General features: G+C 42.9%; 1 protein-coding gene across 3 annotated transcripts; it reads left to right on the top strand.

Annotated features, from left to right (window-relative positions):
• Nucleotides 1-17,932: 17,932 nt before the first annotated feature.
• TFAP2A (transcription factor AP-2 alpha) lies at nucleotides 17,933-40,275 on the top strand. Of its 3 annotated transcripts, none has more exons than XM_033934701.1 (7): nucleotides 17,933-18,039; nucleotides 26,716-27,147; nucleotides 29,933-29,984; nucleotides 32,778-33,009; nucleotides 35,153-35,271; nucleotides 36,772-36,913; nucleotides 38,305-40,275. In XM_033934701.1, the coding sequence occupies exons 1-7, from the start codon at nucleotides 18,007-18,009 to the stop codon at nucleotides 38,588-38,590; spliced, it is 1,296 nt and encodes a 431-aa protein (XP_033790592.1). In that variant the 5' UTR covers nucleotides 17,933-18,006; the 3' UTR covers nucleotides 38,591-40,275. The 3 variants fall into 3 exon arrangements, with proteins under 3 accessions (XP_033790592.1, XP_033790591.1, XP_033790590.1); XM_033934700.1 differs by lacking the exon at nucleotides 17,933-18,039 and adding an exon at nucleotides 22,533-22,667; XM_033934699.1 differs by lacking the exon at nucleotides 17,933-18,039 and adding an exon at nucleotides 24,220-24,838.
• The last annotated feature ends 31,814 nt before the right edge of the window (nucleotides 40,276-72,089 follow it).

Genomic DNA, 72,089 nt, shown 5'->3' on the forward strand with positions numbered 1-72,089 from the left:
GAACACGCTGTGAGGAAAGATAGAGGAATACAAGTTAACAGTTCTTTTTAAAAAAAAAAACTTTATTGTCGCAAGCCCGTGGTTTTAACCCGCTGTAAACCCACAGGTTAAAACCACAGGCTCGTGACAATAAAGCTTTTTTTTAAAAAAATGGAACTGCCTCTCTGCTGCCCTGCAGGCTCCACCCCCCATGCTCTGAAAGCCTGTTTGCAAATGTCAGGCTTCCAAACAGAGGGATCTTTCTTTCCCTTCTACTTCTGGGCTGCAGAGGGGGCAGTTTAAGTTGGTCAATTTGCACTCGGGGGAGCGAGAGGGAAGTTAGGAGAGCCGGGGTATGCGCAGACCATCTACAGGCAAAGAAGATGATCCGCGCATGCGTCGGGATTGCTCTGCAGCAATCCGTGGGGTCGCTTGTGGGCGTGTTTGCAACTAGAGCATTTGCATGCGCAGTCTTTTGTAAATCGGTCACCCGGGATTGGATCGGAACGCTTTAGTAAGGTTAGTGAATCTAGCCCTAAGGTTTAAAGCCAGGAGGGTGACTATATTGCACACAGCAGAATGTTCTGCCCCCCCCTTCCCCCTCCCCCCCTCTCCGGTATTATTGTTGGTCTGAAGGTGGACCTCTACCGGGCCACTTATATTGGATTCACTCCCATCGTTTTATTACCTGTCAAAATGAACTAACCAAATAAACAGCCCCGCAGGAGTCTGGCGATTGTGTCCTCCCTCGTAATGCTGGGGGTGTGGTACTTGTAAATAAGTGTGAGGCATTATTTAGAAAGCAATAGCTGCCGAGGGATGGGGTGGGGATGTCCTATATCTACCGAGTTTCAGGCTACAGATGCTTTTAAATTTCCAGGGCTATAATATCCCAAGAGCTGAGAGGAGTTTTGTCTCTGGTTCCTTCTGTCTGTATACCTGGCTGCTGCAACAATTCGTAAATAAGTCGCAAAAAGGCATTAGGCAGCGTTATCTCTTCCCGCCACAGACTGAAGATGTTCTGTGACCCTAAACAGATTAATTTGTGCCATCGCGGAGTGATATATTCTGATTCCGAAGGATGAGGATGCATTTGCATCGGGTCCGGAGTTTTTGTGGCCAGATTATGGTCGTCTTATTTCGTCCTCTTTTGGTTAGCTGGCATAATTAGAGCCTTGACCTGGCAAAGGGATCTTTTCCAGATAAGCCCCGCCACTAATGGAAAAAGTGGACGCGCCGAAAGTTAAGCCCCGCCACCTTTTGCCAGCGCACGCAACCTTAACCAGTGAAGATGGAAACTGTGGACCATTTTTTTAAGGGCTCCGACGGGGGGGGGGGGGGGAGGGCGTGAAAGATCGCGCCTCTTTTTTATAATTTTTTTTGGGTGGCGGGGGTTAACTTTTCCAGATAAGCCCTGCCACTAATGGAAAAAGTGGACGCGCCGAAAGTTAAGCCCTGCCACCTTTTGCCAGCGCACGCAACCTTAACCAGTGAAGTTCTCAGCACAACGGCCCCACAACGCGGTGCGATGTGTATAAAGTAAAGTGGGGGGGTTCCCCCCATGCCCCCTCGTCAGAGCACCCAAAAAAGATAATAAAAAAGAGGATATGAAACTTAACATTATAAATAAATAGGATAAACTGTCGACCATTTTTTAAGGGCTACGACGGGGGGCATGGGGGGGAAACCCCCCCACACTTTACTTTCTACAGATCGCGCCTCTTTTTTATAATTTTTTTGGGTGGCGGGGGTTAACTTTTTGGTGGGGCTTATCTGGAAAAGATCCTGGCAAAGTTTAATGGGAAGGGGTAAAATACGGACCTCGGAGAGTGCTACGTTTAATGTGCCTCATAAATCTAATGCAAAGTGACAAAGACTTTTTCAATAAGTCAATTGTATTCCCTGTTTTGGAATGGTTGTCGTCTAATAATCTTGATTTCTTCTATTCCTGCCAGCCAGACAGTATTACCCGAGTAGAAGTTCTCCCCTTCCGTCTTATTTCATCTGGATGGATGTCATAAATATTAGGTCTCTTTGGACCAGAGTAGATAGGGAACTTTAGCTTTTGGGCATCTTTCCACAGACTATTGGAGCACGATGTGTGTGTCTTTATTTTCTCTTGGCAAAAGATTTAACTATTAACTTATGTCCGTCAGTTATTTTTTTTTTAAAAAGAAGCAGCTTTACAAATTCACAAATCATATTGCAGTTCAGCTTGCGTCTTCACCATTGTAAACAATTTATAGTAAAGGCTAAAAAACCCACATGGGTCATAAATAAAGACGGAAAGATTCTAGTTAAGTGTCCCGAATACTGATTTTGTCCTTCTTGCGTCTCCCTCCCCCCCCACACACATACAGACTCACATTATGACTTAGATACGCGCACACTGTGACTTTAAGGACAGCATGATAACAACTTATTCACAAGACATGTGAAATCCAGAAGCAAGCTACCACGGTAAACATCTGTTGATGCGGATCAGGATGTCACGCAACCTGGAAAGTCAACAATAGTTGTGTTTTTGCTAATATAAGTAAAACACTGGATCTAGGTTTCCTTCTTTTAGAGCAGTGGTCTCAAACTCAAACCCTTTGCAGGGCCACATTTTGGATTTGTAGGTACTTGGAGGGCCGCAGAAAAAAATAGTTAATGTCTTATTAAAGAAATGACAATTTTGCATGAGGTAAAACTCTTTATAGTTTATAAATCTTTCCTTTAGGCTAAGTCTTAATAATAATATTGTCATTTGTAGCTAAAGAGCCATATGATCAAGAAACGGTTTTATTTTACTTTTGTGATTATGATAAACATACCGAGGGCCTCAAAATAGTACCTGGCGGGCCGCATGTGGCCCCCGGGCCGCGAGTTTGAGACCACTGTTTTAGAGTGTATGCATTTCTCTCTCTCTCCTCCTCATATTTATAATGAACAGCTTCATAAGAACTAATCACCTGCCCTTCTTATACAACCCAAAGAATTGTATAAACACACAACCACTTCGCTCTCCCCCCCCCAAACCCCTCCCACTACAATGAAACAAAAGAGATGGCACATAAACCCAAGTGGAAAATGTAGAATTAACTTTCATATTCAGTTCTGGGTCTGACTGTGCTTTAGACACACGCAAATTCACTTTTCTTAGCTTCTATCCCGTTTCTCGCAGCTACTTCTTTTTTTTTTTTTTTTTAGTTCAATGGTTTTATTGAATATTATAGGAATTATAAACAGAAAGCAGTTCAAACATATAGATCATAATAAAAATCATGTATCAAATATTCGTATCTACAATCATTTGAATAAAACTAGATTAATGAGAAGGATCCAGAGTATCTGGAACTGCTTAGAAAAGGAATAGAAGAAGACAGAGAAGCAGGAGGGATAAGAGAAAGAGAGAGAAATATAAAGGAAGAGAAAGAGAATGAGAAATAGAGAGAGATATAGAGAGAGAAAGAGAGAGGCAGAAGTGTCTATAGAGCAGAACGAACATATGAATCTAGGAATGTCCAAGGTGATTTGTTTCGTGTCAAATTTGTGGAAGATCGAGAAAACAATTTCTTTTCATATGCATAAGATTCAAATTTATGGTACATACTTAAGGAGTTCCACCAAAAAGTGTAGTAAGCTAAGCTGCTAGAGGGATCTCCTTGCCCGCCCTCCCCCTATTAATCTTTATAATGGGCCACTCTTTTCTGCACACTACATTATTATTGTTACTTCTATTACAAGGGGGCCACTGAAAAGTTCGCAGCCCAAACGCCAAAGTTGGGGCAGTCTACATCGAGGGCTATACAGTGTTTTTTCCACTTTGTTCATTCCCTATTCTTCCGATGGAACGATAAAAGTGGAAAATCGCCGGATGGAGACTGCCCCAACTTTGTTGGTTGAGCTGAGAACTTTTCAGCGGCCCCTCGTATGGCTAGATTCACTAAGCAAACCGATTGGTTTGCGAGCCCTTTGCGACCCGATTGCCCTCCGACCTGATTTACTAACCTGTGTCCCGACCATCCTCCGATCCACGCATGCAAATGAAGAGGAACGGCATTCAAATGATGGCAGGCAGCGATTCATTAAACAAAACCCTGCAAAACTGACTGGGCTGGCCGATCACAAACAAGGGACTGCTCAGGTCCTTTCCGACTGCCCTGCCTTCTGCCGCCCTGTTTTCTGCCCTGTTTCAGTCCCGAACTCCTGCTTTCAGCCCTGCTTCCTGCTTTCAGACTCTCCTGCCTGCCCCGAACTCCTTCAGCTTCGACTCTCCCGCTGCCCTGATCTCTTGTTTCCCCGAACTCCTGCAGCCCCGACTCTCCCACCCTTTCCCTCAGTGCAAGCCCATGGTTTTAATCCGCGGGCTAAAACCACGGGCTACAAAAAAGTTAAAAACAGAAAAAAAAATATTTGCTGCCAGGCTCGGAGGGCCATCGCATGTGCAGTCCATCTACAGATGGTCTGCGCATGTGTTGAGATCACTATAGAGTGATCCGGGCAGGCAGTTGGGGGCGTGATTCTGATCACCCTCATTTGCATGAGGGCAATTCGTGAATCAGCCCCCTGGACATGGATCGGATCCGATCCGTGCCCTTAGTGAATCTAGCCCGTAGTATTTTATAAAACCGATAAGTGTATTCGATGCCTTTTAAGAAAAGTATCACAGAGGTAATACAAAGGTGAGCTAGTTTCTGTCCAGGATGGGAGTAATGTAGAAATATAGTGGTGACAGGCACTACAGAACACCTTTCTAAAGAAGTATATTAGAGAATGACACGGTGACAAAATTCATCACCGTTCCCGTCCCCGCGGATAACCGCGGGAAATAATCCCATGTCATTTTCTAGTGTCTATTTCATCCTCTGTCCTTCTACACCAGCATTCTTCAAAGCAAAGCTTGCGGGTCAGTGGTTGTGGCCATTCATACTCTGATTCTTATGTGAGCCAAGGATAATGAAGCCATTGTGACATCACTGATGTGATTGGCTCTTAGGCACTGGTGGAATGAGGCATTATGACATCACAATATCTGCTCTGGATACCAGAGACTGTCATTCTGTAGTGTTTATCTCAACCTCAGTCCGGCATTCTTCAAAGCAAAGCTTGAGGGTCAGTGGTTGTGGCCATTCATGCTCTGATTCTTCCCTCTCTCCTTAAAGAATGACATGAAGATGGTTTCCCGCGGTTATCCGCGGGGACGAGGACGGTGATGAATTTTGTCACCGTGTCATTCTCTAAAGTATATCTTCTGATGGGATATTTCAAGGCAGGAAACTAGTCAAAAAGGGTTTAGAAGTGGGGATGAAGTGAAGAGAAAATGTAGATGAACAGGAAAATGGTTTGTGATGAAACTACTAAAGTTTAAGCCGTTCTTTTGGTAATCAGAAGGTTGTAAAGGTGTGTAGGACTAGTTGTCAGAGGTTAGAATTCCCTTCCTTACAGAAAGAAAGGAACATGTAATTAAGTGTCAGTGAACAATAATCTTTAGCTTGCTTGTTTCCTGTGAAAAACTAACACAGTTATCAGTCTCTACTTATTTGTATGATTATTGGACAATTATGAAGTCAAAGGTGAGTTTCCCCCCTTCCAGTCTATCCAGAGAGAGAGAGAGAGAGAGAGAGAGAGAGAGAGAGAGAGGGGTGTTGCAAGCTGTAAACACAACACAGTTGCAATATTTCTCATGGACATTTTGCTATCCTATAAACTTCTCAGAACGAGGGTGTGAAAAAACAAACCATGGGCTGCTATATTCACTATGCAAACCGATCGTGTACCGATCGGTTTGCAAGCCCTTTGCGAACCGATTTCCCTCCAACCCGATTCACTTACCTGTGTACCGATCCCATCCCGATCTGTGCATGCAAATGAGGGGAATCGGCATGCAAGACAGGATGGACGCGGATATGTATGAGATGAATTTGCATGCACTGCCTCCTTGAGATGCAAATCTATCTCATGCATATTTATTTTAGATATCCTGAAAACCTGACCTGGCTCCGGCTCTCTAGGACTGGAATTGCCTACCTCTGGCCTAGCAGAACATAAAGTATTATTACTGGTTGTGGTGATAATGGTGATGGTTATAAATCGTAGTAATAGTATTAGTAGCAGCAAGCAGCAGAGAAAAGGGACTAAAGTACTACATTCTTTGTAATCAGAAGGGAGGAATTTGGCTACGTAAAAGATGATTACTGAAATGATACATTCCAGAAATATTGCCAAGTACTTTACAGAACAAACTCACGCTGTTAATGGGGGGTGGATGGGGGAAGGTGTTCTGCTGTGTTTATAAAGCTGTTAACACCAAGAATTTCAATAGAAAGCATTCAAGGGAACTCCACTTCCAATTTAGAAACTCCAATCCAAGCTAAACATTGTGGTGCACATGAAAGCTCTGGGGATAGCGTTATCCTAATACATAAAAGAAAGAGTTGGGCTAAAGATCTGCTTAACAAAAGTACGAAAATTAGGGGCTAGGTCAGGGGTGGGCAGCTCTGGTCCTCGAGGGCTGGAATCCAGTCGGGTTTTCAGGATTTCCCCCAATGAATATGCATTAAAAGCAGTGCATGCAAATAGATCTCATGCCTATTCATTGGGGAAATCCTGAAAACCCGACTGGATTCCGGCCCTCGAGGACCGGAGTTGCCCACCTCTGGATTAGATTCACTAAGGCAGGGGTGTCCAATGTCGGTCCTCGAGGGCCGCAATCCAGTCGGGTTTTCAGGATTTCCCCAATAAATATGCATGAGATCTCTATATATGCTAATAGATCTCATGCATATTCATTGGGGAAATCCTAGAAACCCGACTGGATTGCGGCCCTCAAGGACCGACATTGGACAACCCTGCACTAAGGCCATCGATTGGATCCGATCCATGAGTGATGTGATCCGTGGCTTGGGGAGGGGGGGGGCTGATTCACAAAGCGCCCTCATGCAAATGAGGGCAATCAGAATCACGCCCCAACTGACTGACTGCACGGATCGCTTTCCAGACCATCTTCTTTGCCTGTAGATCAGGGGTGTCAAAGTCCCCCCTCGAGGGCCACAATCCAGTTGGGTTTTCAGGATTTCCCCAATGAATAGGCATGAGATCTATTAGCATTCAATGAAAGCAGCGCATGCAAATAGATCTCATGCATTTTCATTGGGGAAATCCTGAAAACCTGACTGGATTGCGGCCCTCGAGGACGGACTTTGACACCCCTGCTGTAGATGGTCTGCGCATGCGCTGGTCCTCCGTACCTGGCAGAGATGGAAACATTACTTTTTTACTTTACTTTAACCCGCGGATTAAAACCACAGGCTTGCACTGCAGGGAAGGGCAGGAGAATCGGGGCAGAGAGCAGGGTTTTTGCTCGAGCGACTGGTCCTCACCAGTCGCTTGTTTTTGGATCGGCCAGCCCAGTCGGTGTGCCTTCTTTAGTTTAGTGAATCATGTCCTTCCTTACGTTGCATGCCGTTTCCCCTCATTTGCATGCGTGGATAGGATCGGAGGATAATCGGCCGCGAGGTTAGTGAATCAAGTCGGAGGAAAATTGGGTCGCAAAGTGGTCGGGACAGTCCTATTTCTGAAATACCTAGACAGCTGACCCACTTCCCTCTTTTCCCTCTCTTGCCCTTTCTCCCCATTGTTCCCACATCCCTTAAATTAATTCAACTTGTACGTCAACTCAACTTGTATTCCACTAATCTTTTGTAAACCGCATAGAACTTAACGGTATTGCGGTATATAAACTGTTATTATTATTATTATTATTAATAATGAATGTAGCCCTAGCTTTCTATTCTAACTGGTAAAGAGATGAGAGGAGGGAGGTTCCCTTTCTGCTCATGGGTACCCCACCCTTTCAGGAAAGTTAAGGGGAATTTCAGGGGCATTCAGCCTGAGGCGGTGCCTTATTGACTGCAAACAGTAATCGGCATCACTTAACTTTTATTGTGTTATGCTGTTTGAGAAGCTTGGGGGTGGGGGAGGGGGAATTCTGCATTTAAGCCGAAATTCTAGCAGAAGCAAACAAAGAAATGGCGCAGCAGATAATTGAGGTAGTGCCCGTTTCTAAATTTGCTTTAAAACAATTTAGTGCCCTGTTAACATTTGATAAATGAGTCCCGTGACTATTTAAGCAGGTTAACAAGTTGACGTTGGCAATATGGAAGCAGTCCGAATAATTACAGTGACTTTTCTAACAACAACAAAAGGCGGTTCTGGTTATGAATCTAATCACTAATCGCTCAAGGGAAGCTTCCTGCAACTTATTTCCTCTCCAAAATATCGGTATGGGCAAGATATGTCCAAAGAATGCATTGTGCAAACATTATATCTGTGTCTAGGGCAATATTTACAATACTGCAGGGCACAGCGATGTATTTGTCAGACTTTAACAACTTAAGGACAAAAGAGGATACAACGTAAATAGGTTATAAAATTATTTTTCAAACCTTCTTGGAGGCCATTTGAAATATTACCGATAATAATGCTCATTGCATTATCAAACCTGTCCAATGCTGCTTCTCTTGCTTCTTTTTTTACCTATTTATCAAAAATTTACAAAGGTTGTATATTAGCTGGGAGGGAGGAGGGGGAATTTCTTTGTTGTAGTAATATTTGAAAGTTTGCTGCACTTATTATACAATGTACATATATGTGAATCATTTATGGCGCATTTGTAGTTTGAAAATCAATAAAGAATTAAAAAAAAAAAAAATAATGATGATAATAATTTACAAAGCATCAGTCCTAAGACTGAAAGCGAGGGATTTGTGAGTTTATTATGTCCCAGAAGGACCCTAAGTAAGTAATCTAGAAATCTGGATTGCTGATCTGATCAAGGCTCAAGTGTGCCACAGGTTTCTAGACACCTGATATGAAAGGTATAGATTACAGTCCGAGAGCTAATCTTTCCAAGGTTTCCAATGATTCTGATATACGTAGATTTTTACTTTCAATTTCTGTTTGTTTTTTGTTTTTGTTTTTTTTAAATGTGAAGCACTATTTATTAGTAATATTTGGAAATGGGATGGGTGGAGGGGGGGAAGGGATGATGGGAAGGGAGGAGGGAGTGTTGGAAGGTACTTTATTGTGTCTGTATTGTGACGATAATTGATTGTTGATTTTTTTAATTTATATATCTACAATGTATTAACTGAGTTGAGATGATATTCTTTGTAAGATTTTTGGAATGTATATTTTATTTTTAAAACTCAATAAAAATTATTGAAGTCCTAGATTTCAAACGTACGGACTTTAATGCAATGGGAAAGTACCTGAAGAAAGAGCTGTTAGGATGGGAGGACATAAGAGAAGTGGAAAGACAGTGGTCTAAGCTGAAAGGAGCGATAAAAATGGCTATGGACCTTTATGTGAAGAAAATCAATAAAAACAAGAGAAAAAGGAAGCCGATATGGTTCTCCAACCTAGTGGCTGAGAAAATAAAGGCGAAAGAGTTGGCGTTCATGAAATATAAAAAAACCCAAGAAGAGGAGAGCAGAAAGGACTACAGGGTGAAACTGAAAGAAGCCAAGAGAGAGATACGTTTGGCGAAGGCACAGGCAGAAGAACAAATGGCTAAAAATGTAAAACAGGGAGATAAAAAATTTTTCAGATATATTAGTGAAAGGAGGAAGATAAAAAATGGAATTGCTAGGCTAAAAGATGCTGGGAACAAATATGTGGAGAGTGATGAGGAGAAAGCAAATGTGCTAAACAAATACTTCTGTTCTGTGTTCACAGAAGAAAATCCTGGAGAAGGACCGAGATTGTCTGGCAAAGTTACACGAGAAAATGGAGTAGATTCTGTGCCGTTCACGGAGGAGGGTGTTTATGAGCAACTTGAAAAACTGAAGGTGGACAAAGCGATGGGACCAGACGGGATCCATCCCAGGATACTAAGGGAGCTCAGAGAGGTTCTGGCGAGTCCTATTAAAGACTTGTTCAACAAATCTCTGGAGACGGGAGTGATTCCTGGGGATTGGAGGAGAGCGGATGTGGTCCCTATTCATAAAAGTGGTCACAGGGATGAAGCAGGAAACTACAGGCCGGTGAGCCTCACTTCAGTTGTTGGAAAAATAATGGAAGTGTTGCTGAAAGAAAGGATAGTGTATTTCCTTGAATCTAATGGGTTACAGGATCCGAGGCAACATGGCTTTACAAAAGGTAAATCGTGCCAAACGAACCTGATTGAATTTTTTGATTGGGTAACCAGAGAGCTGGATCGAGGACATATGCTAGATGTAATTTACTTGGATTTCAGCAAAGCCTTTGATACAGTTCCTCATAGGAGGCTGTTGAACAAACTTGAAGGGCTGAAGTTAGGACCCAAAGTGGTGAACTGGGTCAGAAACTGGCTGTCGGACAGACGCCAGAGGGTGGTGGTTAATGGAAGTAGCTCGAAGGAAGGAAAGGTGACTAGTGGAGTCCCTCAGGGTTCGGTGCTGGGGCCAATCCTGTTCAATATGTATGTAAGTGACATTGCTGAAGGGTTAGAAGGAAAAGTGTGCCTTTTTGCAGATGATACCAAGATTTGTAACAGAGTAGACACCGAAGAGGGAGTGGAAAATATGAAAAAGGATGTGCAAAAGTTAGAGGAATGGTCTAATGCCTGGCAACTAAAATTCAATGCAAAGAAATGCAGAGTAATGCATTTGGGGATTAATAATAGGAAGGAACCGTATATGCTGGGAGGAGAGAAGCTGATATGCACGGACGGGGAGAGGGACCTTGGGGTGATAGTGTCCGAAGATCTAAAGGCGAAAAAAACAGTGTGACAAGGCAGTGGCTGCTGCCAGAAGGATTCTGGGCTGTATAAAGAGAGTCGTAGTCAGTAGAAGGAAGAAGGTGTTGATGCCCCTGTACAGGTCATTGGTGAGGCCCCACTTGGAGTATTGTGTTCAGTTTTGGAGACCGTATCTGGCGAAAGACGTAAGAAGACTTGAGGCGGTCCAGAGGAGGGCGACGAAAATGATAGGAGGCTTGCGCCAGAAGACGTATGAGGAGAGACTGGAAGCCCTGAATATGTATACCCTAGCGGAAAGGAGAGACAGGGGAGATATGATTCAGACGTTCAAATACTTAATAAAGGGTATTAACGTAGAACAAAATCTTTTCCTGAGAAAGGAAAATGGTAAAACCAGAGGACATAATTTGAGGTTGAGGGGTGGTAGATTCAGGGGCAATGTTAGGAAATTCTACTTTACGGAGAGGGTGGTGGATGCCTGGAATGCGCTCCCGAGAGAGGTGGTGGAGAGTAAAACTGTGACTGAGTTCAAAGAAGCGTGGGATGAACACAGAAGATTTAGAATCAGAAAATAATATTAAATATTGAACTAAGGCCAGTTACTGGGCAGACTTGCACGGTCTGTGTCTGTGTATGGCCGTTTGGTGGAGGATGGGCAGGGGAGGGCTTCAATGGCTGGGGAGGGCTTCAATGGCTGGGAGGGTGTAGATGAGCAGAGATTTCGGCAGTTGGAACCCAAGCATAGTACCGGGAAAAAGCTTTGGATTCTTGCCCAGAAATAGCTAAGAAGAAAAAAAAAAAAAAAATTTTAATTGAATCAGGTTGGGCAGACTGGATGGTCCATTCGGGTCTTTATCTGCCGTCATCTACTATGTTACTATGTTACTATGTTATTGAACATTAAATGTGGCCAATGGGTATATCAGCCTAAATTAATTTACCTACAAGGAGGACGAATCTGCACCTTGCCAAACACTGCCCTGCTACTATTAATCTCCCAGTGAGAGCTGAAGAATTAGCCCCTGGCTATTAAATTCCCTAGCTGCCAACGACCGTCCAAAAGTTACGAAAACCCAGGAGCTTGGCACTGATCTTCTTACCGTGAGGTGCCGAGCTGAGGGGCAGCTGAACTGCAGGAGGGCAGAAGCAAATTCTTATTCGCAACCAAGTCAGAAATAAACCTGGCAACGTAAGCGCACCATTATCTGTCAAGAGTGTCGTAGAACATATAGGAGCTATAATCGCTTGAATAGAGGGACTTGGAAAATGCAGCAAAATTTATATCCACCGTTTACTGGGGCATAAGCTTTATATAGTCTGTGCAGTTTATTTGGTTTTTTTATGTTATGCAAAGAAGTTTCAATGTAGAATGTATTCATCTTTCGTATATTAGATCTGCAAAAAATATTTGAGAAGCCAGGGAAATATATTAGAAGCTGTCAGGCAAAGAACGTGCTTGTAAAACGCTCTCAAAGTGACCTCCAGATGCAGATATGACCTTTTAAACTACTGAGCAAATTAGTAGTGCAGCACGCCATATTCAAAAGTCAAACGAAACAAAAAAAGTCCCGCTTTCTCGAATGTCTATCAAATGAAGACTGCTAAAAAAAAAAAAAAAATCAAACTGTTCTATAAGCTGCCTTTTTAAAGGTAAGTTTAGCGAGCTTTGTAGACTCGCTTGAGGGGCCGCTGAAAAGTTCTCAGCCCAACCAAGAAGAAAAGTGATGTGGAGCCATGAAACTTTTCGTTTAATTTCATATCGTTGAAACGAGAAAAGTGTGGAATAACTTGTAAGTTTCATGACCACATTGTTCCTCGTCTTGGTTGGGCTGAGAACTTTTCAGCGCCCCCCCCCCCTCCTTCGCAAGAAATCGCCAGAAATGAAAGTTGACTGCTGGACTTTTAAATCTATATAGGCTTTTGTAGCAAAGTGGAACCACCTCCTACTCTCTAGTATCCTGTCCCTCTCCATCTTCTTAGTCCCCTCTCCTATATCCTTTCATTGTAGTTCCTTTCCTCTTAACTCTGTAAACCGTGCTGAGCTCTGCGCTTGCGGAGATGGCGCAGTATACAAACCTAAGCTTTAGTTTATTTTAGTTAGTTTAGGACAAAGAAATGCTTGAAACTGAGCTGGAACGCGCTTAAAAAGTTGTTCACTGAACTGCTCCCCTCAGTACCTTTGCTAATATTTTCCTCCAGGGCAGGTTAGTATTTGACAGCTTTGGAAAGAGGTGATTTTTTTTAAAAAAATGCTAAGTTTGCTTTGTGTAAACAGAATGCAAATGATATGCCGAGAGGAGCCTGAACCTAGAGAAGTACACCTGAGCCCAAGAACCAAACCGTCCCGGCACAGGTGTAGTGAAAATGCTCTTCTAATCTAGAACAAAAACAAGCAGCATTTGGATAGGTTTGGTGTAACGGTCCTATTTCGTCTGTTTGCTTCTTTTTTTTTCTTCTAAAAGAGGAGTGGCCTAGCGTATAGACAGTGGGCTAAGAACTAGGGAAAGTGAGGTTCAAATCTCTGGCTTCTTTCCCTGATGCTCCTTGTCATCTTGAGTAAGTCACACTCTCGGTTACCTCAAGTACAAGACTAGATTGTAAGCTCTACGGGGAAGGCAGCACCTTAATGTACCTGATGGCACATGCTTTGAGCTGGGATTGAAAACATGTATAGTTAACAATCTACGATCTTAAGCCCTATATGGAGAATGGTTTTGAGAGCTAGAAATGAAATAGTTTCATTCTCTACCCCTCTGAACAGGTGATAGGGACTCCTCTCTTCTATTACCAAATAGTATAAAGAACTTTTCCTGCATCCTGGAATGTGACTTACATATACTATTGTAGGAGGCTGAACTGGGACCTTGTTTTTCATTTAGTAACCTATCAAGACCAAAAACTGTTGTTGTGGGAAGACATTTCCAGAGAATTAAATACCTTTCCAGTTTCAGCGCGCAAAATTGTAACCGTAAAGCCTGTTGGCCAGAGGCATTGCATTTGATCAAATGACTCTTGTCCTAGAAAGATCATTATTCTAGAACAGTGGTCCCCCAAACCATGCCAATCGGGTTTTCAGGCTAGCCCTAATGAATATGCATGGAGCAGATTTGCATGCCTGGCACCTCTATTATAAGCAGATCTCTCTCATGCATATTCATTAGGGCTAGCTTGAAAACCCGATTGGCCTGGTGGTCCTCCAGGACAGGCTTGGGGACCACTGCTCTAGAAGGTACCATCTGCCTTTTTGTCATTTGTGTTATTCAGAAATGAGGGAGCTACCTCTTTAGGAAGTTTTAAAACTTTTTGTGTGTGCAGAAATCGAGGAAGACGATATGAATGCCAATTTAAAACCGGGAAAATGTATCCTGGGCAAAGAAATTAAAAAAAAAAAAAAAGAGGGACTGCTGAAAAGTTATCAGCCCAACCAACAACCCTGTGGCAGTCTCCATCGAGGGCTATACACTTGTCCAATGATTTTCCACTTTTTTTTTGTGGGCAAAAATGGAATGATAAAAAGTGGAAAATTGCTGGACTGAAAGTGTATAGCCCTCGATGAAGACTGTCCCAACGCTGTTGGTTGGGCTGAGAACTTTTCAGCGGCCCCTTGTTCTCTTTTAATTGACCTCAGAAAAAAATAAGAGGGGACATACATGCCTTGTGATATAGTAGTTAGGGAAACTACTCTCTCGGTTGGTGTACGGCAGGGATGTCAAAGTCCCCCTTCCAGGGTCACAATCCAGTTGGGTTTGCAGGATTTCCCCAATGAATCTGCATGAGATCTATTAGCATACAATGAAAGAAAGCAGTGCATGCAAATAGATCTCATGCATATTCATTGGGGAAATCCTGAAAACCCAACTGGATTGTGGTCCTCGAGGAGGGACTTTGACACCCCTGGTGTACGCAGAGAACAGAAAAAAAGAAAAAAAAAAAGAAAAGCAGATTCATCTAGAGGTGAAAGAGTTTGTTTTATTCAGAGCAATCCTTTCCAGGAAGCTGCTAAACCAAGTTATTTTCCCTTCCTTAGAATATGAACAACAACAACAAAAAAAAGCAATTTATTTCTGTAACTCTGCAAGTTGCTGTAATTTGAACCTAAATGTCTAACCTTTGACGATTGCTGGTTGATCTGGTGTGAATCGTATACTCCACGGCTCATTAGCTCCTTACTTGCTGGAAGTCCCTCCCCAGATCATATCCTATCCTCCCTCCCAACAACAGGTTGGCTGTGCTCATCCGGGCTCGAGCTGGAGCTGCCTCTGCCATCTTGCAAAAGTTTGATAGCCTGCAAAACACAGGACAACCTCCTACATCCTATTTTAACTTAAGCGAGAAACCCCGTATGGAACTAAAAAAAAGGGGGAAACCGTGGGGGTTTCACCCGAGAGAAAGCTCAGCTCCTTAAGATCAGACATTCACGACGAGAACACCTCATTCCTGCGCAGCGTCACCCCAGACCTTCCCTCTGAGGTGCCCGAAAATCGCCACCTTTGTACGAATACCTTTGACTTTTCTCTTACGTTGCAAACAACAACAAAAAAAAGGTTGCCTTTCACTGCCCCCAGAATTATAAACTTTGATTCCACTGACTTAAAACTGCCGTAGCTTTTTTTTTTTTTCTTTCTTTCTTTTTTCTTCTTCTTCATACGTATTTGCATTTTGTGCCTTCTCACGAGTTCGAGTGCCATGATAATACAGAGTATGACAGCATATATCATAATAAACCATACCGGAACTATCTTGCTTTGTTTGTCTTTGCTTAACCACATCCTGGAGATGTGGGATTCAGTCCCCTCACTAACCTGGATTGTTTTCTGTCTAATGGATACATTGCTACATTTGATTACATATAGATTTAGGTATATGTATACGTTTATATACTGTCAATGATATGTGCTTTCATGTTCCTTTTAACTTCTGGTAAGGAACACTTCAAATAATCCTTTTTATGGGCATTTTTTCATTACACAGTGTCTGAACCACTTTGTCAAGCAAAGCTTCCCCCCCCCACCCCCCATCTCCAGAACTGTTTTGAAAGCTCTTTGCACAAGCTAATAACAATCCTGCCCTCCCTCTTTTCCACGAAACGAAAATAAACAAATCTCTCTTTCCCTTCAGTTGACAAACCCTTAAAAAGTAATAAACACTGAGATTATATGAACTATCTGAAAAAAAAAAATTGCTAGGGAGTGATAAATCCAGTTTGAAACAAAAGAAAGAAAGAACTTCTTGCTTTTTAAACATCAATGAAATCTAAAAAAAAAAACCCAAAAAACAAAAAAAAAGAACCCCAAAACTACAGTTTCAGGTTTGTAAATTTTTGTTGTTGTTGTTATTTTATAGGGTCGGAAAAGACAAAGAAAAAAAAGTGAGGAATATATTTTACTTGTCTGCTATCTTTCGAGTACATTTATCGTTGGAACGGCGGCCTTAGGCAATTTGAATGCTGTGGAGCAAGATTTATTTATCGCGCAGCTCACTGTAAAATATATGTTTTCGCTAACCACAAATAAAGGTGGGCAGTAAACAACGGAACAGTTAGCGCCACTAGGGTCCTATAAAAAGGTGGCTTTGACTGGAGCCTTCATCCCCCCCAAAAGAAATATGCCCGAAAGCGGAGGCGCTGGGATTTGGGAGGCATGTTCTCCAAAACCGAACTTTCCCGTCGCCTGCTTTCGAGAAAACGCGCTCCTTATAGCGCACGCTCGCTAAGCGAGCGTTATAGCCCGCGAGTCGGACAGACTGATGCGCCCCGTGTCTGATCCGGGATTGGGGGAGGGGCGGAGGGGGAGAAGCTGTCCCACTGTCACAGGTCCACGGCGAGGGTTACGTGACAACTTCCCCATATCCGCAACCTGTTAGCTTACTTCATTACGCATGCAAGCTCCTTCTGCAACTTCAATTATGCTGGTAAGAAAAATAAACTGCAGAGATGATTAAAGGGCACTGATAATTCAGCGATGAAACAGATACCGTCCATTCTACAGAGGCTTTCTTGTGTGACGGTGGCGGGGGAGGGCCGATTTGAGATCTGTAACAGGTTAACGTTTTGTCATGCTAAATCGAGGGTAGAGTGGAAAGAAAAGAATAGTTTTAGATTTGAAGGAGTTTTGGGGGCAAAGTGACATCTTAACAAATTCTTCCAGAATGTCCAGTTGTTAGTTGAGGTTTTAGCCCCTCATTGGTGACGTTTCTGACCCAACGGATCTGTGCCCACAGACTTTTATTATTAACACTTCAGCTAAGTGATGGACCCTAATGCTTCTCCCTCCCTGTGCTGAGACTAAGGGGTCCTTTTACAAAGGCGCTGTAGCGGTTTAACGCGTGGAATACCGCACGTTAAACCACCTGCTGCGCTAGTACCTAACGCCTCCACTGATGAGGCGGTAGGGTTTTTAGGCTGCCGCGGGGGTTAGCGTGTGATGAAACATCCAACGCGCTAAGTAGCGCGCCTTGATAAAAGGAGCCAAGCCACGCTAGCGGTTTAACGTGTGTAATAGCGTGCACTAAACCGCCGGCTGCGCTAGCCGCTACTGCCTCCTCATGAGCAGGCGGTAGTTTTTAGCCAGCGCGGAGGTTAATGCGTGATGAAAAGTCACACGCGTTAACCCCGCTAGCGAGGCCCCGCTAGCGTGTTAAATTCCCAAGCGTGCTAGCCGGTACCACCTCCTTTTCAGCAGGTGGTAGATTTTTGGCTAAAGCGCACGGAAATTTTGTGCGTGTGCTAAAAACCCTAGCGCACCTTCGAAAAAGGAGCCCTACAAGTGGCACGGAGCTCAGGGCAAGAGTTAAGATCCGCCAGGTCCGTGTTTTATCCCTCTCCGTTAGTAAGTCATACAGATAAGGGAAAGCTGCCGTCACTACTGTGGGGAATGGAGATAGGGAGGGGGGTTGTCTTCTGTCTTAAAGTTACCTTCCTCCCCCCCTCTCTCTCCTTGCACCCGTCCATTTCCCGAAGATTGTAAGGCTGCTAAAAAGTGTAGCTCTGCTCATCTCTTCCTCCCTCCCCATACCGCTCCACTAATTATTAGGTAGATGATTTGGAAAACTGATAGAAAAAAAAAAAAAAGGGAGATGGAGGCTAAGATTTCAGTTGCTGTAAATCCATCATTTCCTTGGACAGCTTTGTGGCATTTCTCCTGCAATGGCCGAGTGAATTCCACATTGAGTGCGCATGCGCGGCCAGGTAGCTCCCTACTTTTTATGAGCAGGTGAGATGTTCCTGTGCAGGTAAGAGGAGGATTTGCCAGAGCGATCACAGGATCTGCCCGAGCCTCGCTGCACGAACAACGGGGACGCAGAGAATGTCACTTCTAGCAAAAATGGGGGACTGGCAGGTAACTTTTTGTGTGTGGGGGGGGGGGGGGGGGGGGGGGGGAGGGGAGGGTAGTATTTAAGGTGATTACGGAAACTGAAGTAGCTCCTACTCAACCAGCTAAGCAGCGATTTACCTGAGGTAGTGAAGATTAAGGTCGTTGATAGAAAGGGGAAAAACCTCTCCAGGTCGCGTTGTTACATGCTATTAATGATTGGCAGTTTCCAATTCATTAATTACAGTAACTTTTTTTTAAAGTCAATTCAGCACAAGAGTGATTAGAAAATCGCCTGAAACCACTCGTGAATTGGCAAAAGACACGTTATAGTAAAGAGGAAAAGGCTCTGAATCGTCACAAAACATAGACATGCTTTTGATCATTCTGCGATTTGGTATACTGTATATATAATGTGAAGATTCTTGCTCATGTTTACAAAGTAAGCTTACTTGCAAGATTGATCTCAGAAGTTCGGTGCACCCTAAGAATAGCCTTTCGGTTGTCTGGGTTAAGTGGAAAAAGCAATTTCTTGTGAATCTACTTTTTTTTTTTTTTGCACAAAGCTGATTTCTGGCCGGCGCAGACTTCTCAAAGAGTATAGGAAGTGAATGGAGGAGGGGTCGATCTTCTGCAGGTCCTGGGTTTTAAGGCACTAACGCCATTGCTATGACAAGTTCAGCAAAAAAAGCGACGTGTTACTTTTCCTCGGGCCTTACACATTTTTTTCGGCAGGTGACCTGTCAAGTTGACAAAGCTTAGGCCAGTACAACTCATCAGTATTTTAGGGAATAGTCATTTTCACCTTGTCTTTGGAAAAAGATCACACTAAAACCCTGAACCTACTTTGACAAAACGTTGCAAGAAGTACCTCTAACTTGTCTCTAGTTACCGATAACTTATTATCTACATCAAAATGTTCACAAAGGGGTTTAGAATTAATAAAGCTCTATAAATTTGGAAGCTCCTTCTGTCCCGTTTACAGCAGAATAAAACACACCTCATTGAAACTAAATTCAAAATAATGCACCCACCATTTTATCTGTCATTTGCCTACTTTTACAAGAAACTTCACATATTCAGAAAAAAAAATAAACTCGCTCTAAACCAAACACAAATAACGAAAAATGCTCCAGGTGGAAAACAAAGCAGTTCAGCTTTAATGTTCCAAGAAACAGAGCCTGGATTGCAATTGCAATACACCCAGGAGTCATTGCACATCTTGGACTAAAATGTCGGGCGTAATTGGGTTCTGAGTTGGCCAAATATGACTTGCTTCCCGCCTCCCAATATTGCATTACTACTTTTCTTATAACGCCCTGAAATACCCAGTGCAAATCTAGTTAATAATCCCCCCCCCCCCTCAATTTGGCTGAGTAGATATTTTCTACCTAATCTGACCAAATCTGTCACGTTCACATAATTAAGGCCACAACAGGCCCCGAAGAAGACGGCAACTCCACCAAACATGCTAATGAGTGCTGCACCTATTGGTCGGAAGTTTGCAGCACTGTATTTCCCCCCCCCCCCCCCCGACCTGCCAAATCATTATCACCTTCCACTAATAGTAGTTTGACCCTTTTCTCTTTATTCACAGTTAATTAAGCGCGCTGTCATGGTAATGGCGTCCATAAAACCCGAGGCCCGACTGACCCCGGTGGATGGCGCTAGCTCACGATGGTTCCTATTCAAAGCCATCCCTTTCACATTCAAGGGCAGAGGGGATAATCTGCAACTCAATGGGAGAAAAAACAACAGTTTACTCTATTGACATGTGGAAGACGAAAGGGCTTGAAAAAAAAGAGCAACTGCAGAAAAGACGGAGCCTGGAAGAGAAGGAAATACTGAGAAAAATCCGTCCCCCTCCCCACCTCCCCCCAGATCTTTTTACGGGTGCTCGGGACCAGATCAAACGTCGTAGTTAATTTCCAAACTGCACCGAAAGATTAGAAACGCAGACGTATGATGGCAGATCAAGGCACAATGGCCCGTCCAGTCTGCCCATCCACCGTCCCCCTCATCTTTCTAAGAGACTCCAGAAAAGTACATCCATGGGCTGCCCTCGATTTTCAGAATAGTTTCTGGCCTGTAAAAATGCAACAAGCAATGGTAGAAGTGACATGGAGGGGATTTGTGAAGCCAGTTCGGCTCATGATCCCACGAATAAACGAGTTCCCTCGTTTTTCACTGTAACCCCAGGGTGGAGTACGTGTCGGCGCCCGTGAAACCTTGCGAGCCAGGGCTGGGCCCCAGCCAAATTCTCCTAACTGATTTGCTGGGGAGGGCGAATCGCTGCTCATATAAGGAAGAGGTTTCGGTGGTTTAATTTAATTGGAAGCCAAATAAACAGCCAGCAAGTCTAATACTGTAGTTCCCATAATCACCTGATTTGAAAGGGAATTTCCTTACCTGTAGGTTCTATGTGAACAGTTTATTCTATCCTTGTGGTAATGCACGTATGTGTTATCATAATATTTATAATAACAACGACAATCAAAACCTGTAAGATGTGCAGTGTCTACCAGCTGAAATGTCTTTTGTCATGTAAATGTCCTGTTTCACGTAAATGAATTATTAAGGACTGTCTTTGAATATCCCTTGCATGGTCCTAGTGTGGCTTGGGTAGGATAAAAAAAACAACAACCCCAAAACAAAACATAATTTAGAATAATGCATCAGTGCATAAGAGCCGACTGAAAATAAAATAAAATAAAAGTTGGGTTATATCTATCCAAGGCTTGGTCGTAGGAATGGGAATAGATATACAGTATATCTATATATGTGTTAGAAATAAATATGTGCGCATGCTTAACATTTTGTAAATTGCTAAAATCCTGATTTTACCCTTAAAATGGCAACTCTATGATTTGTGAAAGCTAAAAAGAAAAATTTCAAAATTCTTCGACCTTTTTCCCTTCCCCCTCCCCCCAAAAAAAAAAAATTGCATTGACTTGCCTGACCACAGCCATAAAGTGTGTGGCGCAGTGGTTACAGCTGCAGCCTCAGCACCCTGGGGCTGTGGGTTCAAAGCCCCGCTGCTCCTTGTGGGTCACAAGGAGCAGCCACTAAGCAGTCATTAAGGGCAAGCCACTTAATCCCCCCCCCCCCATTGCCCCAGGTACATTAGATAGATTGTGAACCCGCCAGGACAGACAGAGAAAAAATGCTTCAGTACCTGAATAAATTAATGTAAACAGTTCTGAGCTCCCTTGGGAAAACGGTATAGAAAACTGAATAAAAATAAATAAACAAAAACAACAACAACAAAAAAGCTTTAGGCAACCATTCTCTCTTCATAATAATAATAATTTTATTTTTATATACCGCCATACCGAAAAAGTTCTAGGCGGTTCACAACAAGGTGAGCTAATACATGGGATCCAAATAAAATACAAATTAAGAACATAAGAATTGCCATCTCCGGATCAGACCTTGGGTCCATCAAGTCCGGTGATCCGCACACCCCACCAGGTGTACCCTGGCCTAGTTTTAGTCCCCATATCACCATATGCTTCTCAAGGGAGATGTGCATCTAATTTACCCTTAATAAAAGCCCAAGAGCTAGTCTCGATGGGCGGCATTAATGCGGGACTGGGTGGCCCGCGGTGTCGCCCGTGGGACTAGCTGGGTCAGAGGAGGGGGGCGAGGTAGCGTGCCCGAGGGGGGGGCGGTCTGCGTCGCAGCCGAGGTGGGTTGTGGGAGGGAGGGATTAAAAGGCGGCTCTTGGAGGACCCGAACAGTTTCGGTCCTCTGTTAATTTATATATACTTATGTATGTTAAAATGTTATATGAATATGTTTAATATTCAATAAACAGGGCTGCGGCCAGGTACTACCAACAAAGTGTATTGTCTCATTGAGATAGAAAAGGTATGTTGGGAAAGGGGGTAAAGTGTTATATAGAAGCGGGTCACTCCAGGTCCCGCTGTTAATCCTAGAACGGTGGATTCTGCAATTACTTCCTCTGGGAGAGCATTTCAGGTGTCCACCACTCACTGGAATAATGGACTTAAAAACAGATAAAGACAGAAAGCATTTACAATATAATGCAGAAAATTCCGGCATGGCAGGGACAGAAATAATACATAGAACAGATAAAATACATCAAGTTGAATATAAGGAACTTCAATGAAAAAAAAAAAAATGAAGCAGAATGCATTAAGATACCAGCCTATCAAAGAGTTGTGTCTTTAACAATTTTCTTAAAAATCAAGATAGGAAGAGACCTCTAACATCATTTTTTTCCAAGCCATAAAGCTTGAAATGAGAGGCTTCTCTCAAGGAACTCCTTATAATGACAGGATTTTTATGGAGGGATATGGAAACAAGTGCACTCTTCAGTCTTTACTTGAGGGTCTGTACCTGGGTCCCACCACAGCAGGTTGCCGTGCTGACGAGCAATTGGACTCTTGTCGATATGCTAATGAGGCGATTAGGCTGCTCGGTAAAGAGCTGGCTGAGGAGAAAAACTTTCTGCCATTAGAGGGAGATCTCAGAGCGCGCACACGAGCTCTGTTGACTCCAGCCTCCCATTCACTCCGCATGTCAGGGTGGCTCAGGACTTTGATGAACCGGAGAGAGCGCAAATCCTCTCGCTGCACTCCATGAAAATGCTCTGGAAGTTGACGGATAATATCAAGTATGAGGAATGCGAGGTAAGCTCTTTCCCGGGCTAGGACAGAGGAGCGGGCAAAAGCCACGACGGTCAGCCCTGCTGGATCCGGAGGTCTTTGGGCTTGGTTTAGCAAAGGTTCATCATTCATAAGGAAGAGAGAGAGAGAGGAAAAAAAAGCGGCATTTTAGGGTCAGGTGGAGGTTTTCCTACAATTATTTGGCTAGAACAATGGTAGAAGTTTCGGGCTGATCTGAGATGTTTGAAAGTTTTCGTTGTCAAATAAAAGTGAAAATCCTCAGCAAGAACGGAAAAGGCTTCCCTGAAGACAATCTAAGAAAATTCTATAAAGAAAAGTAATAATAATAAAAAAAAGACAAAGGGATTCCGAACAAAGCAAACCCATTCCAATGAATTATTAGAACGTTATTAAAAGTGTTCCTCGTAGCAAAAGTCAGTTAGCCAATGATCCAATTAGAAACCGACCTGAAAAGCAAACGGCTTTATTTGCTAAAAACTGCTTTCATCCAATCTCATGTTGTGAAACAACTGTGCAGCAAAGGTACATGAAGAGCATGCACACATAGATTCATTATCTATCCGCCTGTCTGTCTGTCTTTTCAAAGAAAAGAAGCAATAACGCGAGAACAATGAATTAGAATCTATGATTATGGCTGTAAAACAAAATGACAGTTACAGAGTATGTAGTGTAGACAGGAAATAGTAATAACAATAGACGCCTTTACGTTTTTATAATCTTTGCTTTCAGTGATATGCAGTTGATTGGAAACAATGATTGTTATCCAAATGAAAGCAAGCAGAAAAAAAACCCTGTTAGTTATAATGTTCTTTAAGAGAACACACCAGGCAAAATCAAATTGTAACGTGCATGGATTATAGTGTCTATCAAATGATAGTGTAACTGCTATATCATGACTTGTATGTGGGTGGAAATCTGGGTTTCTATTTGTACTTTTGCAAGGATTGCTAATTGCAGTGTGCGATCATTTTTTTTTTTTTTTTTAATTTCTGCCTTTTTCTTCTACGGTCTTGGACTCTCTTTTGTTTTTGTCCTAGTGGTGGTTCTCAAATATTGCGTCTTATGTGATCACGATGACCTTTGTGGATATAGTGTCCCAAATCTTGAATATTCGTGTGTGTGTAGCTTGGAAACTCAAATATCTGTCTGAACCCACTCTTAACATCCTTCTAACCACCACTGAAACTTCCACGTGATTTGTGCTTTCCCGTGAAATACAAAGTTAGAAAGAGAGAGAGAGAAAAAACAACCCAACAACAAAGGAACCTTGACAGGTTAAAAAAAAGAGAAGCTTTTCTTTAAACCTTGTAATCTAGCTTTCAGTAAGGGATTAGAATTGTATGTATTATATTTTTAGGCGTGCATAGTTTTGTAAGGACTTGCAATCGGTAAGTGACTGTTGTTGTTCTAACCCTAGCCAGAGAGATGTGCGAAGTCGAAGCAGGTAATATTTTTGGGAGTTGTTTCCCTGAGTTGTACAGCCTGTAGAACGGGTTTGGAGCTGGAGTCAGGAGCGGCCGGGCGGGCGGGAGAGAGAGACAAGAGGGGAGGGGAAAGGAGCTGCACCGAGAGCCGGACCGAGCCGAGCCGGGCCGCGCGGGGGGCTGGAGCCGACCGCTGCCGGTTCTGCTTCTCCTTCTTCCCCGCTCCTCTCCGACACCGCCGTCGGGTCCCGCTCGGGAGCAGGAAGAAGAAACGCTCGGCAGGCTCCTCGCAAGGAAATCTTTGAAGAAGGCCAGGAAATCAAAAGGGAGAAAAACCAAGAACAACAACAAAAAGTTATCCGAGGCTCCCTTCCGGAATCTGGCTGCAATTCTCAAGGAAGAGCGGTCATAGGGATAATTTCCGAAGTGCCCTTCATTGGGATTTTGTCGATCTGGTACCAATAAAACGGGTCGCTGGAGCCCGACTCGGATCTAACACCAAAAGGGGAACAGCTTTGCTGTGGGGGGAAGGGAGGGAGGGAAAGTGATTCTCCCGGTTGTCTCGGGGGCTCTCGAGGACTCATGGCCCACCAGACTCATGCGGAACCAGGCCCGTCGGACTCGGATCTGACGAGCAAAGGGCCCGAGATCTCCGGCAGCCTCTCTCCTGCCACCGACAGCAGCGGCACCACCGACCGGACAGCGGCAGACCTGCCCATGGCATATCCAGGATACTCCCAGGATTCCCAGGTGTCCTCTCATTCTGCCCTTCCCGTCCTCCTTTCTGCTTTTAACCCCTCATCCCATTCCTCTGCGTGTGTGTGTGTGTGTGTGTGTCTTTCTCTCTCTCTCCCTCCCCCCCCCACTGCAGAGCTCTTTCTCTTTCACTTTGCTGTGCCCTGCAACCTTTTTTGAAATATTCCCCCCCTCCCTGTGATTCGTCAGACGCCACAGAATGTCCCCCTTCGCTCCCTCAACCTCTCCCTCTCCCCGATCAGATACACTGATTCTTCATTCAATGGACGTCATTTAGAAGAGGCGCTGCCTCGAGTCGCTGCCTCGCTTCACGCTTCGATTTCGAGCCATTCTTCCCTTATTAAACCTTCGTGTAATATTCCTGTGCCGTGAATATCTGCTATTAGGGAGTCCGAGGGAAGCAGCCGGTTTCTTGCGTTTGCGGCTCAAAGGCGAAGAACGGCAGCGGAGGCAGGAATAAAGAGGAAAGGATTAAGGAGAGAGAAAGAGAAAGAAAGCCAGACAGAAACTTTGAAATAATAGCACGGACGGGAGAGTGATATCGCCTTTGCAGCGTCAAATGAAGGCAGCCGGAATTTATTCAAGTTCTGATGGATTATAGTCTTTTTGGCCGATACGGGAGAAGAACCTTTGGTTTTGCGTTTTTAGAGTGATATAGTCTAGTTCTGGGCTTCTTCTGCTTCTCTCTCTCTCTTTTTTTTTTTTTTTTTTTACCATCGGGTTTTCTTGTTCACTTTTCTCTGTTTTCCCCTTGCCCTGCCTCGGCAATCCAGTCTCTGGCCAGATGTTAGTACACAGTTTTTCAGCCATGGTGAGTTGCTTGATATTTCTACCGAGGATTTGGGGCGTATGGCGTTATTGCTGGGACTTTGGTTTTCCCGATGCGACATATTTATTTTTGCTTCCTTTTCTTCCCAGCTATCCCTTCTATTCCGTGATTTTATTTTATTTTAATTTTTTTTTACACTTGCTGCCGTTTCTAGTAAACTACAGAAGGCTGTTGCTGCCGTGCTGCCGTCCACACATTTTCCCATGCACGCTTTGAATATTTCGCATTATGTCCTTCCTTTAAAAATTTAAAAATGATACAATATATCGTGCACTAATTCATTGCACGGATGCATGTCTGTTCTCGAAGCATATTGCAATTTAGGCTTTTGGTTGGTTGGTTTGTTTGAGTGTCACTCGTAGGGCTCATTTTCACATCACCTATATTATTTGGTGTTAACAGACTTTTGGTGCAGCTTTTCAAAGTAATCTCATACGGTTATCTTAGTAATTGGTTTCTCATTCTTACTATCTTAACGATAAATTTTGGTGTTCCTACAAGGCAGTCTTTGCAAATGAATACAGGTTGACATAAATGGCTCTGGTTGTCGAAGATCGGGCGATATCTGCTCTTTGTATAGCCCCTTACATAAATGCAAAATGAGTCTTTAAATCAATTCACATAGTATGCTCTATCCAAGATGTAGAATAAATGCATATCGTTTGTGTATTTACGATTCTAGACAAAATGAGACAATGCTTATGTAATAATTTAAATTGCTTTAAAATCAGTTTAAATATATAATACTCATTTACCAGTTGGTCTTTTTTTTAATGTTTGATTTGCCACACAAAACATAATTACACGTGCTTTTGATTTAACAGGGCATATTTCACACACTATCAAATTATTTCGTTTCTATCTTACTAATAGAGAACGTGGATATTCTTACACAGAGGACATTTTCTTCACATAGGCAAGAATACACATTGAAAAAAGTGTACCACAGTAGGACGAATAATACTATATTTACTTGTAACAACAACCCAAAAAATTGTTTTATTTTACATGTGTAATTTTTCTTTCTTCTCCCTCTCGTCAGGACCGTCATGATGGAACCAGCAATGGGACCGCCCGGTTACCCCAGCTGGGGACTGTGGGTCAATCTCCATACACCAGCGCCCCTCCGCTCTCTCATACCCCTAATGCCGACTTCCAGCCTCCATACTTCCCTCCACCGTACCAGCCCATTTACCCCCAGTCTCAAGACCCTTATTCCCACGTAAACGACCCCTATAGCCTCAATTCGCTCCACGCCCAGCCTCAGCCTCAGCATCCGGCCTGGCCGGGACAGAGACAGAGCCAGGAAGCCAGCCTCTTACACACGCACCGGGGTTTGCCCCACCAACTTTCTGGCCTGGATCCTCGAAGGGATTACAGGCGGCATGAGGATCTACTGCATGGACCCCATGGCCTCGGCTCAGGATTAGACATCGCCATTCACTCAATACCTCATGCGATCGAAGATGTACCGGTAAGGACCCCTACTTTCTTTTTACTGCTCATTTATTATCAAACACACTTTAGAAGAGATGATCCATACGCCTTTCCACACCAAATGCTGTTAGATGTGATGAAAATGTGATAGAGATAATAATACCCCATATGATATAATTCAAAGCATATATATATATATATCTATATCAGAGTGAGAGAAATATGTATCATTTTTAGTGCAATTGGTTTAATTCATGATACAATAATGACACAAGGCCTGATTTGGACTTCTTGGCTGATCTTGACAAAAAAAAAAAAAGGGGGGTGGGGTGGGGAGAGCTTGGTGTAAAATTATATTTCACAGCTGAATGAAATGACAACAAAGCCTTGCATAAAATTTAATACAGACAGATGGGAAATAATACAGCTAGTAAATATTTTCTTTCCAGAGCAAGGGAGATGACCTAGAAACGATTGATTATGTCTGATTATATATAATGCTGAACCTCAAGAGGTGCAGGAAGATACATCCCTCTTATACAGTATCAAGATTTTTAAGGCTTGCTCAGTATAGGCAAGGAGAGAGAAAGCCTTCAGGAAGTAGGACCCTAAGGCACCGACCATTGATATGCTGTCTCTTTTATTTTACAATGTTGGCTGACTGTGTGATGGCCTCACAAACCATTAGCTTACTATCAAATTTTGCATGCTGTACCCTCTATTCAGTAATTAAATGTTTTCAATGTACTTGTAATGCATTATTTTTGGTCTAATTCGGTTATCAATACATTCAATTAAAATGATTTTCTACCTAGGTATTGCATTAGCATTTTACTATGGGGAAAAAAAAGGTAACATCTGATTCAAATGAATTTAAATGCATCTTTTCCATAGTTAAGATATGATCCATTCTGGGGCTAGGAGTTTTATTAAGAGGCACTGCAATTCTCTTGTAGTCACAGGGTATTATAATTTACAGTGATTTCTAGGTGTGATTTTTTTCCTGTATAATGTTAGCAAGGACATAATTGATTTTATCTAATTTGGGATTTTTTTTAAATGTAGGATAATATATGTAATATAACACCTTGTTTGTCTCCATTAACTAAGGGAAATTGCCCCTTGTCTGTAGTTTCAAATAAAAGTGGGTACCAGTTCATTGGAGTTGCTATCTAGCAACCTTACCGGGCCTTGAAGTGATCTTGCTTTTATTGTTAATAAAAATCAAATTGGACCAAATAAAAAGTGACGGTTTAATAGTTTGTATATTGTGTATGAAGATTTGTATAGAAGCCTGATAAGAAATGTTTGGGTGATTTAAAAAATAATATATATATTCTGTTCCTATGGCCTGTGCTTCTGGGCCCATGTTTAGCGATTTATTCAAAATATAGCTCACATGAAATCTCAGTGCTAAGATTTAAAATGTAGTTCATGTACAAGCGTTCAGACGATTCAAATAAAATTCAGGGAGGACCAGATCCTTTAAATAAACGTGTCAGGTTTGGAGAAGGCAAATTATAAATTCAAAGGAATTAAAAAAAATGAAAAGAAAATATGCAAATTTCATTTTTATTAATCGGGAAATGTTAGTGTTGGGGAAAAAATTAAAGTGAAGGGCTGAAGACTATTGAGTTTGCACTTCTTGCTGGGCTGTCTTTCCTTTGATAGCCCCACTGTATGAGTTACGTCCAGAAATAGCAAAAAAAAAACAAACAAAAAAACCCCACACTATATTCACTTCATAGGTTTTGGGTGCCCTGCATTAAGGGATCATATTTCCCCTTATAGTTAAAACACAAGTACTGCAGCAGTAATTTCTGATCATTTCTCAATTTAATTATGTTTAAATCCAGAAGCACTTTAGGCAAGTTACAAATGAGAGCATTGAGTATAATAAAACCTGTAATAAAGCAACTTAGTACCATCCACCCGGAATCATTGAGATCAGCCACAATTAACAGGCACATAAATCCAAGGCAGAATGGAAAATGTTAAAATCAGTATTATTGTTGGACAAAGACTAGAGAGGAAAGTAATAGGTTTTTAAATGGCAATGCCTGTGTTTTGTAACCATCACGGAAAAACTTCTATCTCAGCATCGCTGGGGCTAATTTGTTAAGCACAGCCAGACGTTATATTGCCCTGTCAGTTTTTGAATTAGATTTCCATTTCACTTTCTAATCACGATTTTGATTCCAGCGCACGGATTTGATCTGAAAAAGAGAGAAAACAGGCCGCTGGTCAGTAGGAAAGCAAAACGCAGGGATTTGGGGGCTTCTGTGCTTAAGATTCGGAGTCGAGGCGATTCTTGCTGTGCTGGAATCGGAACACGCGAAGCTCGGCTCTCTCGGAAACGCACAGCCTGCTTTGCAAATGTTTCCTTTGCAAGTCGTTCTCCCGTCATTTTGCTCCACTCTCCTTTCATTATGGTGGGCCACTGCGCCGGCCAGTTGTAGGCGTGGAGGAATGAAGGTTCCCAGACCCCCGAGTGTAGCATTACGAAATAAACAATCTTCCATTACGGCCTGAGATGCCAGCTTAAATGGAGACATGATTTAGCGTGAAATAGTACAGTGGGAACATCCCAGGTGGTGCCCTCGTGTGCTGTTCATGGGGAGAGGCAGGGGGATTAAAAATAATAATAATAATAATTTAACTCACATTATTTGGGAAAGGCCATATCCCTGTCAACCGGGGAGAAAGGTTTGCCTTCAAATGGGGCTTTTTAAAGACCGCTGCAGGTATTGCGGGAAAACGAGAACTTTCGTTTCCTTGTGACACTGCATTCACATCCACATTTGTATCCGTTTGTGTTGCAGCATGTAGACGACACCAGCATTAACATCCCAGATCAAACTGTAATTAAGAAAGGTAAGCGATTTTCTTCAGCATTCCAGACATGCCCTCACATGTTATATATTAGGGAAGAAAGCTGCAATGAGTGGTGAAAAAAAAAACCTGATAGCAAGAAAAGAAAAAAAACCCAGAACATTAAAAAAAAAAAACACTTGGAAATGCATGGGTATGTGTTACATTTAATGCTAGGGTTGAATTGTTTATTAATTTTGTTTCCGATTTTATCTCGGAAACCTGACTAGTCAGTTGGAGCTATTAGTCAGAAAGCATCTGGATTTCCCCCTCCCTCTCCCGAATTTCTTAAGTGAAGCTTCCAAGTTATTTTGTATGGTTTTAAATAGATCCAAAATCCTATCGTGCAAAAATGTTGGTACCATAGACCAAAAAGGACAAAAGGCTCCCTGCAAACAAATATGGTTGGTGGTGTGGTTTAGAGGATTTTTTTTTTTAGCTGTGCCAGAGCTTTATTTAGCTTTCTTTGCTGAATAAAGGCTTGGGTGATTCTTAATCGTGTGATAATAAGACATTTGCTTTTCTATTTTTACTCATTTTAAACAATCACTCAGTTATGCTGAAAATATTGTGGAGGTTTCACAGCCCTTTGAAAAAAAATCTTCAATATATTGAAGAAAAAGTGAGAATAATATGCCGGATCTGTGTTCTGTTTGCTGGGACTCGTTTGATTTTCATGGGAATCCATTGTTCGCCCTAGGAACTGGGGCTTTTATCACGCGGGCTGTGTTACCATCACAGCATCCTTCTTTCCCAGAAGATGAGGCTATATAGAACTGTTTCCATTTCCAGATCTAATCGGTATACAGTAAGCTTGTTTAAAGTTTCATTTTTCTGTCTCTGAAGCCTTTGTCACGTCAAATTAAACGTGCAGGGGATAAATCTTAAGAGATGCTCTTTCTAAGGCGACATGATAATTGGCTCTTTTATTAGTAATCTCAAGAGTTCGTTTAACTCCTATTGTCTCTATTAGCCTCCCCAGAGCTATTAATGTCACAAGTGATCTATCCCGAACCGAGAGCCTTCCCTCCACCCCTGCACTCCCCACCCACCACCAACCAAAGGTTTGGAAACCCCCCCCACCAAGTCAGATGTAAGGTGAAGGTGACACATGCTCTGGAAGATCAAAGGTGTATTTAAACCGAGACTGTGGGAAAAGTTTTTAATATCGTAGACTTGTTACAGCATATACAGGATTGTGAATGTTGAGCTTCTAATGTAGAGTGAGATGTTCAGAAACAGGGCATTTCCCCCCCCCCCCCCCCCCAATTGTCATTGTTGTGTCCTAAAATGGTCCTTCAAAACTGATCTTGCTGAAAAGTGAAAATTGCCTATTTATTGTTCTATTATTTGGTTGCTAGGTTGTTACATATTAGCAAAGAAAAATATTAATCATAATTGGCATATTGGTAAGAAACGAATTTCATTGTTTATCAATAAAATTGTTATACCTATGTGCGTTTAAATTTTAAACGTATTTTACTGGAATATTTATTATTGTGAAAAAGTACATTACTAATGTTAAAATTTGTTGATGCCAGCGACTGAGTCAGTTTGTTTTTCTTTTGGAACTCCGCTCTTTCATTTTACTGAAATGTAATCGTACTGGATTATAACTCGTTATGCTCCATTTGTGCTTTCTGCGTTTTACAATCTATTGGTTTGTTCTATTATTTCAAAACGGAACCACTGCAGAGCACCTAACGGCACAGATATGATTTCTTTCAAGGCTAACATTTTACAGATCTCTACGCCTTGGCAGTAAAGTAATGCATTTGCTTCCCCCACAGAAAGGCTGTATATCAAATCCCATTCCTTTGCCCCTTATACCTTTTTTTTTTGTTAGATTGACACGCTCCCCACCTTTATTGCTTTCGTTATGAATTTATTTTATGATATGAATGTCATTCTTCCATTCAGTCCTGCAATTTTGTTTTAAACAGAAGTTTAATTTCTGAGACTTGCCCTTTTTGTTGATCTGATTGTTATAATATTGGATAATAATATTTGACTGTCACTTGTGGTAGAAACCGGTGGTTATAATAATCTTTTAAAGCTGAAATCTTGAGTTGATGTGCCAGAGCTGTCTGTTTAGGATCGTTGTGTGAAAGAGGCCGTGCTTTGAACCCTAAAGTTTAGGTTCTTCTGAAAAATCGCTCTGCTTCTATAAGTAGGAGTGGCAATCTGTAATGAAATCAAACCACCTATTTGACTAATGCCGAATGTCTAATCTCAAACGCGGCGCCTGTAGCTGAGTGGCTGTGCGTTTGGGTCCTTTATATGCATGCCCGTCTTTATGTTTAGCATAGGGAGGTGGGTGGTTGTAAAGTTGTGTCTGAGTGCTGAATGATATATTCGTTTATCGGTTCATGCGTATTTCTACATAAGTGGGTTTGCATGCATGCTTGCATGTGTATGTACATGCCTGCACGAGTGTGTTTATACATGTACCAGTATACTTCTGTTTGTATACATCAGTCTGCATAAGTGTCAGTGAGGCTGGAGGTGAGCTGTGTACAACGATAGGCATGCATTTATATTTTGAGTCCGCACATGCTTTTATGGATTTGTATGCGTATGTCTGCAAGAGTGTGTGTGGCTGTGGACGCATTATTCTGTGTACTGTACTACTTTTATGGATATGCGTGTGAATGACTATTCCTCTCCTTCTGTCCTACCTCTGCACTGCAACGCATAACCGCAGCAAATGGCATTTTCACGTTCTGTTTTTGTTAACAAAAAAAAAAAAAGAAAGAAAGAAAAGAAAATCAGCATCTCCCCCTTCCCCTCTTTTAGGCCCCGTGTCCCTGTCCAAATCGCACAGTAATGCCGTGTCCTCCATCTCCATCAATAAGGACAGCCTGTTCGGCGGAGTCGTGAACCCCAACGAGGTGTTCTGCTCGGTTCCGGGCCGCCTGTCTCTGCTGAGCTCCACTTCGAAGTACAAGGTGACGGTGGCAGAAGTACAGCGCCGCCTCTCCCCGCCCGAGTGCCTGAACGCGTCCCTGCTGGGAGGAGTGCTCAGGAGGTGAGGCCTCTGCCACTCACACCCTTACACCTTCCCCCCCCACCCCACCGCTCAGCTGCCAAACCCAGAAGAGAAGCAAAGGATCTTTAGCCGCTTATTGCTTCCATAAACAGAATTATTGAAATAAACTTGATAAAAAAATGAAAGATACATTGCATTAATGGTGCAATCCTCATAGGAAACAGCTGTCTAGTATCCTGTAGTAACAATACTTAATATAATACATAGAATGCAGCAGAAGTATTTGCCAATCAGGCACAATTTATAAACATGGTTTGCTTCTTTTCCGTGGTGAAGGCAGTTCAGTCAAATCTTTTTGAAAATGGTCAACCCCTCTAATTTTGATAGTTTTGATAACAGCTGGTGAAGATGCATGCATTGGGTTGGATACATTTTAGTTAAGGAAGAGCACGCAGTAAAAATAGTAGTTACTCCCAAAACTGTTCAAGAAGGGGCAGCCTTGGGAGGAGAAATGAATACTATTGTACTGTGTGATGTCCAAATATTCTGCAATCGTAGCACCTCCAAACATTCAGCTAATCCGTGGAGTGGGTGGCTTCAAGGATTACCAGAATGTCTGAGCACTTGAGAAAGGGGGGAAGATCTGATAATAATTATGATATACCAGGCCATTGATTTTAATATGAAGTGTCCCTATTTCTTATTAGCCAGCTCTGTGTTTCTGGTCAAAATTATTTGACAAGGGGTTGCTGGCAGCTCATGTAGTATTCTAATAATATTATGACTTCTCCAGCAAAGAAGCATTTCGCAGAGATCTCCTTTGTCTCTAACAAGAAATTATTTTGTTTTGCTCTGTGACTTTGCTCTTGTTTCCATTCCTTGCCCTCCAGTACACTTGCCAGCTCCTACCATTTCTGCCTTTCGCAGCTGAGCCTGGTACGTGATGTCAGAACTCATAAGCAAAGTGACTGAATGCCTGGGGGCCAGTGGGGCGGGGGGGGGGGGGGGTCAGAGACGACAGAGGAAAGAGATTAGCCCTCTGCATAGGATGTTGCTTTGCTGAGGGGACACATGTACTGATCGTTCTGAGCAGCGGCAAAGTTAAAGTAAATATACAAATGAATGATTTCTCCTAATGGAAAAGCCCTAAGAATAAAAAGACCAAATAAAGGCAATTGAAGAAAACAACCAGTGTTTAGCAGGAACTATCGTTCCCCCCCTTTAAAAACAGGCAATATTTCAGCCGGCATTTGCCTTTTTCAAATGTTTCCCCAGTGTTTGTACTCATTTGGGTATGGTGGCCATGCTTTTAAAGGCAGATGTGTTTACAGAGAATAAGGTGGGATAGGAAAGTACATGATACCAAAAAAGAGGATAAGACAACCAAAACAGTATTCATGAACTGCTAAAGTAAAAAAAAAAAAAAAAAAAAAAGCAAAAACGTAGATAGACCAATAATGTGCCGCTTGCCTACTGCCCTCCAGATAATTTCCCAACTGTTTACCTAGGGGAGGATTAGAATGTAATCCCTACAATTAAAGTGCACTTGGGATGGGAATAAAATACTGAATTAATTTGTATAGTGTTTCATTCGAGCGATTTATCTCCAACTTGTTTATGTCTGCAACAATAATATATATTTATAACTTGTCTATTCTAAGTTTAACGCAACGTAACTCTTTGATGTTGACGTATGTTTGACATTTCCAATTAAATTTGTAAGTGTGGTGCGTAAAGTGTAAACAAATCTGGTCAAATGAAGCTTTCTGTCTGTAATGCAATGTTGCAATGATTTTAAGTTCTTTGCCATTCCTGGCTTCATGCAGAACAGAACCAATAAACCTTTCAAAAGCATTTTTCAATATATTGCAATATTTGACACTAGACATTTCTTTACACTACCACATTGAAATCGCTATTTCTCATGTTTCCATTGAAATTCTCTATGAAACCCCCCTTTCATTTTATGACACAATTTTACCTAAAATTCGGCGCCTTGCAGAGTTTCTAATCGATATAATTGTGTAGATAAACGGCCCAGTCTCCATAATTTGCACTTTCTCTGCATAAAAGTGTTGTTTTGCTTCTTTATGGAATATTTACCGGATTAACCGGATGTGAGCGCACATTGGCAGCAATCTAAATGTATGTGTGTGTGTGTTTAAATTTTCTTTTGAAACAGAGCAAAATCTAAAAACGGCGGAAGGTCTTTGAGAGAGAAACTAGATAAAATAGGCTTAAACTTGCCAGCCGGCAGACGCAAGGCTGCTAATGTTACTTTATTAACATCACTAGTGGAAGGTAAGTGGTTTCTTGAGCAGTAACAATGCTTTAAAAAAAAAAAAAATCTTTTTATTTTGTCACTTTCTTTTTGAGTTTAAAGTCTTAAACTTTTAAAGATTAAAATTTAAAGTTCAGTTCCATTCTAAATTAAGCTCCATCATCAATCTAGGCTTTAACACATAATGCGTTGGCACAAAACAAACAAGAAATCCAACAAGAAAAACTATTTTAAAAAGCCAAGATTTAGGCATACTCAAGAGTTAATGTTGTTTTGGATAATGAGCTAACAGTAAATCATTTACCTTATTCTGACATCTGCATTTGAGAACTGCCCCGACCATTACTTCCTGAATTAATTTGGGAATCTTTGACCTCAGTCAGAGATTAAGAGTATCCAGCCAGCTTCAAATTTAGCCTCAATGCTGTTCTTATTTTCGGATCATGCAATCCATTTCTTTACTTGGTTAAAAATGATCATTTTAGAGCCACTAAGAGTCTGTGCCATGAATTTACAAGGTTGTAGTTTTGCATTTCATGAAAAAGTAACCCTGAACCCTAGAAAATTCCCAGATTGCACATTTGTGAGTTGGGATCCTCTAAAAACTCTTTTGAAAGAGTACAAATGCTGCTGTTCAGTTTTCAGGCCGTGCTTACATGTTGATATTTAAGAACAAATGTTCTCCTGCGATGTGGCACTGCACGCTCATTTGAGAGGCTTCTACCCTCCTCAGAAACACATTTTTCAAACACACACTAGGAAGGTTAAAACTGAAATGTGAAACTAATAAGATTTTCTTAATTTTATTCTACTTGGTGCAAAGCTGATAACTGTTTTAAATTGGCCAAGTTGTGCGATGAAAAAGAAGATTTTAGAATGGAATCCATGCCACAAATGTTATTAATGGGGGTAAATAAAATTAAAGTTTGGAACGAATGTTAATAATATACAATGAATTCCTTACATAAAAAGGTTAAAGTGAAAGTGATTCTTTGACAGTGCAGAACTGTTTGGGATGTTACTGATGCTGTTTCTTACGGAAAAGTAGTCTTATGCTCTATGATCTGCACCATTTGGAGCTTTGGAAGCTTAATTGGTGCATGCGCTCTTCCGGAGCTAATGGCAGGAAGCCCTGCAGTAAAATCCAACTGGTTCAGAAATTAAAACCAAAGATTTAAAAATCAACAAAACAGGTAGACTCTCTTGAAGGACCCTTATATTTTTCCTGGTCAGTCCTTTAGACCCAACAAATAATTAGGTGCGATCAGGTTAAATTTTATTTGCTTAGCTCAGCAATACGCTTATTTCTTTTTGTTAGAAAAACGTAACAATGATTATGCAACACACCACTTGTTTAATATGCTTTTCAGTTTCTTTTCAAAAAATATGCATACGTTTACCCGCATCCATACACACCAGGATTTATGTGTGTGCGTGTCCTATCTGAAACCTAATTTTGCTTTGTGTTATCATAACGTATTTTGAAAAGATGTTTTGCATTTTGCTCCTTCTCTTTGTAGGAGAAGCAGTGCATCTAGCTCGGGATTTTGGGTATGTTTGCGAGACAGAATTCCCTGCCAAAGCGGTAGCTGAATATGTCAACCGACAGCATTCTGATCCAAACGAACAAGTCACAAGAAAAAACATGCTTCTAGCTACAAAGTAAGGCATCATATCTGTTGTCTGATTAATCTTCAGAGAAAATCGCAAGTCTATGAGATATTGTTATAAGAGTTTCTGATGCGTCTTTTCCAAATGATGCGCCAATAAGAGTTCGTTTTTTAAAAAATTTTATTCAGTTGTGTGGAAATTGTTTATTTAAAGAAAATGGCTAGTTGTAAATTGTTATGAATAAGGTGATTACTAGTTTCTACTTTGTAAAATAAAAAGTCGATAATTCTAGAATAATGGGATATTAACGCAAGTTACCTCTTTCAGGTTTGATTTTTCACCTTGCCTTTGTCTTGTAAGGAAATGCAGTAGGAATATTAACTTTTGTTAAACATAGACCTTGGTTCCATTGATCTGTCTTCTAGGTTTTGCCTGTAAAAAAAAACCAAAAAAAAAAATGTTATTTTAAGGTGGCTGGAAATTAAAAGGCTTGTTTAGTGGGCCTTAATTACCATTGAAAATGTCACCAAAGGGCAGGGCACTAGAGGGCAATGTTAGGAAAGGGTGTAGCAGTCAATTGATGGAAGACATTTACATAAGTTTCTAGCAGAATCCGCTACAGCACATCTTTCTCCAGTGCAGGGCACAAGACTTCCCAGGCATGAAGCTTTATGCAAGGCAAACTGTTTACTCTAGTATCAGTGCAGCTTCTCTCCTTACTGTGACCACGGCCAGTTTTTTTTATTCCTTGGTATCTAAGGTACAACTGTGAGGCTTTTTTTTGGGAGGGAGGTCAATTTTTAGTTATCATAATTTCACCCTGGGGTTTCCCCTTGCAGTTATTGTTGTTTTTTTCCCTTCTATAACGTATCCAAACCTTTTACGCAGGGGTGGGGGTTGCTGCTGGACTCTGGGAAGGAACTGCGAATCACAGGCCGGGGGAAGTGAAATCAGAACCATAATGAGTTTTTATAGAAGGGCGAGGAAATGAATCGTTCTCCTAGGGAAACCTTACATTTCCCCTGTCCTTGATCTCAAAAAGGGAATACATCCCGTTTAGCGTATGACGAGCCTTCGGTAACAATTGTCTGAAGTGTATCCAACATATTATCCTGCATATCTTATTACATATTACAGATGTGCTCAAAACTGCTCAGGGACATTAGTAACAGAACTCTACCACAAAAGAACAATTCAATAAATGATCTCGCTATAGACTCTGCTGAAGCTGTTTCTCTAGGGGGAGGGGTGGGCAGCAATGTCTCCAAAATGAGTTATTTTTGCGTAATGAACCTCACTCCTAAGCTTAGGGTATATGGGGTATGATCTGTTTCATATGTGGCAGTGGCCTGCTTTAATTTAGAAAGAAAAATGGCGATGCTGATTGGTCATTTCCGTTAGCAGTATCTAATTCTCCTCTTTGCTTGGTTTTACTTTTGCAGACAGATCTGTAAAGAGTTCACAGACTTGCTAGCCCAGGACAGATCTCCTTTGGGAAACTCCAGGCCAAACCCAATCTTGGAGCCAGGGATCCAGAGCTGCCTCACCCACTTTAACCTCATTTCGCACGGCTTCGGCAGCCCAGCAGTATGTGCGGCCATCACAGCCCTTCAGAATTATCTCACCGAGGCCCTGAAAGCCATGGACAAAATGTACCTCAGCACCCCGAACAGCCACACGGAGAACAGCAGCAAAGGCGGGGACAAAGACGAAAAGCACAGGAAATGATCTTCCCCCCCCCCCTTTTTATTTTTTTTTTGGCAGTATCTTCCTTACCATCTCAACTTCCTGTCCCTTTTCCGGGCTACAAGAGCAACAATCCACTCTTTGATTTTGTGGGCTACCAGTGTTCTCAGAGACTGCTCTTTCTTTGCGCACAGACATACGGACATGCACTCTGCACAGGCTTCAAGCTCACTTCTCTTTTGTCTCTAACGCTCCACAACATGGAGGCTACGAGAACAGGATAAACAATGGAGCCATCTAAGCAAAGTTGTGTCAGAGTTGATGAACTTTTTTTAAAAAAAAATTTTAAGGCGAACGTTTTCTAAAAAACAAACAAACCACAAACAAAACCCATAACCAAACAAAACCCCCCAAATACCAACAAATGAAACAAAAAACAAACTCCATCCCTCGAAACTCCCCTACCCCAGAAAGAACTTCATCGACTGAATAAATCACCTCTCCTGTAAGTTCATTTTAAAGATTGCAGACATATAAAGAAGCAAGGATAATAGTATTTTAGCAGTATTGTGCATAAACTTGAATACGCCAACAGCGGTTCCCTGTCACGTCTTCAATTGTAGGACTTTTTTTTCTCTCTAAAGGTAAAGTGACCACCTTGAACATTCTCTTTGACACGATTTGCGGTTACTCTTGTAAGGGATCAGTGTTCATGTATGTAAATATTTATTTATGTGTAATTTAATGGGAATTGTAAATATGGTGCGTCTGTTAAAAAGCCTTTTTTTTTTTTTTTTTAATTTATCTGGTGATGTTTACCTCTTGGTTGGTGGGGTTTAATTCTCCCTCTTAGTTTTTCATGTGGTTCAAGGTACTTATTTAGAAGACAGAAGTTCAGGTTATTTCTCTGGGATAGTCACCATTTTTCCCTGTGGAAACATGTTAAGGCAACAAGAAAGCAACTGAACAAAATTACAAACAGAGCAAATTGTTGCTTAATTAGTATTATATATGAAAGAAAAAGAGAATGATGTTGGTCCCTGACTTAATTTTTTTTTAACCTGTTAAAGGTTTCAAAACCCATATGTGTTGTGTGTGTGCGTGCGTGCGTGCGTGTGTGTGTGTGTGTGGAGGTGGGGGGTGGGGTGGTATTTGCCTCGAGTGTTTTCCCTTAAATGCATCACCGAAGCAATAATTTGATATTCTATTTAAGAAATTAAAGGTTTAGATTTTCCTTTTTTGGTTGAAGGAACTTGAAACATTTAGGAGCACCTGGTACCCTGTATTTCCACTGGTCATGTTGGAAGCGGTTTAAAGTTGTATTGTATTGAGTTGTGCTGGCGGTAGTTTTCAAGCCTGTCAATGTATCATAGTCCTTTGTTGCCCAGATAAATAAATATTTGATACGCTTTATGTCGATTTTTTTATTCAGTGGCTGTCTTTACCCAGGCGTATTTTTGTTCTTGGCAGTATTTTTTATTCAGTATGGTTACAGTAATTGAGTTTAACTCTCCCTTGACAATTGCTCCATGCAATAAGCAGCTGAACCCATTGTTTCCCTCACGTATAATAAAAACTTACTTTCAACTTGGAGTTCAGTGCAGGGCGTCATTTAGATATTCCACCGAGTCTGTATTCAGACAAATGACACAATAAAACACAATGTATTCTTTTGGATTAAAAAAAAAAAATCTGTACTGGTGAAAGAATGACACGGTATCATATCTTAGACCAAAACATAATTTTATTAAAAATAAAGCTTTTATTTTATTTATGTTGATTCTCTAGGTTCTTTTTTAATTTTTATTTTTTGCACGGTGACAACAAAGCCGACAGCTGGTAAAAAAAAAAAAAAAAAAAATTACCCGTGAAAGTTTTGTGTTGCAAATGTGATGGTGGAACTGAAAATTGTGTTGTTTTCATTGGGAAGACTGAATTTTTCAAAATGTACAAGTACTTTCTGTAAAAATGTTATTCGGTGCTAAAAGAAAGCCTTAAGTATTTTTGTACACCTGTGTTTCTTTAAAGAGCACGACCAAGCTGTCATTGTATTGCTTAGGTTTGAGAGAGGCGAGGCTTCCCTTTGCCTAGCTGTAGGAAAGGTAGAAAAACTGGCCAAAGCAGGTTTTTGCCTGTTTCTCCAGAATCTGTAAAACCTGTTTCTAGAGTCTAGTGAGTCATGCTGAGGTTTTGGGGTAGAGCAAAGAGACAGAGATATGATGTTAGCTATTTTAAAAGCAGAGAATTAACAATTTGCTCAACTAACCCAAGGTTTGGTAGGGTTGATGAAGCAAAACATGAGATTAAAAAAAAGTCAACAATATTTCTGTAGCACATCCATCTACTTAGGAAATGCACAGTGTAAAATTTAGGTTCGACCAGGACAGAGTTCTGGAGTTCAAATTTTAGTTTTCAGAGTCGGAGATTTTCTCCCCAGGGTCAGATAGTAAGCAAGTAAATAAATAAATAACTGTTATTTAGCATTTTTATCATATTTTAATGCGACTTTGAAGGCAGGCCTCAATTGCATTTATTATTATTTTGTTTATGTATCTGAAAGAGAGAGAGAGACTGATCACCTGTGAAGTTGATGTAACAAAATAATGAGATGCATGGACCCTAACTGCACATATTCTTGACACAAATGAACTCCACAGTGTTGTAGCAGGTGAAGTGAAGCATTGTCTGTCGAGGGGGGGGGGGGGGGGGTGTTTTTCTTGGCTGCTTCTCAGATTGCGTGTGGGATCCTAACCCCTAGGCAGAATAGCATTCATAAACAGGGATACTTGGCTGCTCTTTCTAAAGCAACACATAAATACTCCTTTTTCAGCTAAAACAATCTGATTTAAGACTCTCCATTCATATATAGATTTCAAGCGCTTGCTCCTTTTTCATGCTTTTTCTTTCTTTCTTGAAATCTGTAGCAAACCTAATTGTTTTATGCTGGGCCCCATATTAAGAGATTAGATGATGTCATGAAGACTAGAGAAGGGCAGACAGTACAGATAATTTACATTTGTGCATTTTAACTGGGACTACTGACTACTACAGGACAAGCATTCATTTTCCATTTAGCTATTAGGTGGGGGTTTTTTTTGTTTTTTTTTTTCAAATGTATGTTTTAAACCTCCTTTATTTAAAAATAACAGAATAACATTTTCTTAAGCACTCATAGTATTTTTGCCATTCTTTAAATGGAAATATATGCTGGAATGCTAATAACCAAAACAATTTATATATTTTTGACCATGGAAGACACTGTACAGTTGAAGGTCCTTTATTGACAGTGACAGCAACCAAAAAAAGTTAAATGAAACAAAATGCCATATTGCTCTGAATATTGCTGCCTGACAGACCCTAAGGAATCCTCTAGTACCCCACCCTTGGCCTTCCACCCTCTCCCAAAAATCAAATATTAATTTAATTTGAGGCGTAACTGGTGGAGTAGCCAGAGGGGCAGTAATGCCCGGCAGCTGAGAAAATATTTTAAATAATGGGGATCTGACATTTGAGAAGTTAGTGGCTTGAAATACCCAGTTGTACTTAGCTAATTCAGTCCTTAACCCCTGGTTTCAAGTAAATCAATTACAGTCGATTCCACTTCAGTTCAAATGTGCATGATTTTTTTCTCAAGCTAATTGAAAACATTTTATTCACTTCTGTAAATAACCGATTTTCCCCCCATGAATCTAAAATTAAAAACACAAACAGCAGCAGCAACTTGCATTCTTTGCTTTGCAGAGGGGATAGATGTCATTCTAGGAGATTTGCTCAGCCTCCCTTTGCCTTCCTTTTACTTCCTGGGACTCACATTTACACCCACCCTCCCCAAAAAAACAAACAAACAAAAATCCCAAAGAAATGGGATTTACAGGTCAAAGTTAACCCCCCCCCCAAAAAAAAAAACTGCCGTAGTTTAGAGGTGGGGGAGTCCCTCAGGTTCATCTTGATTTTAATATTAAGGCCGATCACACAGGTATGCTGTATATAGTACTGCTTAAATAATGCCTAAGGCAATCTGCCTCTGCTTTGTGATCCAGATTCACCACGGCTTAAAAAAAACCAACCCCAAAAACAAAAACCAAATCAAAACCAGACAAAGAACAGTTCATCTAGCTTGAAAACATAATTTTTGTTTCTTCTCTCCACTGGTTTTGAGACCAATAGCAGCCTTAGGTGACTCAACTCATAAAATAATGCTTTAGTAGTACAGTGTTCCCCTGCAAATTCGCGGTTCACGAATCGCGGACTCAGTAATTCATGGTATGCTCCGACGGCCTCTTCCTGTACTAAAGTCAGGCTACACCAATCAGGAGCTGCGTGTCAAAGCAGCTCCTGATTGGTGTAGCCTGACTACACCCGCCGGCGCCCCAGCTGCCCTCTCCTGCCTTTTTGACAGACGCAAAACCTCATTTGCGGTTTTTCAAAATTTGCGGGTGTTCCCGGAACAGAAACCCCCCCGTGAATTTCGGGGGAGTATTGTATACATTTTTTTTCTTTGTAAAATAACTTCAGTGTTGCTTGGGGCTCACAGATGCTAATCTTTGCTGTGTCCCCCTTCCTCCCCAACCCACAAAAACATTTTACAGCCTGAAGTTGTGTAAATGAGCCCCAGTTTTGCTTGGTTGCAATCACTGGAAACAGGTTTGCATTAGTGCGGTTCCTGTTGCTCCATTACACCATGGCAGATCTTTAATAATGAGAAGATGACTCATTTAAAAGTGGTTGCTCTTGTATTTGTTGCTATACTAGCACAGCAATAATTTTTTCTAAAATAGGTGCCAGTGTGAGGCTGCAGGTCCAATCTGCATAGGTGCCATTTCATTAAAAATCCATTTGGGGGAGTAGCTTCTCCCCTTACACCCCACCTAGGGCTGGATTCTCAAAAATGAGTCAATGTGAGAGAGATTTTTTACTTTATGGGTGATTCTCAGCATAATAGCATGCAAATTATATGTATGCTATTTGTGCAGACAATCGCTGGTAAAGAGTGGGGAGTGTGTGGTGCAGTGGTTAGAGCCAGAGCCTCAGCACCCCGAGGTTGTGGGTTCAAATCCCACACTGCACCTTGTGTCCCTGGGCAAGTCACTTAATCCCCCATTGCTCCAGTTACATTAGACAGAGTATGAGCTTGCCAGGACAGATAGGGAAAAATGCTTGAGAACCTGAATGTACGCCACTTAGATTATAAGTAAGGAGACCATACGTCCTGTTTTGAACGAGACAGTCCTGTTTTCGGATCCCCTGTCCCGTTGTCCCCACACACAGCTTCGGGATGCCAAAATGTCCCGTTTTCAGGGACAGCGTCCCAAAGCTGTGCGCGGGGACAACGGGACAGGCGATCGCTTCCTGTCCCTTCCTGCCACACCAAAAAAAAAAACCCCTAAAACTTCCCTTCCGGCCCGATTTAAACTCCACCACCCCGGTCCACCACTGCTGCTCCTCTGCATACCTTCCTGCCTAATCGGGCCCAGAAGCCTTCTTCCCAACGTCAATTCTGACGTCGGAGAGGACGTTAAGGGCCAGCCAATCGCTGCCTGGCTGGTCCAAACGTCCTCTCCGACGTTAGCATTGACGCTGGGAAAAAGGCTTCTGGGCCCGATTAGGCAGAAAGGTATGCAGAGGGACTGCTGCGGTGGACCAGAGGGAGGCTCTTTTTATCCTGTGGTAGGGTGGAAGGAGGTAGGCAGGCAAGCTGGCTTGCTGGCTGGCTTTGGGGGAGGTAGGTAGGTAGGCAGGCTTTGGGGGAGGCAGGCAGGCTAGCTTTGGGGAGGTAGGTAGGTAGGCAGGCTTTGGGGGAGGCAGGCAGGCAAGCTTTGGGGGAGGTAGGTAGGTAGGCAGGCTTTGGGGGCGGTAGGTAGGTAGGCAAGCTTTGGGGGCGGCAGGCAGGCAGGCAGACTAGCTTTGGGGGAGGCAGGCAGGTAGGCTAGCTTTGGGGGAGGTAGGTAGGTAGGCAGGATTTGGGGGAGGCAGGCAGGCTAGCTTTGGGGGAAGTAGGTAGGTAGGCAGGCTTTGGGGGAGGCAGGCAGGCAGGCTGGCTCTGGGGGAGGAAGGCATGCAGACTGGCTGATTTTGGGGGAGGCAGGCAGGCTGGCTCTGGGGGAGGCAGGCTGGCTTTGGGGGAGGTAGGCAGGCTGGCTTTGGGGGAGGTAGGCCGGCTGGCTTGGGGGAGGTAGGCCGGCAGGCTTTTTGGGAGAGGATGGGACAAAGGCTGGAAGACAGTGAGGAGGACATAGGAAGGAGGGATGAAGGAAGGAGAGAAAGAGGCAAAGAAGGTAGGGGGATTGTAAGTAGAAGAAAGACTAGAGAGATAGAGGCCTGGACCAAAGGAGAAAGACAGGAGGCAGAAGCAGGACTTTGGGAGGTGCAGACAGAGGGGGAGAGCCCCTGAGGAAGAGCAGAGAGAGGCAAGATCATAACAGAGGAGGGAGAGAGAGGGAGACCTGAAACAAAGGTACAAAGGAGAACTGACACTGGATCGGGGGGGGGGCACTAAGGACATAGGAAGGAGGCGCTGGGGACACTAAGGACATAGGAAGGAGGCGCTAGGGACACTAAGGACATAAGAAGAAGGCGCTGGGGGCACTAAGGACATAGGAAGGAAGGAGGGAGGGAATAGAAAAGGACAATTGTTGGGCCCGAGTGCAGAAAGAATGAAAGAAAACGATGCACAGTCAGAAGGAAACACAACCAGAGACTCATGAAATCACCAGACAGCAAAGGTAGGAAAAATGATTTTATTTTCAATTTAGTGATCAAAATGTGTCAGTTTTGAGAATTTATATCTGCTGTCTATATTTTGCACTATATTTGTCTATTATTCTATAGTTACTGAGGTGACATCTTTGAAAGCCTCCCAAATATAAATGATAATTAACATTTTCTCTGCGTATAGGGTGCTTTGTTTTTTTAAATTTTATTGTTACCATTATGAAATAATATATTGTGTGTACATGAAAAATGAATGGAAGAAATGGGGGGTGGGGCTAGGGCGGGATTGGGGTGGGGTTAGGATGGGATTGGAGGTGGCGTTAGGGCGGGATTGGGGGTGGGACTGAATATTAATAGATGTCCCATTTTGATGATAAAAATAAATGGTTACGTTAGTTATAAGTGGTATATAAATGCTAAAAAACCAAAACTGTACCTGGTGCTTGCACAGAAGAATAATCGCTAGGTACGACTCCTCCCTCCTGTCAAAACTGCTTTTCTTGACCCGATCCGCTGAACCGCAGGTCTCCCCATGTCCTGCTGGCTCAGCTGATTCCCAGGCAGGGAGAATAGCAGAGGGAAATGTTCCCCCTCCTTCCAACACCCCCCTTGTCTGTTGCTGCCTGGCTCCCCCAGATCGGCAGGAGGGATGTTCACACCCTCCTGCCACCGGGGTCACCCACCAAAGACAACCCTACGACACCCCCTGCATCTTTAAATTCAAGGACGGCCGGAGGGATGCCCACTCCCTCCTGCCGCCAGGCTTCCCTGCCCCCCAACACCCCTGACAACCCCAATACCCCCCCACATACCTAAATTTAAGGACAGCATTAGTGATGCCCACTTCCTCCCTCCACCAGGGTTCCTCCCTCCCAACAACTCCCACGACAACCTTCTGCCCCCATATCTTTACCACAAAGGCTGGCTGGAGGGATGTCTGCTTCCTCTGGCCGGCAGGCCTTCCCCTTCAAAATGGCAGGCCTTCCCCTTCCCGGTACATCCTAGAATGCACTGAGAAGGGGCCTAATGCCCTGAGTGGCCCAGATGTCTAAGGTTTCATTTAAAGTGCCAGAACAGGCCCAAATTATTTTTTGTTTTGGCTTCTGCCAAAAGGTTATTTTAATTTTGCAGTCATAAAATGACTGTGTTATCACTGGAATCTGAAAAGTTGTGCTTTGTTGCATTTGTCTCCCTTCCTCCCCATCCCCCTTGAACAGGAGTTATCCCTCCTCCTGGACCCTCTAAGTGCTGAAGGTCCCCTTGGGCCTATATTACAATCTCTAGTTGTCTAGGGGGTTAGTTGGGACAGGACTGGAGAGGTCCCAGTTGTTACTCCTGCCCATTCCAGCTGTGCTTTTAAAATGGCTGCCATAAATGGGGCATCACTCCTGCCCTGACTAAACCACTAGACTACCATGAATTCTAAGGTAGTTCTGGGAGGGGGGGTTACTCTTTATATATACTGTAAAATTTTGGTTTGTGAGCATAATTCATTCCAGAAGCAAGCTTGTAATCCAAAGCACTTGTATATCAAAGCGAATTTCCCCCATAGGAAATAATGGAAACTCAGACAATTCATTCCACAACCCAAAAGCTTTAATACAAAATACTGTAAGCTGTGAGCGCTTGAGCTAAGGGTAAATTGGGCGTGATGCTTCTATTACGTTCAGCCGCACTTGGCGTAAGATGCGTCTATGTAGTGCATGCTTTAACTGCGGGAAAATTGGGTGTGATGCTTTTATTAAGTTCAGCCACAGTCGGTGTAAGATGTGTGTGCTTGAACTGTGGGTTCTGATGATGATGTGACATGTATATATGCTCGTACTGCAAGACAATGCTCGTTTATTGAGTTAAAATTTAATAAAATGTTTTGCTCGTCTTGCAAAACACTTGTAAACCAAGTTACTCGCTATCCAAGGTTTGACTGTATATGTATTTTTTGAACTGCAGTTAGAAAAGGACTTGGGGGTTTTGGTGGATAAAACAATGAAACCGGCAGCACAATGCGCAGCGGCCTCAAAAAAGGCGAACAGAATGTTGGGCATTATCAAAAAAGGTATCACTACCAGAACCAAGGAAGTTATCCTCCCGCTGTACAGGGCAATGGTGCGACCGCATCTGGAGTACTGCGTCCAGTACTGGTCGCCGTACCTAAAGAAAGATATGGTGATACTCGAGAGGGTCCAGAGAAGAGCGACAAAAATGATAAAAGGCATGGAAAACCTCTCGTATGCTGAGAGGCTGGAGAAGTTGGGGCTCTTTTCCCTGGAAAAGAGGAGACTTAGAGGGGATATGATAGAAACTTATAAGATCATGAAGGGTATAGTGAAGGTAGAGAGAGACAGATTCTGCAGACTGGCGGGGGCAACAAAAACTAGAGGACACTCAAAAAAATTGAAGGGAGATAGGTTCAGAACAAATGCTAGGAAGTTCTTCTTCACCCAGAGGGTGGTGGACACCTGGAATGCGCTTCCAGAGGGGGTAGTTGAGCAGCGTACAGTTTTGGGATTCAAAAAGGGATTGGACGAGTTCCTAAAGGGTAAGGGAATCCAGGGGTACAATTAGAGGGTTACTATACAAGACAAAATGCTCTTGAGTAATAGATCACTACAGGTCATTGACCTGGGGGGCCGCCGCGGGAGCGGACTGCTGGGCATGATGGACCTATGGTCTGACTTGGCAGAGACAATGCTTATATGCTTATGTGCATAAGTAATGCAGTTATGATCTTGCACAATAGTTTAAATGGTCATGAGAGTCCTCCAAATAAATGCCTTTGATACAAAATTTTAGCAGGAAATTAAGTGCCCCTCTTATGAAGCTGACCTAGTGACTTAGTATGAGCCAGAGTGGTAAATACTCTGCCGCTCATAGAATTCCTATGAGCGTCAGAGCACTTACCTCGCCATCCTGCACTAAAAACCTCTAGTTCAGCTTGATAAAAGTGTCTGTGTGTATCAGTGGTGGTGGTGGTGGTAGTGGGGTTAAGTCTGTAAATTAGGGATGTTAAGCTCCTTAGGAATTAGACTTTCTGCGGAGTGATATCAACTGTCACTCTGAGTATGGCACAAAGTAGGCACTATAAAAGCACCATGACTTTTAGTTTCATTAGCTGCAGTCTATGTGTGTTCAGGCTATTTTGCACGGAGGTGAAATATGTCTTTCACCATTTAAATTATATTCTGGCTTGAATATTGTGAGCCTGATATTTATCTGGCGTTGGGCAGAACGTTTGCTGTCCACTGCTGGCATTAAGCCCAGATATTTCATGTGAGCCATTTCTGGCAACTAGCATGGAATATCCGGTTTCAAATTTTGGCTGCAGCAACTTAACTGGTTATACTGATATTCAGTGCTAACCGGTTAAATGGTTAGTGACTAAGGATCGGACTGCTATTTATGTGGTGACGCATCAAAACTGTGCAGGACATTGCCGCGCCGACAATCGCACGCAGGATTTCTGCGTGCCACCTATACACTGTTACTGTTAGAAGAATTGAAAGAGTGTGTGGGGAATAGCTGAGCAGAAGAATGGAGAGTTAGAGGTTCAATTGTTGACTGTCAATCACTATATAGGATTTGTGTACATGTATTGCATACTTGTTAAAAAATCATGCCATAAGTTGGAAGTAACAGCGGGATCTGGATAGCCCCTTCTGCCTTCCCCAAACCCCTAACCCCTCAACAATAAATGAAACCACACCAAAATGGAATTTAGCCGCAGCTCAATTTATTATAAATTATATAATATAAACAAATTTATGTGCATAAATTAACATCTTTAACACAATAACTTCATATAACAAATCTGCCAGCTCCTCCCGAGCTACCCGGTGTGACCATCCATAACTGGCCCCCAACCCCGCCATAAACAGCAAGAGTCTGAGGGGTGGCATGACCTCATGCCCCTTTAACCATGTCAATATCCCCCAGACACGGCTCCCAGCCGGTCCTCCGCTCATCGCCGTATGAGCCCCAGCACCCAGTAGCTCGGGAGATCCGCCTCCCCTAGCTACAAAAACCACTAAAAGAGGGCGGGTGGGCGGGAAAAGCCGCCCTGGAGGACCAGAAAAATTCCAGTCCTCCAGAGTCCCAGCTTTAAAACCTCCTCCCTCTCCACCCCCTCTTTCCTTAGCCAATCGCGCACCGTTTTCCTTGTGCGCCTAGCAACCCTATCTTCTCTTACCCTCCCCCCCCTCTAACCCCTCACCTAACTCGACGGCGACACGGGCTTCCAGCCCCGTGTTACATTGCGCCCTTCTAGACGGGCTCTCGGGCTACTTTTTTCTGATAATTTTACTACTAGCCTGAATTTAAAATTTATAAATTTTCATGTTTTGAAAGGTTTGCTGCTATTGAATAATCTGGAAAGATTATAGCAAAGCGCTGAAAGTCCCCTCTGAGTCTATACCTCCTAAAACCAGAGCTTTTTTTAAGGGGGGGGGAGGGAGGGGGCAATTCTATCCCTAGCAGTAGTATGGCAAGACTACAGCTAGAGGTCAAAGCCAACATTTTGGGGATGTATGTGGGGGAACCCTCCCCACTAAACTGACAAGTGTTCACGCTCACGTTGGGGGGTGTATGTGGGAAACCCCCCCTCCCCACTTCACTGAAAATTGCCGATTACCTGAAAACTGAAGGAAAACAGAAGTTTACAACGTAATGGGGAGGTTTCCTGACCCCCGCCCCCCAACCTGAGCATGAACACTTGTCAGTTTACTTGGGGAGTTCCCCCCCAGACCCCCACTCACAGCGGTAGCAGGAACAGTTTTTAGGCGCCACGCAGAAGTTCTGTACGAGACTGTCGGTACGCGATTGTCGGTGCATCAGTGTCTCAGTGTGGGACCATCTGTTCGAATAAAGACTGTTTTATTGGCTGATAGGATGCTTCCCTTGCTTTTTTTGTTGTACTGTTTTCATTTTAAGGCGAGGAGCTTCTTCTTTTGTTTGTCTGCTATTTATGTGACCAATTTTAGTCACTAAACATAGCTGGTTTGGTGCTGAAAATCCTTGTCTAGCCAGGACTTGAGGCGGTCCAGAGGAGGGCGACGAAAAAGATAGGAGACTTGCGCCAGAAGACGTATGAGGAGAGACTGGAAGCCCTGAATATGTATACCCTAAAGGAAAGGAGAGACAGGGGAGATATGATTCAGACGTTCAAATACTTGAAGGGTATTAACGTAGAACAAAATCTTTTCCAGAGAAAGGAAAATGGTAAAACCAGAGGACATAATTTGAAGTTGAGGGGTGGTAGATTCAGGAGCAATGTTAGGAAATTCTACTTTACGGAGAGGGTGGTGGATGCCTGGAATGCGCTCCCGAGAGAGGTGGTGGAGAGTAAAACTGTGACTGAGTTCAAAGAAGCGTGGGATGAGCACAAAGGATCTAGAATCAGTAAATAATATTAAATATTGAACTAAGGCCAGTACTGGGCAGACTTGCACGGTCTGTGTCTGTATATGGCCGTTTGGTGGAGGATGGGCTGGGGAGGGCTTCAATGGCTGGGAGGGTGTAGATGGGCTGGAGTAAGTCTTAACAAAGATTTTGGCAGTTGGAACCCAAGCACAGTACCGGGTAAAGCTTTGGATTCTTGCCCAGAAATAGCTAAGAAGAAAAAATTAAAAAATTTAAATTGAATCAGGTTGGGCAGACTGGATGGACCATTCGGGTCTTTATCTGCCGTCATCTACTAGGTAACTATGTTACTATGTTGCAGCTAGCCTAGGGTTACCATATTTAATGTTTGGCATATACGGACGCATGGCCCCGGTCTGTTCTGCTCCCAACCCGCCCTTTTCCACCACCAAATCTGCCCTATCCCACTTTCAGTCCAGCCCCCCAAAAGCTTTCTCTTTTTTTTCCTGACCCCCCCAGGCTGCATCTGACTTCATGTGACATCATTCGCACATGCTTGTTGAAGGCCCTTCAGATTAGGGTTACCAGACGTCTGAATTTTACCGGACATGTCCTCCTTTTGAGGACATGTCCAGTGGTCTGGACGGCTTTTCAAAACCTGGTACTTTGTACGGGGAATAGCTGGTCAGGCAGGGAGAAAGTCTGCGCATGTGCGGCCGTCCCACGATGACATCACGAGACGTGCTGTCATCACGTAGCATCTGTGCATGTGCGGACTCCCTGTCTGACAAGAGCAGGCAGTTGGGGGGGGGGGCTAGGGCAGGCATGGGGGCGGGGTTAGGTGCATGGGGGTGGAGCTAGAGGCAACCCTACTCGAGATGCGGCTGCAGCTCGGTGCTTTCCAAAACCCGGACAAACTGCCGGGTTTTGGAAAGTCTTTCTCGGAACCTGGACAATCCCCTATGTCCATTGTTTTCAGATGGCTGGTAGCCCTAGGCTAGCCGCTAACTGTGGATATTAAATTATCTCCTACTGAATATTTGTGATTAGGCACTAAAACACTATTTAACTGATCAGGAACTGTTCCTGGCCAGTTAAATCGTTTTGAATATTAGCCTGTGTGGATTTAGTACAGGGATGCTGCAGACTGCAAGCTCTTTTCAATCCCCGGCGGTCATCACTGATTCACATTCACACAACCAAACTTGAGTTTACAGTTTCGGCCAAAACTAAATGATGAGTTTCGGTTCCAGTTTCAGTTTGAGCCAAAAGCTTTCAGACAGTTTTAATGGTAGTTTCAGTTTCAGTTAAAACTAAAAAAAACAGTTTAGATCAACCTCTAGTCACTAATAGAGATTTAAGGGAGAGGCTAGACCTTCAGACAACCCCACGATACCCCCTGCATTTTTAAATTCAAGGACGGCCAACACTGAAGCCTGGGCTGGAACCTGGACAGCAAAGCTGAGCATAAATAGGGCAATTCTATAAACTAGGTGCCCACATTTACAGACATTTATAGAATAGCACATATATGTGTAAGTGCACACTTACATATATAAGTGATAGCAAGCCTAAGCAATAGTGTTAGAAAGCCTAAGCATTAGTCTCTAAGGATGTGACAATTAAGATGAACCAGGAGACTGCACTATTAGCAGTGGCGTACCTAGCATATGTGATACCCGGGCCCCATCATTTTTTGACACCCCCCCATCTATATGAAAAATATGATTTTTAGTAACAATCCACATATCACACAACAAGAGTGTACCTAGGAAAAGGCAGCATCTTAAACACTGCAGTGAGCACTAGAACACCAACACATACATTGTAAAACTAAACAAGCCAGATCCTGTACAGTCAATTGATCCTGTACAGTCGATGCATTCAGAAAGCCATGTCCCTTTCATACACCCAGACAGATACACCCTTGCCCAATATGGAATAACCACAAACTAAAAATAGAAATATGTAGACAAAAGACTGAACCGCCAAGAAACCAGACTCTGCATACAATGCAATACTACAACACCACAAAAACAGTAATACATGTCCTCTAATACTGTGCAAAATATAAAGGCAGTAGATGTAAATTTGAAAAAAAACTGATACATAACAATCACCACTTTACAAATTAACAAATAAAAATAAAACAAATAATGAGAAATAAGAAAATACAATTTTATTGGACTAATCCCCCTAAACTCAGTCCCCATCCCTGCAAACCACCTGATTCTATCCACACAAGCCTTGAATTGTTTTATATTGAACTTATTATATTAAAGTATAAAAAGAAACAATATTCTGTACAATTGTCAATTTATAAATCAGCGTCTTCTCCCCACTCTCTCTTCCCCATTTCCCTTCAGCGTCCTCAGCCCACTCTCTCTCCACTTTCCCTCAGCGCACACACATAAAAACAAGTAAGTAATTTTATATCATTTTCATTCTATTCATTCATAGAAATTAAAGTCTAAATAATGCCAGTCATATAACAAAACATGATTTTACAAAAATAATTCCCTGCACAGTCAAGCCTGCAAGGATTACTAGATGTCTTTCAGCAGCTCCCCTCCCTCCCTCCCCCTTACCTTCATGGCCAAGTCAAAATGATCTACCAACAATAAAATTTTAAAAACACAAAGCACACTGTATGCAGAGAAAATATTATTTATATTCCACGGGTTTTCAAAGAGGTCAAGGCAGATGACTTTATGTAATGCCACCTCAGTAACAACTATACAAAATAGACAAATATACCCCCTCCCTTTTTACTAAACCGCGATAGCGGTTTTTAGCGCAAGGAGCTGCGCTGAATGCCCCACACTGCTCTCAACGCTCATAGGCTCCCTGCGCTAAAAACCGCTATTGCGGTTTAGTAAAAGGGGGCCATAGTGCAAAATATAGACAGCATATATAAATTCTCAAAACGAACACATTTTGATTACTAAATTGAAAATAAAATCATTTTTCCTACCTTTGTTTGGTAATTTTATCAGTCTCTGGTTGCACTTTATTCTTCTGACTGTGCATCTAATATTTCTTCCCTTCTTTCAGCCTCCTGTATGCTTCCTCTCCTCCAGACCTCATTCCCTCCCCAAACTTTTTCTTTATTTCACCCTGCCCCCTTCTTTCTTTCTCTCTCCATGCTTCCTTTCTTTCTGTATGTCTGTCTTTCTCTCTCTCTCTCTCTGTGTCCCATTTTTTTCTTTTTCTTTGTTTCACCCTTCCCCCTTTCTTTCTGGCTCCCAGTCCCTCCTTGTTTCTTTCTCCCTCCCCTCCCCTCCCCTCCCCCATGCCACCGCCTTTGGGAAAATGCTGCCACCGCCACTGGGGAATAGGCTGCCGCTGCCACTGCTGCCGTCAGGAACAGGCCGGCTCCAAGTTCGCCCTGCTTCTCTTCCCTGCGGGGCCGACCAACTCTCGCCGCCCGACGTCCTTTCCGACGTCAGAATTGACATCGGGCAGCGAGAGTTGGTCGGCCCTGCAGGGAAGAAAAGAAGGGAGAACTCGGACGGCTTGTTTCCGATGATGGCAGTAGAAGCCTTTCCCCGGTGGCAGCCTATTCCCCGGTGAGTGGCCTGCTGTGCACCCCCTTGGGGCGTGCACCCGGGGCGGACTCGCCCCCCCCCCTTGGTTAAATGCCTCTTTATTCCAAGCATTAACGCTGTGTTGTAAATTGAGTTTGCTCATTGGTGCATGTGCTATGGCTGTAGCACCCATGCTAAAGAGTTCTGAATGTGTGTGTGTGTTTTTTTGGGGGGAGGGTAGAACCCTACAACATGCAGGATCTGAAATAAGGTCTATAGATCTGTCTGTTTAAATCTATTACTATATGTCAGAATCTTATTCTTATTTCAGTCTTAAAGCAGCAAATCATGCAACAATCAAATGCCTTTTCCAAGAAACCCTTCCTTTCCTATTGAAAGAAATGGGGTCGTACGTGCAAAATGAAGGTGGAAGACTCATTTCTTTTAAAGCAAAAAGTGGTGCAAGCAGGCTTTCTTTCCTTTATCATCTGGAGCATCCTCCTGCTGGCAGTGGTTTTCAGTTCGGAAAGGAAAGGGTTAATTAGCGTCGTTATCAATCACTAATGCTTGCCTAAAGTGCACAAAGAATAATCAGGTTAGCGAACGGCATAAAGCCAACATCTGCTGGTTTCGGTTAAAGATCTCATTCTGTAGCATTCAGTTATTGGAAGGCCCTGCACGTTCTGAGCAGACTTGTTCGGGTATCAGTGCTGTAAAACGGGGTCAGTTCGTGATAGACTCAGAATATAAGGAAACGCATGCATGCACTCTCTGATCAATGTCGGGTCTTTATTCCTAGTACAGGTGCAAAACAGAGCTAAGGGTCACAGACTCTTTGTTCCTTTTTCATCCTGATCAAGCTAACATATTTTTATTTCATTGGCATTTTCACATCTGTCTAGATTCAAGAAAATCTTTACCAGTAAGTGATTAATTACAGCATTTCTGGATTTTATACCGATGCACAGTCTATTCCGAGACAATTTGTGTGGAACATTTTGCCTGAGAAAACTGAAAAAAAAAAATTGTCCTAGCATATTTTGGATTTGCAATTAAACGCTACTAACATATTCTACAAGTGTGCAAAATAAAATGCCATCTAATTTTATTTTGTTGGTAGAGGGGACACTGTGTTTTGTTTTGCCATCTCCTCTTTGATATCATGAAGTGGATGGAGGTAAACACCAAGCCCTTAGTGGCACTAAATGTTCACCTTTCCAAATTGTCCTAAGGTGAATATATATATATATATATATATATATATATATATATATATATATATATATATATTTTTTTTTTTAAACTTCATGTTTCTAGGAAAATTTTCACTTATCAGCATGTTAGCTTAACAAAAGGGATCCTTTTGAAATACACCTATCTCTGGAACTAACTTCGTGTATTTGATGGACTCCTTTTCTTCAAAATGAGTGGTAAGGTGCCACCAGTCTTTGTCATTATTTCTGATTGGAGTCAACTTGTCTTAAATAGTTCCTGTGTGTGCAGTACTCCCCCAATATTCGCGGGAGATCTGTTCCAGGAGCCCCCGCGAATCTTGAAAAACCGCGAATACAGTTTTTCGTGGGGGAGACGCGGGGATAGGCAGTAACATAGCAGTGGCAGCCATTGCCCGGCCTGTCAGCGGGTCTGATGAACGCTGAACAAACCCTGCGAATACGCTGAACAGAAAAGCACGTGATTCGGGCACCTCACAAGGAGGCATGCACTCCGGTGAGGAATCTCGGACCAACTGATAAATGAAGTGGCAAACTTTATAAATAAAGTTCCAGGCTTTTCAGCTAACCTAGCTGGGTAACATGTATAGTTTTCAGAGCAGACTCCTAGGCTCATTAGCATCAGCTGAGCTATCCAGCCAACGGAGCACAGTAGGTTTACAAAAGCTTTAACCCAGAGGCTTCAGGCTATCAAAGATACAGTCCCTTTAGCAAACAACAATCTCCAGGCAGTCCCAGAGTGAGAGCTTTTCCTTCTCTCCCTAATCAGTGACACCTGGGCTCTGGTTGCAGAGAGCCAGCACTCAAATGCAGCTTAGTGAGACAGATACTCGGCTTCCCTTCAGCTTATGGACTAACCTCCATTCCCTCTGGGTTATAGACAGCTTCTGATCTGGACACACTTCAGCAGAGTCCATTGCCTCCTCTATTCCAGCAGCTGGGCTCAAGCTTTGGAAGTCCTCTGCCATCTCCACGTCCTCACTACTGTGGGGTTGAGGAGGGAGACTTCTCTGCTCAACTGCCTGTTTGCACTGCTGCTGGTCGTGCCTATGCCTTGGTTCCTCAGCTTCCCCTCCGTTCCTGCTCTCCCCTCTGTGATTCAGGGCTCTGCTTTTATGTGTCATAGCCCCACCTCTCTCTCCTAGGAGCAGGGGAGTTGGGCAGGAAATCCCTAGGGAAATAGAACTCTGGTTTCTCCTAGGCTGATAATAGAAACATAGAAACATAGAAATAGACGGCAGATAAGGGCCACGGCCCATCTAGTCTGCCCACCCCAATGACCCTCCCCTACCTGTCACTGTGAATAGATTCCACATGTCTATCCCATTTGGCCTTAAAATCAGGCACGCTGCTGGCCTCAATGACCTGCAGTGGAAGACTATTCCAGCGATCAACCACCCTTTCAGTGAAAAAGAGTTTCCTGGTGTCACCGTGCAGTTTCCCGCCCCTGATTTTCCACGGATGCCCCCTTGTTGCCGTGGGAACCTTAAAAAAGAAGATATCTTCTTCGACCTCGATGCGGCCCGTGAGATACTTGAATGTCTCGATTATGTCTCCCCTCTCTCTGCGTTCCTCGAGAGAGTAGAGCTGTAACTTCTCTAGCCGCTCCTCGTATGGGAGGTCCTTGAGTCCCGAGACCATCCGGGTGGCCATTCTCTGAACCGACTCTAGCCTCAGCACATCCTTATGGTAATGCGGCCTCCAGAATTGCACACAGTACTCTAGGTGAGGTCTCACCATGGATCTATACAATGGCATAATGACTTCAGGTTTACGGCTGACGAAACTCCTGTGTATGCAACATATGATTTGCCTTGCTTTGGAGGAAGCTTGCTACACTTGATTGGCAGTCTTCATATCTTCACTGACGATCACCCCTAAATTTTGTTCTGCTTCAGTTCTTGTTAGGATCTCGCCATTAAGGGTGTAAGTCCTGCATGGATTTTGACTGCCCAGGTGCATGACTTTGCAATTTTTGGTGTTGAAGCTGAGTTGCCAGGACCTAGACCAGCGCTCCAGTAGAAGTAGGTCGTGCATCATGTTGTCAGGCATTGAATTTCTGTCTGATGTGCTTTTGCCCACTACATTGCTTAGTTTGGCGTCATCGGCGAATAATGTTATTTTACCTCAGAACCCTTCCGCCAAGTCTCTTATATAGATGTTGAACAGGATCGGGCCCAGGACTCCACTGAGCACCTCCGTCATTTCAGAGGGGGTGCCGTTTACCACTACCCTCTGAAGCCTACCTCCAAGCCAGTTCCCAATCCATTTCGTCAATGTGTCGTCCAATCCCATAGAACTCATCTTGCTCAGCAACCTGCGGTGTGGTACGCTATCGAATGCTTTGCAGAAGTCCAGGTAAACGATGTCCAGGGACTCCCCAACATCCAGCTTCCTCTTCACCCTTGCAGGACTAGGTCTCCATTTCTCAGTAAAAGTCCTATCAGGCTTTCTGATGAAGTTATTCTGATATGGCATTCTCTACTGTATATTCTTAGGTTTAAACCCTTCCTGCTCTACCTCACTGTCTGAGGGGTAGTCAGCCAATTCAATATCCTTACTTTTAACCTGGTCAGCTCTCCTGACCAGGGCCCGTGCTCTGCTTTTATCCACTACATGGACAAAGCTGGCTACGAGTTTGTCACAGCGGTTACAGCCTTTCGCAGTCCTGGTAATTCGCAGTCGGAAAATACCGTGAATGACCAGAACCGTGAATCGCCGACCGCAAATGACTGGGGGAGTACTGTATTGTCTATTAATCTGCATCAGAGTCAATAAACGTTTTCTTCAGCAAAAGAGGTTCATATATTTGCAAATATCTATATTAGATCCTACATTTTGCCAGCAAGATTGCCATTATTTTTCCACAGTGGTGGGTCAAGAAGTCTAGCCTAGGGCAGATTTTTAAAAAAATTTATTTATGGTTTGTCTTGATTTTTAAATATATGGGTTATATTAATCTAATCTAATCCAGTGGTTCTCAGTCGCACTATGCCTAAATAGATTCAAGGCGGCTTACAATATAAGGAATTGCAAAATGTATATGCTACATTAAAGCAGTTTGAGGAGGACAGAGTTATGAATGGAGTAATGGGGAAGGGAGGATTGAGGTTCAATGACTCTACTGGTATAACACTTGAGTTGAGTAAGGGATTTGGTGACGCTAGGTATTTACAGTTAGTTGTCTATAGTGTGTATACTTTCAAAGATGACAGTTTTTAATTTTGGGGGGAATCTGTTGTAGAATGTTTCCATTCTGATGTCAGTTGGGAGGTTGTCTCAGGTCTTGGTGCCAAGATAAGGGAAGAGTGAATCAAATGTGCATTTGTTGACCAGGAATTGATGAATAAGTTTATGAGTGGCGCTGGAGTTTTTCCATATAGGATTTGGAACATTATACAGTACTTGTAGATTGAAGGTGATATATGTTGTGATGGGTAGCCAGTGTAAGTTCTTATAATAAGGTAAGAAGGAGTCAATTTTTTTTACTTTGAATATTAATCTGATCGCCGTGTTTTGTATAATCTGTGGTATGTTCAGAAGAGTAGAGTTTACACTCACATAGAGGGAGTTGCAGTAATCCAGCTTGGACAGTATAAGCATTTATGCTAGTATTGCAAAGTGGTGCTCTTGAAAAAAGGGTCTGATAAGACATAATCTTCTCATATTGTAGAAGGTTTTCTTCCTTATATTGGATATTTGAGATTCGTTAATAGAGTTGAGTAGAATATGACTCCAAGGACTTTGAATGTCTTGTTTATATCCAGTGTGGATCCTTAGGTTAGAGTTACAACAGAAGAAACTGTGTCTATAGCATAATGAAACCATAGAATTTTGGTTTTGTTCGCATTTAGTTTGTGTTTGTTGGATGTCTCTATTTTGTTTATTCCATTTGATATTGTCAGCGTTGTATCATTAGAATCACAATTAATTGGGATGAGTAGAAGGATGTCACCTGTGTATGAGAATATGCATTCATTGTTGAATTTGATATGGCCTAGTGAGCTCATGAAGTGGTTTATAGAGGATCGGGGATAATGGTGATCCTTGTGGTACACAACAGAACGCTTGCCAGTTTTTTTGAAAACACTTCATCTTTAAAGACAAGATATTGTCTGTTGTGTAGGAAGTCTTTGAACCAGTTTAGGATGGTTCCTATTTCATTGAGTTTGGCTAGTAATAGTTGATGGTCGACTGAGTCGAATGCAGCAGATATGTCAAATTGAAGGAGGATTGCCTGGAGGCCAGCACTCAAGTATTGCTTGATTTTGGTGGTTAATGTCAATAGAAGGACCTCTGTGCTAGGATTTAAGTGGAATCCAAATTGAGTGGGATGGAGGCAGTAGGAACATTGCCATTTCAGGTGAGGATTGATAAAGAGGCAGTTGTGAGGTAGGCCATTCTCCTTTTCCTCCTGCTTTCTCAGTTCTGGGGGGTGGACAGAAGAATGCATCAGAGGGGTCTTAGTTATTTTAAATGTGAGCTGGGAGCATGTGGATCAGGGTTGTCCCTTTGGAAGGAAGACATCAAGCAAGACTAGGTAGTCATCTAGGGCAGCAACTTCTGTAGGGTGGTGGTGGTGGGGAATTGCTCAAGGATTAATGTTTGCCTGTACAGGTGTCAGTTGGTCCTCGAGGGCCACAATCCAGTCGGGTTTTCAGGATTTCCCCAATGAATATGCATGAGATCTATTAGCATACAATGAAAGCAGTGCATGCTAATAGATCTCATGCATATTCATTGGGGAAATCCTGAAAACTCAACTGGATTGTGGCCCTTGAGGACCAACTTTGACACCCCTAGGGCAATCTATTACCCTTGCATTAGCTCTAGGGTTACCTTTTGGACATGTGCCCTGTCTTCTGAGAGAAGTGGGTAGGGCAGACCTTGATAAATTTTAATTAAATCTAGAAACCAGCCCCATAACTTAGGAGCTCCTTCTCCACTGTTCCAACATTGTCTCCAGTGAAGTTTGGGTGGGGGAGAGAGGAGGAGGGATTGGAATTATTTTCCCGATTAGCAGTAGCTTTTTTAGAAATTGTCCATGGGCAAATAAACTTCAGTAAATTAGCTCTCTAAGGTGCCTCTGCCAATCATTGCAGAAATCAATAGAGCCTGTTCCCAAAGCATGTTGTTGTCTGTGTGACAGCATCCTCTAGATAGGTGAATCAAAGAGGCCTCTGTTTCACCTATCACCCTAGGTTGCATCCCCATCAGGTTCTCTCTCATACCTCCTCTCCAAGCCTTATCCCAATCTTTTCATCAGTCTTTTGACTGTACTGTTTGGAGCTTTGCTGCCATTTTCAATTGCTGCAAGTTTTATTATAGACAGTTCCCCTTTGGAACTTGTGACAGTTAAAAATATAAAATATCGACTCCCGATGCAGGCACTTTTGCTGAAACATTGCTGTATCAAGTCTTCCATGTATTTCTCAGTAAAAGATCACCATTTTTAGACTACTACGGGAGACTAGTGTGGCTTAATTTCCTACTTCTGTGTTGATTTCATCTCTTTCTCTTGCATAACACTTCCCCACAGTCTTCACCTGGTCTGTGTCTCATAACCCCCCCTGTCCCCAAAGTCTTCACCCAGTCTCTCCCATCCATTTTCCCCAGCCCTCACCAAGCCTCTCATACTTCTTCCGCAGCCCTTACCCAATCTCTCTCAAGACCTCTTCCCAATCTTCACCCAGTTTCTCTCATGCCCCCTCCCAAGCTCTCACCTAGTCTCTCATGCTCCCCTTCCCAGCCCGCCCCAACCTCTTGCATGCCTCCTCCCCAGCCTTCACCTAGTCTCTCTCATGCACCCCTACCCAGCCTTCACCTGGTCTCTCATGCCACATCCACAGCCCTCATCCAGCCTCTCATGTTCTCTACTCAGTCCTCCCCTAACCTTTCTCATGGCCCCTCCACAGCTTTCACCCAGTCTCTCTCATGCCGCCTCCTCAACCCTTACCCAGCCTCTCATGTGCCACCTCTCCAGCCTTCAAGCAATATGTCTCTCTCTTTCTTAATAAGTTTCTCTCTGGATCTCTCTCCGGCTCCAGCATCCACAAATTCTTTCTTCAAAAATAGCTTGGCATGGTGATCAGGCTCTCCATAGGCTTGAGCCCCATGGTGCAGGAAGTTTGGGAAGACTTGCAGTTTCATGTCCCATGAGACTTGAAATTGTGAGACTTTCTGAACTTCCTGCACCATGAGGCAGAAACCTATAATGAGCATGATTGCTGTGCTGAGGCAAGAGACGTAATCCTCATGCAAAAGAGGGAAATTATCTTTATGGCAAAATCCCAGGTACCAGGGTGCAATTTTTAGTCACCATGGTGACCTGGGCCCGGGATTTGTCAAGGCAATGGGTAGGGTAGGCTTCACTTCTAGGCTATGAGAGTAGGGGGTTGGACTCATTGAGAAAAGAAATAGACATTGCCTTCCCCAACTAATCAACTTCTACTAAGCCTATCCCATTAGTAAACTGCTATTAAGCCTATCCCATGGGCTGATACTCCAAACTAAACATGGGCACCATAAAATACTGTGGGAACAGCAGAGAGAGAGAGGAAAAAAAACTTCTTACAGCTTAAAATGAATAGCATGAAAATTATATGTACACTGATAGCGCAGATTATTGGAAAGTTAAGGGGGGGGAGGGCAGAAGATATCTGCGGTAAGCACAGCATTTGCTCGGATGCCCTGGCAAACCAGGAATTGAAGCAATTTTTTTTTTCACTTGAAAGGCTTATATTTAAAACGCAGAAAACAGATGTCAATGTGTGCATTCACTTTTGGGTTTGCTATGACTTGCACACATTCATCTTTCACTACCAGTGCTTAGGGGCTTTCATGGTTTTCCATCTGCTTCCAAATAAATTAAAAAACAGACAGATTTTAAAACAAGAATCATGGGAAACCATCTCTTCAAACACCCTAACACCTGCTCTGAGCTGGTGTTATTTATTTCAGCGGTAAGGCGGCCTTGTTGTACATCGTTCTCTGAACATAAGAAAGTGAAATTATTAACATCTGTTTGACTACATTTGCATGATATTTGCACTTATTTTTGGCATGCATGTTATCTCCCATGCTAGAGCCCTCTGAGCATTCGGCCCTCACTAATGCAGGTACTAGTCTGGAGCTACTCGCCCATAGCGCTCATGTTTGGTTTTCAGCATTGGCCTACCAATGATATGCAATGGCATCTACAATGGAGAAATATAAAATTTACGAGGGGGTGCTGAAAAGTTCTCAACCCAAACAACCAGCTTCCTAAATTCTGAGCCTTATTTTGCCATTGTAGCTGAAAAGAGTGTTATCTTATTTCATTACATGCCAATTTGCAGAAACAAAATTCTACACTTTTGAAATTGTGTCAGATCATTGATTGAACCATATCCATATCATTCTCTTCTTGGTTGGGCTGAGATCTTTTCAGAACCCTTTTGTACCTTTGCACAGCGGCGTACCTAGCATAAGTGACACCCGGGGCCCATCATTTTTTGACACCTCCCCCCCCCCCATCTGTATGAAAAACATTTTTAGTAACAAGCCACACGTCACACATGAGTACCTAGGAAAAGGCAGCATCTTACATATGCAGTAAGCAGTACAACATCAATATACCCATTGTAAAACTAAACAAGCCAGACTAGTACAGATCAATCCTGCAGTCAATCCTAACAAAAACCCATGTCTTTCGAACACTCAGAACACAGAAAACACCTTTGCCTAGTATGGAATATATCATCACAAACTAACCCCTCCCCCTTTTACAAAACTGTAGTGTGGATTTTAGCCATGATGGTAACAGCTCTGACGCTCATAGAATTCTGAGCATCAGAGCTGCTATCACCACGGCTGGCGCTAAAAAACGCTCCACAGATTTGTAAAAGGGGGGATAAAATAGAAATACATAGACAAAGGTTAAATTGAACCAGTAAGAAGCTGGACTCTGCATACAGAGCACCACAGAAACAGTGACACATGTCTCCTAAATATAAATTTTTGTTCTACCTTTGTCTTCTGTGGTTTCTGCTTTCCTCATCTTCTTGTAACTCTCTTCCTTCCATCCACTGTCTGCCGTCTCTCTTCCCCTATATGGCATCTTCACTCCTTCTATGCCCCTTCCAGAAACTGTATGCCTCCCCCTACAATCTCTCCTTTCACCCCATTGGTCTGGCATCTCTCTCCTCTCCTTCCCTCTCCCACAACTCTCCTCTGAAATCCCTTTCCCTTTTTTCCCTCATTTTCCTTTTAAATTTATTTTCTGCATCTGTCTAGATTACGTTCTTACTACCCTCTCATCAATGTTCTTTTTTACTGTCTACCTAAAGCTTGCCACCTCTTTCACTCACCCCTCCAGTGTTTCCTTAACTCAATCCTTTTCTCCCCATCATGTACCCTCCTTTTATTTATCCCCTCCTTCCATCATGTACTCTCTTTCTCCAACCCTTCCATCTAGTACCTTCTCCTCTCTCTGTCCACTTTCATCCAGCGTCTGCTCCCCTTTCTCTCCTCCCATTTCCTTCCTGCATTTGCTCCCTTATCTCTCCCATCTGCACTTCCATCCAGCATAGGCTTCCCACTACCATCCAATGTCTGCCCTTTCTCTCGCCATCCACCCCTCTTCAATCAACATCTGCTCCCTTTCTTTCCCTCCAATATCCTTCCCCCTTATGTCTCTCCCCTTTCTCTGTACATGGATTCCATCAGCGCCACCCTTCCATACCACCCTGCCCCCTTTCTTTCCCTCCACCACTCTTCCATTCCAGCAATCCTGCTCCTTTCTCTCCCTTCATGCAGCAAAGTCCCACGATGATTGTAGCTGCCGGCTGCCAGTCCACCCCACTCCGACGTACTTGCTCTGGAGCGGACTCAGCAGCCACATGCTGGAAGGTCCCGCGAAGACTTGTCTGCTGACTCTGCTCCAGAAGAAGTAAGTTACGTCGGAGGGGGTGGACCCGGCAGATGCAGGGAGTTGTGGCAAAGTACCGCAATGACTGCGTCTGCCGGGTCCACCCCCTCCGACATAACTTACTTCTTCCGGAGCAGAGCCGGCAGACAAGTCAGTGCGGGACCTTCCTGCACCTCAGCACGGCTACCGACTCTGCTGCAGAGAAAGTAAGTCAGAGGTAACGTGACCATTAATTTTTTTCATCAAAAGGGGACATCTATTAATTGACTGTGTGTCCTGTCTTTCATTTCTTTCTTTCTGCAATCAGGCCCAACAATTGTCCCTTTCTATTCCCTCCCTCCTTCCCATGCCCTTAGTGCCCCAGTGCCTCCGTCCCTTGTCCATGGTACCCCCCAGTGCCTCCTTCCCGTGTCCATAGTGCCCCCAGTGCCTCCTTCCCATGCCCCCAGTGCCCCCAGTGCCTCCATCTTGTGTCCATAGTGCTCCCAGTGCCTCCGTCCCATGTCTATGGTGTCCCCAGTGCCTCCGTCCAGTGTCCATGGTGCCCCCAGTGCCTCCTTCCCGTGTCCTTAGTGCCCCCAGTGCCTCCTTCTTATGTCCCCCCACTATCTTCCAGATTTTGGCCACCCCTAAAGCCAGCCTGCCTGTCTACCTATCTCCCTCCCTCCCTGCCGTGCTAAAGCCAGCCAGCTTGCCTGCCTACATCCTGCCCTCCCTGCCGCGGAAAAAAAAAAGCGCTTCTCCTCTTCCTTTCCCCTGGTCCGCGCCTGCAATCTTACCTCCCCCCACCGACAAGAAGTCTTTCTGACGTCAATTCGGAAAGACTTCTTGTTGGCGGGGGAGGTAGGATTATAGCGGCGCGGCTGGAGGAAAGGAAGGGCAGGAGGACCCGGACCTGGCCGGCTGTGCACCCCCCCAAGCCTTGCACCCGGGGCGGACGCCCCCTCCCGCCTCTCCCTTGGTATGCCACTGCCTTTGTAAATATCAAGGTAATGAATAATGAGCAATGAGCTCATTTCTGTAGTTTTTTGCATATTTAAATTGATAACCAGGAAAACAAATCTACGGTAATACAATTGAAATATTCTTGGGAATATGGCTTTCTAAAGCCATTTGCACTAATACATAGCTAATTACCTGGGTAAACTGGTTTAGCTGAAAGTTGCCCTCTTCTACCACGATAAAAGTATGTGCTAGGTTTCCAGGGCACACATACTTTTAGGTATATAGAAAGGCAGTATTCCTTGGCTGTAAAAGACCAAAGCATGTCCACATGACATTCACAAATTGGTGCACCAGCTTATCCTCTCTGCTGGTGGAAATGATGTGGTAGCTTTTAATGCAAGCACTTTATGCTAATTTCTTTGGAAATTAGTGTGAAGTATGAAAATTCCCTCCTGGCTGTTGTGGGGGTATTTACAAATGTTGGCAGTGCTAGTACATAGGCAGTAGAGAGTTTACATCATAAATGTGCTTTAATGGGTGTTAACATGCTTTGCTGTAACAAGCTGTAGTTTATAAATAGACAGTTATTATTCAGTCAGGTGGTGTTAGATCATTATCAGTACTAAACGGGCACCAGGCCAAAATTTTCTTAAGGTTTTTTTTTTTTTGTTTTTTTTATTTACATAATCTTCCAGATATATAAATATTTGAGGGTGGAAAAGGAGTGCTCGGCATACAGAGAACTAAATAGCTGGGAGTGAAAGCTAGACTGGTTATGTTAAATATGAAACCGTCCACATTTTTGCCTGGACGTAATTTTTAAGACAATTCTCTAGTCTATTCAGAACTCAAAGGCAGTTTTCATATTAGTCAAGACAAAAAAAGATATTTAAAATGCATTCACATTTACAGCTGTAGACAGCACATTCATGGACATTTTGAGCTATATAGTAGCTAGCGTTTAAGAGGATTATTTTAAAGGAACTAGATTAAACGAAGGTGAACATTTTATATTCAAAATTCTATTCCTCCTGGTCTTTTTTTCCCCTTTCACTCATATCTAACCTTCTGCCCAGTTCTTCTAAGGCAAGTGTTGCAGTAATAAAATCAAAGTGGGGGGTCATGAAGATAACTGTTTAGATGAGATAAAGCCATAAGCACTAGTCTAAGGGCTCCTTTTGGAAAGCTGTGGTGGTGATTCCCTTGAGACAAATGCACCGAAGCCCACTCAGGTCCTATGGGCTTTGGTGCATTTGCCACAGGAGAATCACTACTGCAGCTTTGTAACGGGCCCCCTAAGTTTCCAAGTTTATTCAGTGTTTTGAATGATCACTCCAGAGGGCAGTGGCATTCCTAGGGTATATGACACCCGGGGTGATAATTTTTTAACAACCCCCCTTATATAAAAAATGATCTAAGGAGCATCCCCTAGGAGCTGCACCCAGGGCAAACTGCCTCCCCCATTCACCCCCCTTGGTACGCCACTGCCTGAGTAAGGGGAATTTGGTCTCCAAAAGTTAGTAAAAAATGTATTAAAATTAGTCCAATAAAAAGATTACCTTATTTCAATTTTCTATTTATAAATGTTTATCAATACAGCTACAATACTACCTTATTCTGAAGCAACAAAAAACATCTTTTTCTACCTTTTGCTATCTCTGGTTTCTGCTTTCCTCATCTTCTCTTCACTATCTATTCCATCCAGGATCCACTCTCTTTCTCTTCCATTTTTCTCTTTCTGTCTCCTCTCCCTCCCTCATGCTCTAGCATCTCTCCTTTCTCCTTTCCTTCCCTTCTTCCCACTCCAACTTATCCCATAGTCTGACATCTGCTTCACTTCCCACATGCCCTGCGATCTCTCTCCTCTCTTCTCCTTCCATCTCTCCCTCTATGCTCTGGCATCTCCTTGCCTTCCTTTCCCTCCCTCCCTTTCCCTTGGCCTGGCATCCCCTTTCCTTCTTTCCTTTCCCTCCCTCTTTCCCTTCCTCATGGTCTGACATCTCTCTTTTGTCTCCTCTCCCTTCCCTAGTCTTCTTTCTCCCTCCCTTCCTCCCTCTCCTCAAACGGATGCAGCATTTCTCTTCCCCTCCCCTCCCTCCCTTTCTCTCTTTGTCACCCTCCAGTCAGCAATACAACATTCACAATTCGCTGCTCTTGCCAGCATCGAGCCTTCCTCTCTGATGGGTCCGGTCTACTTCCTATTTTGGGAAGGCAGGACCTGGTAGAGAGGAAGGTCCAACACCAACAAGAGCAGTGAATTATGAATGCTGCTGCTGCTGGGAAGAAGTTCTTGATGCTGGTGCTGGACCTTAGAGGAGTCATCGGAGCAGCCCCTTAAGGGCTGCACCCGGGATAAACTGCTCCCCCATCACCCTTGGTATGCCACTGCCAGTGGGACCTTTCAGAGTGGTATACAAATTAAAATATTGAGAAAGTATTATAAAACCAGAAAGGAATGGACATGTAATTATAATATGGTAGACAGGACAAAAAAAGACTTTAATTAAGTACTTGTTGGAAGAACTCATGATATGAACTTAATTGAAAGCAGGGAAAGGAGGAACAATGAAGAAGCCTACACAACTACAACATTTGAATACAAGTCAGGTTGAATGCTACTTTTAGGCTTTCTGTGCAATGCTGCTTTTATTAGTGATTTGAAGTTATGTTTAGTGCCATCTTTAGCAAACTTATTGCTTGACTTGCTCCCAAAATTCTATGCATGGTGCTCAAAACTGCATGTGTAAATTTGGGTATGCATCCAATTTGTGCACATAATTTAATTGGGCAACTAACTGATTCACAGCAATAACAGGGCACTAGCGATTATTAGCACTAATTGGCAAAAATTTGAATTTAAAAGAATGCAATTGGCTAGGTGCTATTCTATAAAGATGTTTGTGTAGGAACATAAGAATAGACCAATGATCCATCTAAAGTATTTCCTTGTAACTTCATGGAGTGTCCCCTAGTCTGTAAGTTTTGATGAAGAAAAAAATTGATCTACTTGTATCCGTTCTACACCACCCAGGGTTTTGTAGGTTTCGATCATGCCTCTCCTAAGCTCTCTCTTTTCCAAGCTGAAGAGCCCTAACCTCCTTAGTTTTTCCTCATATGAGAGGAGTTTTATTCCCTTTATCATCTTGGTCAATCTTCTTTGAATCTTTTCTAATTCTGCTATATCTTTTTTGAGATTAGGTGACCAGAACTGAATATAATACTCAAGGTGAAGTCACACCATGAAGCCATAAAGATCAGTGGCATACCAAGGGGGGGGGGGGGTCTGCCTCAGGTGCAGCCCATAAGGGGGTGCTCCAAGTGAGGGCTGGCATCATGGTCCAATTCTGGGAATTCCTTCTAGCAGCAGCAGCAGCATCCAAAATTATCTTTTCTGCCAGTGTCAAACCTTCCTCTCTGCTGGGTTCAGCCTTTGCAGGACCCAGCAGAGAGAAAGGCCCGATGTTGGTAAGAGCAGTGAGCTGTAAAGGCTGCGCTGCCAGTGGTGTGTGTGTGTGTGTGTGTGTATGTATGTGTGTGACAGAGAGAGAAGGAGGGGAGGAGGGAAAGAAATGCTGCACTCGATTGAGGGAGGGAGGGAGGAAGAAGGAAGACCAGAGAAGGAGATGAGAGTAAAAAGAGATGCTAGATCAGAGGGAAAAGAGAGAGGGAGGATAAGGAAGGAAGGAAAAGAGATGCCAGACCATGGAGGGGAGAGAAATATGCCAGGGTATGGGGAAGGGAAGGAGACAGAGATCCAGACCAATGGGAAAGGAGGAAGGGAAAGGAAGGAGAGGAGATGCCAGAGCATGGAGGAGGGAAAGATAGAAGGGAAGTAGAGGAGAGAGATGCCAGGGTATGAGGGGAGAGAAGGGAAGGAGACAGATGCCAGACACGGGGAAAGGAGGGATGGAGGGAAAGGAAGGAGAGGAGAAGCCAGAATATGGAGGGGTAGGATGAGGCAGAGATGTAAGGGGAGGAGAGAAATGCCAGGGCATGGGTGAGGAAAGGGAAGGAGACAGAGATGCCAGACCATGGGGTGGGTGGGAAAGAAGCAAAGAAAGAAGAAGAGAGATGCCAGAGCATAGGGGAAGGGTAGAAATAGAGAGAGAAAAGTGGAGAGGGGGTGAAGCTGAAATGAATCATGTACAAAGGAGTGAAGGGGAACAAGATACAGTATATGGAAAGAACATAGAAAGAGGAAAGATGCCATATGGAAGGGGAATAGGGCAGACAGTGGATGGAAGGGCAGAGAAAGAGGGTAGAGAGAGAGAGTGCAGATGCATGGAATGGACAGAGAGGATAGATGCTGGATGGAAAGAAGATAGTGAAGAGAAGATGATTAAAGCAGAAACAACAAAAGGTAGAAAAATGATTTTTTTTTTTTGTAGCTTTAGAATAAAGTAGTATTGTAAATGTATTGATAAATGTTTATACACAGAAAATGGAAATAATGTAATATTTTTATTGGATTAATTTTAATACATTTTACTAACTTTCAGAGACCAACCCCCCCCCCCTTCTTCAGGTCAGGATTGGATACCATAACAACAGTATACTGTACTGACCTGAAGATGGAGACTCTGAAAGCTAATTAAAAAATGGATTAGTCTAATAAAATGGTATTTTCTTCTTTTCCATTTTTTGCTTTATTTCTATTTGTTAATTTGTAAAATGGTGATTGTTGTCAGTTTTTTTTCAAATTTACATTTGCTATCTTTATATTTTGCACAGTATTAGGGGACATTGAATTGTATTAATGTAGAACAGAATCTTTTCAAGAGAAAGGAAAATGGTAAAACCAGAGGGCATAATTTGTGGCTGAGGGGTGGAAGACTCAAGAGCAAAGTAAGGAAATTCTTCTTTACGGAGAGGGTGGTGGATGCCTGGAATGTGCTCCCGAGAGAGGTGGTGGAGAGGAAAATGGTGATGGAGTTAAAAAAGCATGGGATGAACACAAAGGATGTAGAATCAGAAAATAATAGTAACTATTGAAGAACTAAGGCCAGTACTGGGCAGACTTGCACGGTCTGTGTCTGTATATAGCCTTTTGGTTGAGGATGGGCTCGGGAGGGCTTCAATGGTTGGGAGGGTGTAGATGGGCTGGAGTGAGCTTTGGCAGAGACTTCAGTAGTTGGAACCTGAGCACAGTACCGGGTAGAGCTTTGGATTATTGCTCAGAAATAGCTATGAAGAAAAAAAATTTTTTAAATTGAATCAGGTTGGGCAGACTGGATGGACCATTCGGGTCTTTATCTGTCATTATCTTCTATGTTACTATGTTTCTATGACATGTGTCACTGTTTCTGTGATGTTGCATTGTATGCAGAGTCAGATTTCTTGGCAGTTCAGTTTAATATTTGTCTACTATTTCTATTTTTAATTTGTGATTACTTATTCCATATAGGGCGAGGATGTATCTGTATTCTGTGTGTATGAAAATGACATAGTGTTCTGTTAGCATTGACCAGCAGGATCAATCTGTATTAATCTTTCTTGTTTAGTTTTACCATGGGTATTTAAGCTGCTGCCTTTTCCTAGGTGCATCCTTGTTGCGTGATTCGTGGATTATTACTAAAAATAATTTTTTATATAGAGGAGGGGGTGTTAGAAAATGATTGGCTCCGTGTGTCAAATATTTTAGATATGCCACTGATACAGAGGCATTATAACATTCTTAGTCTTGTTTATTATCCAATTTCTAATAATTCCTAGCATCTTGTTTGCTTTTTTGGCTGCTGCTGCACATTGGTGTAATTTTTGGGGCATGCAACTGGAAAGGGGTGTGGCCATGGGTGGCTCGGGACATTAGCTTAAGATGGGTACAGTATTATAGAATTTGGGGGATCTGCATCTAATTTAGACATGAGGATTTACACCAGGTTTCAGCTGGTGTAAATCCTCATGCCCCCAAATGGGCATGAATCCTGGTACTAAATGCTATTCTGTAAATGGTGCACAACTCAGAGTGCTGTTTATAGGTTAGTGTTCAGTGCTTATTTTTTTTTCTGGGTCCAAATTTGGGCACCATTTACTGAATGTAGTACATAGGCCCCCTTTTATAAAGGCAATTATTGCAGCAGGCTGTATTAATCACTCCGACATCCATAGGGATTCAGTGGGCATCGCAGCATTTGCTGCAAGGCAGCTATTACCACGCCTTTGTAAAAAGGGGTGGGGGGAGGGTTTAATGAATAACCCCTTACTGCTGAGCTGGGTTATTTATCTCCTCTCCCCTCAAAAGTTGATAAAGTGGTTTCCAAGGAAGATTTGTTAGATTTAATTTATCATGTAAAACGTTCTGAGCTCCCCTGGGAGAACGGTATAGAAAATTGAATTAAAAAAAAAATTAAATTAAAACATAAGAACATAAGAAGTGCCTCTGATGGGTCAGACCAGAGGTCCATCATGCCCAGCAGTCCGTTCGCGTGGTGGCCCAACAGGTCCAGGACCTGTGTAGTAGTCCTCTATCTGTACCCCTCTATCCCCTTCTCCTTCAGAAAATTGTCCAATCTCTTCTTGAACCCTAATACTGTACTCTGTCCTATCATGCCCTCTGGAAGTGCATTCCAGATATCCACCACCCGTTGGGTGAAGAAAAACTTCCTAGCATTGGTTTTGAATCTGTCCCCTTTCAACTTTTCCGAATGCCCTCTCGTTCTTGTAGTTTTTGAAAGTTTGAAGAATCTGTCCCTCTCCTCTTTCTCCATGCCCTTCATGATCTTGTAAGTCTCTATCAGATCCCCTCTAATTCTCCTCTTCTCCAGGAAAAAGAGCCCCAATTTCTCCAGTCTCTCAGTGTATGAAAGGTTTTCCATACCTTTTATCAATCATGTCGTTCTCCTCTGAACCCTCTTGAGTATCGC

Source organism: Geotrypetes seraphini, chromosome 2 (assembly GCF_902459505.1).
Source record: "Geotrypetes seraphini chromosome 2, aGeoSer1.1, whole genome shotgun sequence".
NCBI classification, from domain to species: Eukaryota; Metazoa; Chordata; class Amphibia; order Gymnophiona; family Dermophiidae; genus Geotrypetes; species Geotrypetes seraphini.

Bases quoted from the DNA above. Each gene is read 5' to 3' on its own strand.
- TFAP2A (XM_033934699.1), top strand. From the start codon at position 24,671: ATGGCCCACCAGACTCATGCGGAACCAGGCCCGTCGGACTCGGATCTG. The intron at 27,148-29,932 runs GTAAGGACCCCT...TTTGTGTTGCAG, and splicing joins ATGCGATCGAAGATGTACCG to CATGTAGACGACACCAGCAT. The intron at 36,914-38,304 runs GTAAGGCATCAT...TTACTTTTGCAG, and splicing joins AACATGCTTCTAGCTACAAA to ACAGATCTGTAAAGAGTTCA.